The sequence below is a fragment of the Poecilia latipinna genome, unplaced genomic scaffold (genome assembly GCF_001443285.1).
Source record: "Poecilia latipinna isolate Pla-1442-1.1 unplaced genomic scaffold, P_latipinna-1.0 Scaffold636, whole genome shotgun sequence".
In the NCBI taxonomy this organism is placed as follows: domain Eukaryota; kingdom Metazoa; phylum Chordata; class Actinopteri; order Cyprinodontiformes; family Poeciliidae; genus Poecilia; species Poecilia latipinna.
Window position 1 is genome coordinate 116,751 of NW_015113252.1, and position 53,656 is coordinate 170,406.

The 53,656-nt window shown below is 38.8% G+C and overlaps 3 protein-coding genes across 3 annotated transcripts in view; 2 read left to right on the top strand and 1 right to left on the bottom strand.

The window, feature by feature from the left end:
* Positions 1-11,492, top strand: part of yjefn3 (YjeF N-terminal domain containing 3) — a 78,601-nt gene extending 67,109 nt beyond the window's left edge. Inside the window, exons 3-6 of the mRNA XM_015043491.1 lie at positions 5,017-5,127; positions 8,730-8,843; positions 10,305-10,455; positions 10,678-11,492. Of these exons, the coding sequence (XP_014898977.1) occupies positions 5,017-5,127; positions 8,730-8,843; positions 10,305-10,455; positions 10,678-10,874 (573 nt within the window). The 3' untranslated portion in view covers positions 10,875-11,492. The remainder of the gene's footprint in view (positions 1-5,016; positions 5,128-8,729; positions 8,844-10,304; positions 10,456-10,677) is intronic.
* A 3,378-nt stretch (positions 11,493-14,870) lies between these two features.
* On the top strand, positions 14,871-36,108 carry cilp2 (cartilage intermediate layer protein 2). The gene is made up of 9 exons (XM_015043492.1): positions 14,871-15,676; positions 23,313-23,390; positions 25,038-25,307; positions 25,453-25,635; positions 26,079-26,234; positions 27,863-28,180; positions 28,521-28,629; positions 29,488-29,645; positions 33,565-36,108. Exons 1-9 carry the CDS (start codon positions 15,613-15,615, stop codon positions 35,979-35,981), a joined length of 3,753 nt encoding a protein of 1,250 aa, XP_014898978.1. The 5' UTR covers positions 14,871-15,612; the 3' UTR covers positions 35,982-36,108.
* A 9,259-nt stretch (positions 36,109-45,367) lies between these two features.
* On the bottom strand, positions 45,368-47,764 carry LOC106954191 (Rieske domain-containing protein). Its single transcript, XM_015043493.1, has 3 exons — positions 47,368-47,764; positions 46,439-46,554; positions 45,368-45,910 (listed from the first exon to the last, which is right to left on the bottom strand). Exons 1-3 carry the CDS (start codon positions 47,555-47,557, stop codon positions 45,812-45,814), a joined length of 405 nt encoding a protein of 134 aa, XP_014898979.1. The 5' UTR covers positions 47,558-47,764; the 3' UTR covers positions 45,368-45,811.
* Between the last annotated feature and the right edge of the window lie 5,892 nt (positions 47,765-53,656).

Genomic DNA, 53,656 nt, shown 5'->3' on the forward strand with positions numbered 1-53,656 from the left:
GTTATGTCATGTTTATGATGGTGTTGTGTCAGTCACATGCACAGCCCTTCAAATAAAGTGTTACCATAATTTGCATAGGCAACCACAGCTGCCGGTATTCTAAAATAAATTAGAGACACTTTTAATTTCTTTACAGTGTCCAGCAGGTCCTCTGTGACTTTCCCTCTGGGATTAATAAAGTACATTCAAATCTATTCAAATACTGTATGTGGAAGAAGGTGCTGTGGTCAGAGGAGCCAAAAACTTTTTGGCCTAGATGTAAAACGCTGTGTGGCAGAAACAAACTCTGCACATCGACCTAAACACACCATTCCCATGGTGGCGCATGTTGGGGCAGCATCACGTTGTGATGATGCTTTTCCTCAAGCACAGGCATGGAGGCTGGAGCTCAAAGACAATCTGAGCTAAAACTAGGACAATTCTGGAGAAAAAGTGAATGTTCAGCTTTCAGTAGGACACCAAGACTGTTCTTTCCCCTCCCCAACAGGGACAGGAAAGCTGGGGAGATTTATGGAGCTATATTCAGGACAATCTTAGAAGAAAAGCTGTTAGAGGCTGCAACAATCACGAGAATGGCCCTATTCGATGCGCAGACCTAAATGCAATTGAAAATAGATCTATAGCCACAGTTCCTCTACATCCAATAAGATCAAGTATAAGCTGCTTTGTAAGAAAGAACGGATGCAAATTTTAGTCTGTAGGTTTACAAAACGTGTAGTGAGACAACCACATTGACTTGAGGTGGCGAATACAAAAACACACAGGTTTCTTTCCAAAAGATCTTAGAAAAATACTCATGCATCCGTTTCCTTCAACTTCACAACTTTGCGTCACGTTGTTTTGGTTTATGACACAAAATATTAATAAAGTAAAATTCAGTTGGTGGTTGTTGCATTAAGTGTTAAGTTAAGCACTTCATCCTAAAATGTAAAAAAGTAAAATAAAAAATACTGTAGAGTAAGTACATTTTATTTATATAGCACCTTTCTGAGGCAGTATTCACAAAGTGCTTCATAGTAAAAATAATAAAAAATTTTTTTTAGAAACAATAAAAACACACACAAAAAAAGACATTTAAGAAGTTCATCATCCCAACATAAAATTGTCGCTCGTTTAAAAGAGAACGTCTTAAGTCGCTTCCTAAAAGCTTCAATAGAGTCCAACAATCGCACTGTGACATAATGAAACAAAAAGACCTTCTAAACACCCAGAAACTAAAGGCATGAAAGAAATATGCTGAAAATGTCTGTAGAAATTCTTGCTGAGGTGGTTTGAGTTGCTTGAAGGTATTTTGGAATAAAGCTGTCCAACATATTTCACCCAATACAGGAAGCAAGCTTTTATTACCGCTGGATATGAATCTATGCAAAATACATTAAAGAACAGAAAAACTGGGTCGGGCTTGCAAGCTGTATCTCACATGATGATCAAAAAAAAAAAAAAAAGAGCTGTCAAATTCAATATTTATGTGAAGATCACTCTGGCAGTCCCTCTTTTCTCATTAAAAAGAAACAAAAAAAAAAAAAAGCACATAAACAAAGCAGTTGGCCTCCAAGGCCGTATTAAACATGCCATTTATATCCCCTTCTGGTAATTACTCTGTTATTTGCTGATTTGAGAGCCCTAAATCAGAATTAATGACTAATTTCAACAGATTTATGTCAGATTTATCAAGCTTTCCTTAGCAGATGAAATTACACAGACGCTTGATAATGCTTTACAACGTTGCCTGAAGTGAGCTGCGGTTTCACACGGCGCTTTACCCTCGTGGGTTCAGCAGCAGCAGAAAGGGCTCCAGCAGTGATCGTCGTGATCCCTCTCAACATTCACAAAAACAACTGTTAAACTTGCCTTTATTAACAGGAAATGTGGTGAGTCCATATGTAAACAACATTCTTGCTTAAATCATCCAGTTTGAAGAAGAGACAGGCTATTTTGTTCATCATAGATTAGTGGATTTATTATTATTACTGAAGTTCCTCCTCCCCACTGAACCAACGGATACAGAGCGCCATTATGAACAAATATAAAAACGCATCTTCTGTGTTATTGCTATATAACCGTTAATCATTATGTCTCCTTTTAGACCAGAGGTGTCAGACTCCAGGCCTGGAAGTGAAGCTTTAATGCAGGTGTGTTGGACCAGGGACCACGTCTGAAAGTTGCACAACTCCGGCCCTATACAGTTGATGTCAGACCCCTGATTTTTTCCACCCCAAGCGCTGATTTTCTTTCAAGGCAAAACAGTAAAAAAAAACAAAAAACAACACATTGTTCTCAGAAAGAACATGCCCGAAGGGGTGCACTGCTTTATTTTTTGCACTGACTTATCACATATTACTCAGCCATCTTTGTAAATATATACTTACAAGAAAAAAAAAAGTTTTTCCTCACAATTTTGCTCATTTGCCAATTGTTGGACAGTTTGCCTCTGAGCAATTTAGAGGGTTTGTCGGAAGGAAAATAGCTGCTCGATGGCAGCGATAGTCAAAAACACGCTTTGTTGACAAGCGTATACACTGTTTTGCAAGAGAATGAATTCCTTTTAAATCTTCCCCTATTTTTACACCGAAAATACAAACTTGGGATTTTCTAAATCTACTTCTTCCTTCTACTTACTGTGAAGCAGAAGGAACATTTGAAAAAATGAAGAAGGTGCCCCTGAACCTAAAATACTGACCTGTTTGAAAAAAAAAAAAAAAAACACTACGCATCACCTTGAACACATAATCCCAATTTCTAAACGCGGTGGTGGCAGCATCATGTTGTGGGTGATTCTTTCTTTTTTTTCAACAGAGATGGTGATATTGATAAGAATGATGAGACGGATCAAAAACACTGGGCAAAGAAACCCTCTTAGAAGCTTCAAAAGAAGTGACTTTTAAATAGCCAGAGGTCCAGTTGAGCTCAAAGCATATGCATGTGTGAAAATGGCCCAGTACAAGTTTCAACACAAGTCCTAATAAGAATATAAGGCAAGGCTTGAAAATTGATACCCACAGTCTCTTAAATCTGCCTCAGCTTGAACTTTTTCGCAAAGACTAATTGGCAAAAGTATCACACTCTAGATGAACACAGCTGGCAGAAGTATTTTCCCCCAAAGACTTGCAGCTCTAATTGTAGCAAAAGGTGATGCTGCAAAGTATTGAGAACTAAAAATAGGCCACACTATTCATTTAATTGACAACTTCAGTTATCGATATCTTACTTTAGCAAAACCAAGTCTTTTGTCCAAGTTTAATTATCACCGACGCGGGCCCTCATAATTAACCTACTGACAAACAGAGAAGCAAACAATCACACTCCTTTGTTTCTACAAAGTACAAAGAATACTTTATGGTTTTTATTGCGTGTGCTGATCTCCGTCGTCACCCAGACGCCCAATTTAAACCCCGCGATCGATCCCACATGGCCCACGGCAGGCGAAACAATCTCCCTCAGATCTCATTGAGTTACCGTGGTTATTTCTCCGCTGAGCTGTTATGATGGAGATAACAGCCGCTTTCCCATATTCCGGATTCATCGCTCTAGTTAATGCGCTCGGAGTCTTGTTATCCATCCAATTATCCGACGTGGATGATGGCCTGTTTCCCCCGCATGAACTTGCTGCCGTGGTGAAAGACTGAGTTGAAAATGGAGGTAGATGAGTTTTATACACAGTGGAGGAATTTTCGTCTACGTTTTATTGCTTTTGATGGATGAGCGCTGCGAACTAGGCCATGGACACTTCCTTCTCACGATACACACGTTTCTATTGCTGGAAGAGTCTGTCGACTTTAAAACAAGTAACTCTTTTAAAATATATATGTTAACAACTTTGAAGTATAGATTTAACAGTTCTAGCGAAGTGAACAAATTTATTATGGTGTCCTATTTTTGATCTGATATTGAGAACTGCTTTTCAATTTTTAGTACTTTGAAGAAGCTGTGGAAAGTCAGAGTGAAATGACTGAGGACCATTTTATTGAAAGTGAGCGTGTACATACGCTCAAAGACACTCTCGCTAACATGGCGATTTGGTTTATTTGAGAGAGACGGAAGATTGGTCTCTCAGGAAGACAGCCCCGCAGGTGAATACCTGTCTGCCTTAAGAAGGTGCGGGCTGATTTACAAGGGAGACTGAAGCCACTAAACAAGACAGACGCCAGCAGCCCACAGCAGTCGGGATGGAGACAGAAGGTGTGTTATATATACAGAGGCATCCCGTGAAGAGTGAACTGGAATTTTTTCCACTGTTGCCAGGGTTATTTTAATGATAATAGACTGTCTCTCATAGACACAGTGTAGCTGGTGCCATTTTCAGCCTCCTCTGGCAGCAGCAGCAGCATTCTGTGGCCTAATATTTAAAGAATGATGAAAAGCCTGAGGTAAAGATCGGGTAACCCGTGCTGAATGAGAACCACAGGTGAGAGTGCCAGAACCGAGCTGATGCTCTAGTTTTGAACTTTTTTAGCATTTCGCACCAATATTCTTGAGAAGATGACGGTTGCACGGCTAACTGCTGCTTTGGAAAAATGTAACATTCTTAATACATCTCAATAACGACTGTTGGCGGTCAATTAAAAGAGTCTGAAATAATGTTCGGGTGTAAAGTGGCACAGGGAATTGAACTGTTCGTCTTACCTAAACCTTTCATACAAAAGACCACCAGATCTGAAATCACTGATTCCACTTGGCTGCTTCAATTTACAGGTCTTCTTCAAACTGATTTCTCCGTGGCAATCCTCATGGTTCTGTTTTGGGGCTTTTTGTTATTTCTTGTTGACATGTTTCTTCTTTAGCTCAACTGCGCCAACGTGGAGCCCTCGATTCAACTCAGTTCAACTGATTCTATTAAAAAGTACTTTTTAGTTAAAACAATTGTTGTTATAACTCATGCTAACCAAGTTTCTTCAGAGTCGAGATTGTGATGACTGTGGGCAGGAAAGATCTCCCGTAGAGCGAGAATTTGAGCTATGTAAGAAAAATAGCACTCCCTTGCTTTACTTATCTTTCACATTTATGTCTCCCCTTCAGGCCTATCCACTGAGTGCTTTATCAAAGAAGCAACCGACAGTGCTGGTGATCTGCGGTCCAGATGAAAATGGCTCCATCGGCCTAGTGTGTGCCCGACATCTCCGCATATTCGTAAGTAAATACAAAGCAAACATATTAAAGTGACTAATGTGGGTCTGAGAAATGATTCGTTAAAACGGTCTTAAAAACAGCCTGGCGAGTCATTCAGACAAATGAAAAACAATCTCCAAACTTTAACGTGTGTCACGACTAACAGGGGATTCTGTATACAGGCCCTAAGTGCTTTACAGAATTTCATTTCGGCTCCTGTAAACGGCTTGAAGCAGTTATCCCATTACACTCTCTGCGAGGGCACTCAGACAGTCATGATGATATCATGCCATTGTTACTCCCATTAAAAGCGTCTTGAAGCTTTGCCTCACTCCCCCTGCATCCCCCCGGTGCGATGTTGGAGTTATTTCTGGAGCTCGCACACTGACTGACATGTCAAGACAATTTATTTTAAGAGCAGCGATCCATCACTTCCATATATCGCTGACAATTTTAGCGTCTCTCGTATTAAATGTGCGATGTTATCCCGTTTTAGTCTTTGACTTTATTAGTGGAGAAGCGTCAGAGGTGAAGTCTGAAGATCTTTGGCTTAGGATGGAGTCCATTCATTCACTTTAACACAACTCTCAGTTATGGTAGATTTACTGTGCGTGGACAGTTTCGAGTTACAAACGTGTTTGGGGGATTTTGATTTAAGCAGGCAAATTCGTCTTTATGGAGTCTTCTCTTCCAAATCCTCTCATATGATTTCATCACAAGAATGAATAAACAAAGATTTTGATACGGTGGTTTTTTGAAAACTCTCCATTTTGGCTGAAGCAGTATATTGGATTAATTGTGTTCAATGGAATATTAAAACTTTGAAATAATCATCAACTAATTTAGTAATTGAATAACTGTTATCTGGAGTATAAAGACTTTAAAAATTACAACACCCTCAGAGCTATAATTAAGCCAAAATTACACAACAAACGTACATTTTCCATTAAAGATATAAATCTTTGTAAATATGTTCATCCCAGAACTCCTGAAGCAGAATAGTTTTAGCTTCATCCGTGTGGAGTTAAAACGTAACAAAACGTAGATATTCAAGGGTATATATGTGATACATTGCTTTCATTTGACCCTGTGCTACATAAATACATTTTCATTTCTCTGGTTTTTAAAAGACAATTCAGCACAGCTGAACGGGGATCATGCTTGTCTGAGTTGAGAAACGGCGCTAACTTTGAACAGCAGATCAGTGTCTGTGTGAAAGAGTACATGTGCTTAAAGTGTGAGGAGATCCCTGTCAACAGGACAATGCACACCAGAATGAGAGAAACATGCATGCACGAGAACACACACACGCACACACGTAACACACACACACCTGACGCAGAGCTGTAAATGTAATTAGACAAAGTATGGAAATGAATGTGAAATGTCCAACATTTGCATGTCGCACAAACATGTCAACCTTTATTCAGACTCCTGTGTAAATCATGAGGTTCCTCATTGATATGAAAGAAAACACAATTCAGCACAACAAAGTACATATATGTTTTTATTAAAGCTAATACACTTTGAAAGTAAAAAAAAAGATTAATTCTGCAACATAAGCCAATGCAGTTCACTATTCAGTGAATTATATTTCTTTGTTGAAATTCCATAATATTAGTCCCTTATATTTTACACATGAATTACATTTTAATGCTGGGTTAAGTAAATGACAGAAGGTTGCACACACTATTTAAAGAAGACACGTTATTACATGTGGAAAATTGTATTGTTTTTACAGAAAAATGACTTACTGTTACTTTTAATGTCGTGTGTCGTTTTAATTGGTCATTTTTTACACGAAAATGACAAACTGTTACTGTTAATGTCGTGTGTTTGAAAACTAAACTCTACAAAGCACCACCATCCCTCAAGGGCTGGAAGCTTGGCGCTGGTGAATGTGAACATTTACGGGAAAATAGCTTTTCTGTACCATTTTTCCTGGCTATTGTCTTAATGACTCTGCAAACAGTCATTAAGAGTTCTTCTTCAGTTTCTCTGGATTTGCAGCCTGCAACTTCTGTTCAGGTCAAACAAATGCCAGGTCCAGTGACTAACCCTGACAAAATCTATTTTTTTCTATGTTTTCTGCTCAACGGTAATTCCCAGTAAGGGGAAAGGGCAATTCAAACACGAACCTACATAATTTAACTCAAAAATGAATTCATATGGAAAATTTCAATACATTGGGTAAAAAAAACAAAAGAGTTTTGGTGGAAATATGCCATAGAAGCTGTGAGTGTACATGAACCAAGCTATATTTGCCACGTCTCAAAATACCAAACCAACACTCACTGCCAGTTCTGGTATTAGCTCAAGTAGGAACCACAGATACAGACTAAGTGTACTTGCTGTGAGCTTACTGGGAGATATATTGAATCTGTTATCCTCAGAACAAACACTAAGAGGGAATGGACCATTAATACAGAGCCACGTTAACAGGAAAAACCGTGTTGCGGTTATTCTGTGCTCTTTTGCCTTGTTCCCACTGAGTGGCACGGACCAGTGTGACTCGGCATGCTATTTTATGGTCTGGTGTACTGACAAGAGCATTTTCACCACCAGCTGGACTCTCAATGGGCAGATGAGGTTAAACCCAAACACTTAACACTGCATCATTCTAATGTGACAACAAATAAGATGCTGTTTCTGTTCCCACATCAAAGGACTGAGATATATCTCTGCAGAACCCACATATCCTGGACACAAACTGTACCCGTCCGTTGAACAAAGAGCTATTTGCAAAAACCAACCTCCACAGAAAGACTTTCTTGTCCTGAGCTTCCTCTCTGATGGACACGAAGAACACCTTATTGGGAGAGCAGTCTGATACTCTACCTGTAAACAAAAATATGCACAATTTGTGCTATTTAGCCAACCATTTAAAAAGAAGTATGTTTTTATTTTTTTTTGTCTACTCTAGAGTTTACATATTTCTATTATCTATATGTGTCCAATTCCTCTATAAAGCTGACTTTGATACTTAAAATGCTCTTGAAGTCTTATAGTGTTCTGTAGAATAATGGAATTAACATTTGACATAAATATAAGCTGCCACGTATTTAAATGAAAGAAAAGTGTCCTTAAGATCATAATCCACATATTCCTAGACCTAACTCGATGCACTTTAGGATTGCTTTTGTCATTCACCTGAAAGGCCTCGGTAGATGCACATCATAGGATACTTGTGTTTAAAAGTTTACGTGAAAGTAAGATGTCGACAAAGTCACCCTTAATGTAAAAACAGTAAGGGGAAAGGGAAATTTAAACACGAACCGACACAATTTAACTCGCACTCATTCTGCTGACTCTTAAAGATTTATCTTTGTGACTGTGAAAAATTCATGGTCACAGGTGCTTCCTGCTGAGCATCACACACCTCTCAGACAGAAGGTGTCTGGATTTCTACTCTTCTCAGCTTCCAGCTATTACGGGAATTTTCATGCAGAAAACAGACTGTTGAAACCACAACTTCTGATCAGGGTGCAATAGTATTTTCTCCCCGCAGTGAACTGCTGGTCAAGTGTGCACCGAGAAATTTTCCACACCGAGTCCTGAGAGCATTGGCAAAAACCTTTTTCTCTCTTGTTCTCCATCTTCATGTTTTTCTGTTTCTGGTGCAGGATTATGAGCCCACTGTCTATCACCCGAAACGTTCCTCTCACAGCCTGCACCAGGATTTCACAATTCAGTGTGAGAAGATGGACATCCCTTTCCTCTCCTATCTCCCTACGGAGGTCAGTAACCGTTTAACAGAGTACATTTTGCAAGACCTTCAACCTTGTCCTACCAAACTGTTTTCCATTTGTGGTTACAGTTGGTTTAGTTTGAAACTTATTTCAAATCCTGTACATGTATGGATGGTACTGACTGCCATTGTCCAAAACTGCAACTATTATTACTACCGCTACTATTACTGTGACTACCACAAATACTACGAACACTACAACTGCTGCAGCTGCCACAGCTCATCATATCTCACTGCTCTTCCTTATTAAGTTTTTAAATTAAAACTTTAAGCAAGTTAAAGTATTTTTTAATCTGTGCATTTAAATCAAGTTTAATTATATTTTCATTCTCAAAAAAAACAAAAAAAAAAAACACAAAAAACCAAATGTGTGTGTTTTTTTTTTGTCATCTATGGACTGTGTTAAAATTCAAGTATTTGTGACAGGCTCCTGGTGGTTTTGGTGGCTTAGTTTGCTTAAGGCTTGGGAAAGCTACGAAGTCAATATTAGCATTTTGAATGTGGTTTGCCTTTTTTTAATAACACAGACATTTAATTGGTTTTGAAAGAGCTGCTTGAGGCCTTAAGCCATAAGACTGTAAGTGTCTAGGATCAGATTCATAAAGACGATATAAAACAACTTTTAAATCAGCCATTTTACTTTGTGAAAAATAATATAAAAGTTAATGGTCATTCAAAACAACTGGCAACATGCCCACATATGGCCATCATGAGAGCAGACCAGAAGATGCTAAAAAAAAAAAAACTCTTAAAATCCTAAAAATGTCATCATGAAACTAACTGGAGGTTCTTGCTGCTGTTGATATATAAGTGCATAAAAAATTACAGCTGAAGAAGAAATGGGCCCTATTACATGACAATTATAAAAAAATAAAAAAAAAAAAAAATACAAGTAGGACCACCAGTACCTGGTTGAGAATTAAGAAATGGATTAAGTCCTGGAGTTTTATGTGAAACTCTTAAAACATCTCACGGCTGAAAGCGAGAACTGGAGTGAACATTCCTCGAACTCTTGTAGATGGCTGTAAGAACCGTATCACTGAAGTTTTATCAGCCAAAAGGGATTACAATAGCCAATGGATAACTGGACATTCTAAAAAAAAAAAAAAAAAAAAAAATTAACATGCATTTTTTTGTTGTATTTCTAGTTTAATTGTTGAAGCAGGACTAATGGTTTACCTGCGATTAAATTATTCTCACACCAAAACACAGATAAAAAAAAAAGATTAGACATCAAAACATAAATATATCTTAGGAATGAATGGAAAATATTTACTTTTATCCCGCCGGAGTGCGTTTTGCGTGTGTGTTAGATTCCAATAAACAACCTTACCATTAGAGGATGGAGTTGGAGAATAAAAAAAGTTTGACTTTGGCTAAATGTTCTGTTTGAATTTTTACTATATTGAACTAAAACTATATTATTCACTCCGACTTGTTCTTTGTTCAGGTGCAACTCATTAATGATGCCTACAACCTAGTGATCGATGCCATGCTAGGCCTGGAGGCAGACTCATCCAATATTAAGGAGCCATATTCTGGCATCCTGGTCACCCTAAAGCAAATCAAGATTCCCATTGTCAGTGTGGACGTGCCCTCAGGTAAGGTTTTAATAATGTGCTTCTGACTTAAGGCCAACAAACAAAGCAGGATAAATGAGCCGCAGGGCACCCAGCTGGGAACCCTGGCTTCCAAAACGGAGTTTTCCAGGTCTGCTTTCAGACGTGAAGAATAAATCTTGCGTTGCTGTTAGCTTAGTCTGTGTTCATCAAAGTTCGACTTCAGCAACTTTCATGCAAATACTAACATTTTGTCTTCCCCAGGTTGGGATGCAGAGGAACCAAGTCAGGATGGGATAAACCCAGAAGTTCTCATCTCACTCATCGCACCAAAGAAGTGCGCGCTAAACTTCTCTGGGAAGCATTTCTTGGCTGGACGCTTCCTGCCCTATGACATTCAGAAAAAATATGAGCTTAATCTCCCAGACTACGCTGGCACGGACTGTCTCCTGGAACTGTAACGCACGGAAACATGGGAGCTGGTGTAACCACTCTGCCCTCGGTCGCATTTTATAGGTTGTTACTGTAATTTAACGTCAACATCTCGGCTGTTTAGATCCAAAATGCACATTAGCCAAATGTGTTGTTGAGCTGCTGTAAAAGGATGAATCTTAGAGCAATGGCTTCGAGTCGTGTCTGTTTAGGAAATGGCATGAGGAGTTTGTTGTCAGTCGACGTGTCAGAGCTGTAGCATTCCACCGTTTTCCAGTTTCCAGAATTGGCAAAGAAAAAAACAAACAAAAAAAACAAGTTTTCTATCATTAAAGTCATTGGATTTTTTTTTTCTTTTTTTTTTTTCCCCAAGATACCCCGAAGCTTTTATGTTCTCATGTACTCCTTCTGTGGTCCCTTCTCCCTCAGTGTACTGCTAAAATAACGTGGTGTAGGTTGGCGTTTTGGGTATAAATATATAAAACTATATATATTTGTGTTCTTTTGATTGTTTGGTCATTTTTAAACTTGCCACTACGTTCTTTTGGTTATGCATTTTGCTTTTACAAAACGTTCAGATATTTCTTGTTGATCAATAAAAAAAAAAAAAAGAAAAAATCTGACCAATTTCAGGAAGCGCAACGTGACTGGTGTTTTTAACTTTTTTCACTAATATAATGACAATAATTCAAACATGTACTTGGGTTTTTCTCAGAGCTGCCTCTAAAAACAGACGTAAATGATGGCAATATTAACTTTAAACAACACAATATTTGGAATGTTCATTCAGTACATTTGCTTATATACTACAAGATTTATTCATCTTTGGTTTTCACGAAAGACCAACACAGTCAACCACACAACTTTGAAGTGGAGGAACACAGTTGTATTTACTCAAATTAAAACATATATTTAGGGGTCAAAGTGTGAAAAGGACTTATATGTTTGTACAACTTTGGAAACTACGAATATTTTTTTCTATCAGCATTCATAATAACTTTGTGTAGGTCTGTCACAAAAGTATCAATAGCAGATGTCGAAGTTTGTGGTTCTGATGTAACAAAACGTAAAAACATTCAGGTGCAGGCCACAGTAAGTCTTCAATTAGGTTGCTCTCCTATCCCCATGTGGGGACCCGACTAGAGTAACACAAGCACTGAAGTAATCAGATATTGAAGTAATGTGCATTCGAGCGTTTGAATAATGGCCACTGATTCATTGAGTTTGAAACAGAAGCATATTGCAACAATTAAAGCCGGGCTTCTTGAAAAGAACTCATATGGTTGCGCCCCTTTTTCTGCTCCCAACTGGATTTGGTTTGTTAATATAAGCTGTAAACAGGTGAGATCGGCCTATAATCAGCCCAAGAAGAAGAAGATCTGTCCGTGTGGAGGCTAGCGCTGCAGCTTTCGGTGAGAATGACTTAAGACGGAGGTTCCTGTGCTGTTTACGGCTGAGGTAATGTGTATTTATACAACCTTAGGAGCTTCTTCAGCATACTAATGCACTAATGCCTGGTGAGTGTGCACATGTGTGAGTGGGTGTAGGCAGTCAGTGAAAAGGAATGTTTATATGTTGTTCACTCCGCACTGTCCAAAGCAATTGGGAAATGGCTGTGGAAATATCTCTGAACTGTCAGTGGCCCAGTCTTTAATGTCCGTCCAAGACTCTCTCAGGCAACAATGGGTCTGTCGTTACAGTGTCAGTGGTGCTCATCACCAGAGAGGGTGAGCAATAAACACCGGAGTCCTTGATTGATATAAATTTATACAGTCAAATGTAACGGCAGCTGTTTTCCAATGTTTAGGAGCAGACTGTGCGTGGTGGGTTTGGATATAGGACATATGGGTAGATGCCCAGGGTGGCATCAGAAAGTCGCTTTGGGGGCAACACAAGCGCTTGTCATTTCACCTCCATACGCCTTGAAGAAGTTTTCTTCTGCTTCTGATGCAAGGTCCAGTAAACTGCAACCCCTGCTTGCTGCAGAGAATAGAGAAATAATTTCAAACACTGCAATGGAAAGTTAATCCTGTGCCAGGATTTAGATGATTTCCTGCATTTTCATTGGCTGTGGTTTGGCTGAAGGAGGAGCTAATTCAGAGTCTTATTTGTGTAAGAAATTTCACTGGTCAAAGACTTAGCTTTTTGCCTAAATCTTAATATATTGTGGCACTGTGACAAATTTTCAAAATGGAAACAGTCAAAAAGTCGATCAGCAAGGAGGGCTTGTTTGCTCTAATGATGAAAACGGTTTTTTTTTAGCAATTATTGAGAAGGATATAAATAATTTCATGGTATTTTTTTATATAATCTTTTACATTTTTTTTGTTGTCTTCTGTCCAATTAGAAACCACCATCTTGCTTAGTAAAAAATCTTTTTAACTTTTAGCCAACCAGGAGAATAAATAATTTGTAGCTTTTGCCCCTCGACTAGGAGATTTAAACTCCACATAATAATGTGCTAATAATACCATAATGAATCAAATAAGCCATAATAAGGTGCATGGCGAGGTAAACCTTACCCCATTTTCACCATTTTAATCCAGACATTTTGTATCTTGTGGTATTTGGTTCAGCATTAACTGATTTGGTCCAGTTGCAAACATTTATAAACATTTTTTCTATATATAAGGATTAATGTTGAGTAAATCTGTGAAGAGGTCGTTTGGAAAGACTAAAAGGAAAACTCTGAAATGTCATGGAAACAGCTTTCAAAGGAATAACTTTGCCATACGGGGAACTCCGTCTGCTGCAACACTTAGGAGAGCTGCACGCGTCCAAGTGCCATTCACTGTCATGGAAAGATCCAAAGCTTCCCGGCAGGGCATTGTTTTGTCATTATTGATCAAGAGTATTCACTTCATCTAATAGTCTGTTAAATTTGGCTACCATACATAAACATTTATCTGATTTTGGCTGCTGTTCTTAATTGTTTGCAGAAGCCAATACAGTGTTTAATAAAAATAAAACATTCAAAGGTGCTAACCAGAATGTGTATTTGGTGGAATCAACACTCTAAAGACACTCCTATCATGATTACCCTTCTGTTTTTTTGTTTTGTTTTTATTTTGGAAAATAGCTGATTATATTAGTTAAAGCATTATAACTGTGATCTTCAGCTTTGTACAGGACTCAAATTTATTTTTTTTTCATCAAAAAAACAAACACGATGCAGAAAATCCAAGTGGGCGTGTCAGCTCGTTAACGCAGAGTTCAAAATCGAACATGGCTGCCGCATATTTCAGATGCAGCGATAGCTTTTGCAGTAAACTGTTTATTTACACTTCTAATCATACTTTATGTTTTTCTATAAATATTTTACACACATAGTTTGGAACATATTCATTAGGGATATTAAGTACACATACACAATAGCATGCTCCCTATTTTCTCAAAGTAAGGAAATTCATGGTTGAGTGAAAAATATTGAATTTTTTGAAGACTATGTTTATCGCACATAATCATATGAAACAATGGTATTTATACACTATCTACACAATAGCCACAATCAAGTCAGATGCCCATCTGGGACTCATTTAGCAATAAAGTCTTCAACGGTTAACATCATTTTGCATTTCTACATTCAACTATTGCGTTTTCTTTAACTTTTGTCAAGCTAAAAACAGGGGAAGCATTCCTTCAGCTGTTGCTGCTTAACCCGGTTTTAATGTCAAGCCAACTGGGATTTATAAAAGAGCTGAGTTAAATTAGTATTTTTAATTTCCACCACTTTCTCGAGCAAATACACGTGTTTAAAACAAGCCCGCGTACATTGCACCTCATAAGCACGTCTCGCGTCTGTGCTCTCAGGACTTTTTCCTGAATGGCATGCCATATGACGCCACTTCCACTCTCTGGCAGTGCATCACCGCGCAATCAGCAACTGTTAAAAAGTTACAAAACTGAACCAGAAGTTGAACCAGAGGAGGGTGAGGGGGGGAAGCAGCAGCATCTGGCTGTGGCGAGAGCGAGTGGAGGAGATGGGGGCAGTGAGAGCGAGCCACAGTGACAACTAAAGAAAATGTAGTCTTCATGTATACTTAAGCAGACCACAGCTATATTTAATGATGGGCATTGAAGCCATTTTGTACATTAAAAAAAAAAGCAAGATGAGATCATAATAAGCATAGATTATTATTATTATTATTCTTTTTTGGGATGATCTAATTTTAGAGAATGCTTCACTGTTTAACAAGATAGAGACAGGAACCAGAATGGAAGTTTAAAGAAGGAAACAAACATGTGCACACACCTGTTCGCAGGACAAATATAACAACTCTGTTGCAAAGGAGGCTCGACCCACGAGTAATAAAAGATCAAATTCCTAAATTAAGCTGCGGTTGAGTCAGAAAGATGAAATATGAGATATGGATTTGAACAAAGGGGAAAGCAAACCTCTTAGTTTGTTGGCCCACTGACTGTGTGCATCTTTCTCCCCTCTACCCCGAGCAGGCCCTCGTCGTTTCTTTTTTCGTTTTTTTTTTCTTTCTGGACAATGATATGGGGGACCCAGATGTTAAATTCCACTAACCAATGGTAAAGAGAGAGGGGCTGGATTGGTGTGCACTCCTGATGCCCCTTCTTTTAAAAAGCTCCTGTCTCCAACCCACACGAGGAGGAGACACGGCGAGACTCTGCAGGACCGGCAGCATCACCCACACCTGAGGATCCGAAGCCCACTTCCCCTGACCAAGTGCAGCAGAACCAGTTGTTTGCTTCTTCTTCATCTCGTATCCATGACGACTCCGTGATCACACCATCAGCACAATGTTGGAATTAACTAAGCTGCCACTACTGCTCTCTTTTCTGGCCTCAGTGGCTCTAGGTCAAGGTAAGAGAAGACTGATTTAACTTTTTTTTTTTATGCATTTGTTATCACTGAAAGTTAAAAGATGAAGAAACGTAAAAGAAAACAGTGCTGGGAAGCAGAAAAAAAAAAAAAACTTTGGGGTTAAACATTTTTCATCTCCTTGTCATGTCTCATAATAAACAACAACAGACGGTTTACGACACCGCTCACATGTGCGGACCAACCGAGAGAGACTGTAGAGGTTTTTCCGACTTAACGGCATTCCCTCGAGGATGTCAGGGCAGGACTGCTTCAGACAAAATGTCTGGAGGACGATGAGATAAACTTTGTGTGTGTGTGTGTGTGTGTGTCCCAGATTGAACTGTGAACCTGTAAGCTTATACATTAAGAATTAAAAGCATCAGACATGTTCATGTAAACAAATCAAGAGCAAACGATTGTCCAGTTAAGACAGTTTAGATATTCAGATGGGTAATAACGGCTGTGGAGATCTGCAGGGAAATTTGTGAAAGTTATTTACATTCTTTCAGAGAGACAGTATTGGACTCTGTGGTCACATTCATTACTCTCCTCATTTGCCCTTAATTGCTCGTGTGAAAACAAAAAGCTGGTTTCAACCCCAGTGCGATTAGCGACATGTGGGGATGAATGAGGGGATCATTAAAACTTGCCTTGTGGTTTAACTCACAGTTAAAAAAAAAAAAAAAGCGCAAACAAAGAAGACAGGCTTTAGTGTATAACACATTTCAGCAACAAGGCAATTCAAAGGACTTTACACCATAAAAACATAATAGAGTAACCAATTATGAGACAAGCAGTAAACATTACATTACATGACCCAACCAAACAGCTGCTGCGTCATGCTTTTTTTTCCCTTACCATCCCAAAATACAAAACACAATCTCAGCTCTGTCCTGCTCACTCGTTCATAATAAAACGTACGATCGTGTGGGATATGGCAGGCAGTCGTAAATGTTGAAAAAAAAAAAAAACAATCGTGTGGAAAAATAGACAAAACTTCACCAAACGTTATCATTTGACACCTACCTCTTTTGTAACTAGGGGCACAGTCAGCTCACCAAATGGGACAAAACTCGATATCTGGGTTCACAAAAACAGTAAGAGAGATTAATTTAACGAGATTTGAGGAAGTAATAATGCAATCACTTTAGAACGCTCCTGTGCGGATTAGACAAAGCAACCTTTTGTGGTGTCGATGGCTGTCATATTTTAATGCCAAAAAGCATCGCAAATCGCATAGAAAAATGGTCACATAAATCCTAAACTGTATTTTGAAAAATCTCCGTTCAGTGTCGAATCATTCAGTTTAGCTTCGATTAGTCAAAATACTTTGGACTTAAACCAGGGTTGATCAGATCTGGTCCGAATTTATTTGAAAAAACGTCTAAAACCTAGGAGCAATAGGAAGCTCTGAAGCAGAGACCAACTTCTTGTGTGTAAGATATCAAAAGCTGTTCTCAAGGTGATTGCAAACTATTTATGTCTCGTCTGTCTTTATGTATCTGTTTCTGCAGAATGTTGGGTCTTATTCATTGCCTTTGCTGTCAGTCAGCTCACCGAAGTATTTATTATCTGACTCCGTTAAGACAACAGGTCAGACTGAGAATAATTGCCTACCCTCTTACTCCAAATTAAAGTCTGTCAAACATAAGCATACAGTTACAAGTGTAAAGCTCTCACATCAATTTCCAGGTCTCATAAAAATAGCTTGAGCTTACTTTACCAGGCCAAGTCACACGGTGCCAGCAACCAGACAAAGCTGCCACCATGGTGAGGCTTCGCACTCATGAGGAGAATTGTGGCGTTGCGATCTCGTGCCTAAACACGTCGTTACGTCACTTCCTGCTGTTGTTCAGTTTTTCCTGGTCTTTGGTCCAGCTTGATTGCATCTGACAATTACAATTACCACTTAACACACGAACATCACAAGTGCTCTCCCGCAAATCTCACCTCCTGCTGCTTTGAAAGCTCACCTCTCTTCCCGAGTGTCACTTTCTATCCTCCTTACATCTGTTTTCCATTATTATTATTATATATATATATTTTTTTGTGAAGGCGCTGGCAGTTCATAAAGGCAATCGAGTGTGAATAGACCATAATAGTCTCCACATCTTGTGGGACTTTGAGGCCTTCGAGTCGTAAATGTCTGGCAGAGGGGTTTGTGCCATATACTGATGAGTAAATCACAAGACCAGCCGACGGAGAAAGAAGATTTATAAACGGTTGTTCACATTGATCTTGACTGAGCAGAACACTCTGACCCTAAAATGGATAATAAACTTTTAGGTTTTATGCCACGCTTCTTTAGCGGTACATCCCCACATCTTGTGAGAAGGTGGTACGTCTTGGCCTTATTTCACTCTCGAACGCGGCGCAGGCAGGCCGTCCCCAAAGACATAAACCCGGTCACCTTGGAAACAAGGTGCAACGATCACAAAGCAAGTGGCCCATTTTTTTTTTTTTTTTTATACACATCTGCTGGCTTTGTACTTTCCTAACTGAGAAAATGGAATAAGGGGGGAAGTGAAGGAGCACAGGTAAAATGGCTTTAGCGTCCTGTTTTCCAACTTTGCTGAAGCGGCCAGCTTGCCGAACGTTTCATGCGATCCGTTCTGCTGCTGCAGCAATGACTTTGCAGAACGTCTCCATCTGTCTGTTCGTCTTCATCTGCTCTCCCTTTGTTTCTGATCTGTCTCTGCTTCAGGTATTTCTCACAAATACTTTCCCCACCTTTTTTCTCTTCTTTTTCCTCACTCCATCAAATTCTGCCCTTCACCTTTCTCTACTTATTCCTCCGTCCTGCTCCATCAAACACTATCCTGGCTTTGTTCTCTGTCACTCTCTCCATCCCCCCTAAACCGCGGAGATTTATGGCCTATTTTTTCTATTTAAAGGTGGCAGCTGTTGCTGAATGCCCACCGTATTAGAGGAGTTGCTCTGGAACTACCACCCCTTCACATGAATCTTCCAGTCCTCTCTCCTCTCCACATAACTTTAGGCAGACACCAGGGCTACTTCTCCAGATGCTGACCACTGTCTGTTCCAAACACAAAGCCGTCTGGCCAGATGAATTAAATGACTGAGACGAGGACGTCAGTGGATCAAAGAAATATAAATAAATTCACATTAATTTATTTAGTTCTGTGTCGCATTTTTAAATTCAATATTTTCATTTTCCCATACACACACACACACACACCCACACGTGTCCAGAACATATGTGAAGCTGCTTTAGTTCAGCTATTTCACTGTTTTGACCAGAGGTTAAAACTTGAACCTCTTAAACAATGTGAGCAGCTGAACTTTTAAACACCTCCCAGCTGTTTCAAATCAGCAAAAAACAATACAGTGTTCACTGAATACCTAATTTTAAGTAATTAAAAAAATGTATCCAGTCAAGCGGTAAGATTGACAGTTGCTGTCTAGCTTTATTTGCAGTTGAATGTGAATGGGAAACAGTGTTTTCAAGCAGTTGGGACATTTTTTAAAAGTAGATCTCACATCCAGAGAAGAATTAGCAGCAAGTTCAAACCTGGGTCTGGCCAAAGCACCAGTTCTGATGGTGTTTTAAAAACAGCCTTCTACTTTTCCCATGTGAAATATTAACAGAGTCTGACCTGATATGAAGTGATATGGGCAGCTGGGGAGTTAGGATGGGGTTGAATAACTATGCCTTCTGATATAACTTCTGTATTTTTATAATCTGTTTTTGTGATGACTTGCAGTAAATTAAAAAACTCATCGCTTTGTCTGTAATCGGAAAAGCGTTTACGATTGCTCAAAATGCACAGGTGCTGTTTCTTTGGTAGGAATGTTTGATTGTCACCCGGTTTTATGTGTTTCCAAGACGTGAACAGGATGCTAGTTGGCTATGGTAGCTGTCTAGCTACGGCGATAAGACTCAGGAGATTAAAACTACTGCTTTTCTAACTTAACACAGATGCTAGCTGTGCTACAATGCTGGAAATTCAGTCGATTTCAGCTGTATTTCTATTTCTACCTTCCTCTTTTATTGTGCTATGCCAACTTCATTTATGCTATGCTAAGAACATTTTTATCTCTCTCCATATAAAATGCCTTATTTGTGTTTTTACTGTTAAATAGCCTTGTCCTTGGTCCTTTCTCTGTCACATGAGAGAGTTGGAGCCCCTGGCATTCCTCTCTTCTCTGTACAAGTGCATAAACAACTCTCATATGAAAACATAAACAGAGCATTGCATGCACAGGCTCACACAGACAAATCACTCTCGAGTCGAACATAAAACACTTTTGTACAAACAGATTCACCAAGTAGGACTTTTTTCAGTTCAAGAGTAGTTATTGTGTTTAATTTTCTGCATCATGTAGGGATTTTTAGTATTATATATAGAATCCAGACCACCTATTTAGGTCTTGTCTGTCTGCCAGCTTACATCTGGCAAAGACATACCTCCCCAATATGAGTGAAAACATTCTGGGTGCAATTTTAAAAAAAAAGTCTTTCATTTTCTCTCCTTGGGAGATTTTTTTTCTTCTTTTCTTTTCTTTCAACATAATACAAACACTGGAAACTCCCTCTCAAAAAATGAATGAAAGCAAATCTTCACAAAGTCACAGACGATTACGAATGGAAGATGTGCCTGGGTCCAGCCAAGCCGTAAACCACTATGATGTATAGTTGGTAAAAAACAACAATAGGCTCTGTGGCTCAACATGAATCCACACTTAGAAGAAATCCGGTTGCTAAAAATTATGTTGTTTGGTGTTTTGCAGCCGTCCTTCTGTCACCAGTGAAACCTGAAACAACTTTGCATTGTTGGTGATGCTGATGTATCTTGTTACCTAATCAATGTTTGCTTAGGGTCATTTGACTATGGATGTTTAGGCCACCTGAGGTACTTTAAGTGAACATACCAAATGTCATTGCAAAATAACCTTCATCTTTCATTTCCATAACCAATATTTGTCCCTAATCCAAAAAAAAGTGAACCCAAATTGCCCTTAATATAAACGCAGCACGGATCTTTTAATAGTCCTACAAAAAGTGGTGTCCGAAGACATTTTGAATATGTTCCCAAAGTTAAATAAATTAAAAGTATCCTAAAAGCACAAATGAAAAAGAGCAGACAAGATATACTTCAGTGGCGAGGCACCTCCATGAGTACGTGTCGGAGAGCGAACCGTAGCAAAAAGTTCGGCAGGAAACAATGTTTTCATCGAACTATTGCGTGTGCTTCTCCGAGCTGATAAAGTTGAGAATCGGTGCCATCTTGTGGATGAAATGGAGTCCAATATTGAAGGGTGTCTTAAGAAATTAGAACAAAAATTTGCAAGATACACCAATCAGAGAACACAAGGACTTTCAGAGATGGAAAAATACTTGGGAGGAAATAACTCAGACACTGAATAAGGAAGAGTTGAATCGTGGAAAATGAAGGAATTTGTCACGAGAAATATAGGAAACCAGTAACGCTTGACCGTGAAATCTCAACCGTCTGTGGACAGTGCACGCGGGTTTCATGTAGAATCTGCACGGCTCACAAAATATGCACAGGACACCCGAGTACGTGTGAGCCTGAAGCGGCAAATAGGAAATCATAAATTGTAACATTTCTCCCTGGGGTTTGAAAAGCATGTGCTACTTGCTTCTTGATGAGGTTAATTCGCTCACATACCAGCCACATGAAGCAGTAGCCCTGCGAAAAGCCTGTGGCCTTTAAAAAGTGTTAATATGTCAGTCAAAAGCGCAAAGATCCCGGCGCACTGGGCCAGATCATATACCTGCCATGAGTGAGGTCAGCACTCCAACAATTGCCTTTCTGCTGCACCTAATTGTGTTTCCCCTCTTAACTTTCCTAAAACTATCAGACACCTTGTAAAACCAGAAGACTTGTTTTGGTGTTTGGTTTTCAATGTGAAACATCTTGAAACAATAATCAGGGGGCCAAGAACTTGGCCGTAAATTAACTTGGAGTTGGTGTGAGGGGGAGTAGCGCTGTTATGTAACAGGCAGAAATGCTTCTTTAGGATTTCTTGGAAACAAGACTGCGTGCGGAGTTGAAAGGATCATTAATGGCCGCGGGTCTGGGTCTCCGAGCTAATAAGCTAAGTGAAAAGTTGTTTATGTATTCTGAGCTACAGTATCGCAGAGGGAAGAAAATGTGTCATGCATCCTGCAAGCACTTGTTAAATCAGCAAAGACCAATACATACATAGTGTTGGTAATCAGCGAGCATGTGTGTAGGAATGCAATAACGACATACAAATCACTGCAGAAAAAGAACGATGGGGAAAGTATTTGATTCCACCCACTGAACTAAATCTGCAGGCAGCAGACACAGCTGCTGAACACATCAATCTGAAGGCATTTCACTGTGGTTCTCAAGTCAACCCAGTAGTTCAGAGACACAAAGCCATATGGAAAGCGTACAATGGCTTTTTAAAAACTAAATTAAAAAAAAAAAAAGAAAGAAAAAAACAAGAGCACCAGCTGCCTACCCAGGCCAGCCTAAAAGAGTACATTATGCAATTCCTAACATCCAGAAATGTTACTAAAAGGTTTTAATGGTTGAACCAAAAGAGCTGGCATGATAATAAAGAGCTGAAGCATGCTATAAAACCAGAAGGGACATCGATCAATACTAGTTAATGAGCTGGGATTCTCTGCTCATAAACTCAGCAGGGATTGTGCCTAATACACACGCACACACACACGCACACACACGCACACACACACACACACACACACACATGCGCGTGCGCTCGTATACATGGTGAGAGGCAGCATAAGTAACTTTTTGTTTCCGTCACGCACCATGACATTTGTTTTTTTCTTTCTAGTGGCCCAAATATAACCCAAACAATTGACGTCTTTTGCAACATTAAAAATTAGTGGTGGAGAATAAATGAATCATTACACATTATGGCATGGAAGAAAATGTCACCGAGTCTCATTTAATAAATCAAAGAGCCAGAAACATCATATTTCATGTGTTGTTCTTATTTATTACACTACTGGCACAGAAACAAGACGTTATGAAACAGCAAAGTCTGAGACGTGTAATAATTGCTGCATTTATGTGTATAAATGTAGTAAAAAAAATGAAATGTGTTAATGTTGCTTAAGATAGCTAATTTGCATAGGTTTGTAATGAATGGCAAAATACATAACTTTTGGCATCAAAATATTTGTTAGACAGCAAAAAAATAAATAAAAAATAAAAAATAAGCAGAAAAGAAATAATATATTTCCACAAATAAACAATTTTTTCCAACACAGTTTTTTTTATAACAATTTCCAGTTTGATACATATCTGAGCACTGGTTTGATGGAATTGAAAATTCTTCATAAGAATCCAAAATGACCCTTTTTCTTTCAGCAATGTCGTAAGTATAATTTTAAAGGAGTTACAGTTACAAAAAAAAAAAAAAAGAATCACTGCTATGCTTACTTTGTTTTACCCTGGGGTATTTCTGAATGTCCTATCATTGGTTTTTATAAACATAAAGAAAAAAATAAAGAATTTTAACTAATAAAGAGTTAATTTATTGAGGGTACATCTGTTGATGTACAAGGGACCAATAGGGCTTCATGATATATTGGGGTATGTTGGGGTATTGATGTAATGTTTTTTTTATTCTTTTACTTTGTGTGCAGGATTATTAAGGACCAGGAACCCATCAGACAGGAGCAAAAGAGTGGTTTTCAATACGTTCACGGACTCACAAACAACAGGTATCATGGCAGTTTTTTAAAAAATTTTTTTTTTTTTTTTTTTTTTTTTTTTTTACATAAAACATATCTCCAACATCTTCTTGTTTGAAATCTGTAAAGACATTTATGCACTTAATCTCAAAATCTTTTCGTGGGTTTGGTATTTTTAACAAGTGGTTCAGCACGCACCATCTGGGAGCAGACCTTCCCATTTTCACTAATGTGAAAATTTACATAAAACTCTAAAATTACCAGTACTTTTCACAGGGCTGCTGCAAATCCAAACACTTTTTACTTGCTTCACTTGATGTTCACGACTCCATCACAAGCTGAAAAGGCTAAAAGTCAGCTCAGCACATTTTTAATGGCACTAATTTCCTGCAAAAGTAAGCAGCCAGTGGCTTAAAATCTACGCCCAGGGAACACTTCACCAAATATGTCTTATTAGCAGCGACAAACCTGCAGTGAGCATGAGAAGAAAGGAACAATTGCTCTTTTATTAGGACTCCTCCCTGCGTGGCACTGATTGAAGACGACAATAATTGGAAGGAAATCCACTTGCGTCAAACATTAACTTCACGCCTGCATGAAATAACACAAGGCTCTAAAAGACATGAGATTTTCTCACTGTTCATTTCAAATTTAACTAATCCCCAGCGTACTGTCATCTTTAAGGACTGCACATTTTTAAACATCTACAAAGAGTTTTCCTTTTTTTCAACATTCCGATTTTTTCTTTCTTTTGAAAGATCATTTTTTATGGCATGGAATAATTTGTTTAAACTATGTTTATTAGGAAGTCCATTGCTTTTATTCCTTACGTTTTCTTTGAACAATTCTTAAGGGTTCACTCTATACGCCACAGAGTAGAAAAACAAAACATTACATACTAAGCCCAAGTCAATTTTTGCACAAAAGAAAGGAAAATTGTGTTATATATATTTTTTTTGTAATAGTGCTTCTTGAAAATAGATGTTATTGCACTAAATAGCCTGATTATTTTTCTTTAAATGTTGAGCTGATGAAAAACTTCCCAAATCTACAGTGAATGGAGTTGCCTGCATGCAGTCCTCATCTCAACCCTACAATCACCTTAGATATACGCTGTTTGTGCCAGACTGAACAACACGTACACACTGGGTGATTTGACGCAAACACTGGTTAAAGGCCTGGATGCCTTCTCACAGCAGCGGGTGAGAAGAAAGTAGCCGGCTGTTGTGGTTGTTTATTGTTCTCTCATAACCAACTAAGGCCCTCCTTTGAGACATGAATAAATTGTTATGCTGCGAATGTATGTTTTGCCAAATTCCTACCATCCAATCCACTAGGCAACACAAAACAAGAGTCATTAGCTGAATAACGTGAACAGAATTGGCAGAAAGGATCTGGCAAGTTTTACACAACCCGTACCTCATACTCAATTTCGCTGCTCAGCCCTCATATTGATTTTTCTTATGTTTGAAGGGGAACATGCTCTCTGGCGGTTTATGATTTATTGCTAAAGAGGCACTGTTACAACAACAAAAATAAAAAAAAAAACAGCAACTAATCAAAAACAAATGCACTTTTGTGAGTGAAGTATTCCTGCTTCTTTAGATTGGATGGTGCTTTTCTAAACATTTCTTTTCAAACAGTTGGTTTCCATCAGTTCTCTCTGCGCGTTCCCAGGTGTGACTGAGTGGACGTCTTGGTTCAACATCGACCATCCTGGTGGGAATGGAGACTACGAGCGCCTAGAAGCAATTCGTTTCTACTACAGGGAGCGGGTTTGCGCTCGGCCCACGGCCATGGAGGCCCGCACCACAGACTGGGTGGCAGCTGCAGACACCGGTGAAGTGGTCCACTCCAGTTTGGAGAAGGGCTTCTGGTGCATCAACAAAGAACAGCCGTACGGTCGAGTCTGTTCCAACTACCATGTTCGCTTTCAGTGTCCTCCAGGTAGTCCCCCCATAAGAGCAGCTTGTTGCGGCGCAAGCTGTCACTCAAACGTGTGATGTTATATTATAACTTGTCACATAACTGGCTTTTTCTGGTACAGAAATTGGTGAGTGATTTGAAATCTTGAGATCTGTTGTGTGCGCAGTGCAGAGCTACTGGACCGACTGGAGTGAGTGGGGTCCCTGCTCCACCACGGTTTGCAATGATGTGGGAATCCAAGTTCGGCAGAGGAAATGTGTGAGCGCTCAGCCTATGCCGCTTTTGTTCGTACCAGCATGTATAGGACACCATGCGGAGAGGAGGGAGTGCTCCACTCCACCGTGCGCAGGTCAGTCAGCTGTGACGAGGATTATCCTTACACCTGGCCAAAATTACTGAGCCATTTAGAGAAGCCAAAATGGATTTGGGTTTGTGATTTAGTCTGAAATGAGACTGTGTGATTCATCGGCAGGTTAAACCGTAACACTGTCAATGCAGCATATTGTTGTTCCCTTTATCTTTAGCGTTCAAAAGTGCTTTTACACGCTCTGTTGACTATCCCTTTTGAGTGGTATGCTTCTAAAAAAAAAGCTGACAGACTTTACTTCGAGTAATCGTCCGTGATATTAGTACTTCAACTGGAGTTATAATCAGCTTAATGCTCAAGATACAACAGATTGTAGCAAAGTGTTTTCAGCCAGCGAACACCAATGAATGACTGGCAAAAGTACCGAAAGAATTTACTGAAAATAAAGTACTACAAATCCCTCTAATCGCCCGTTTCTTATGTAGCCAAGTGGAGTCCTTGGGGCTCCTGGGGGAGTTGTTCAGTGACTTGCGGTGGAGGTCGCAGGACAAGGAGACGAACTTGTGTGAGAACCTCAGAGACGGTGCAATGTCCAGGACGACCTGCTGAGGTCCAGAAATGTGGAAGAAGTCGATGTCCTGGTAAGCTCCGACTGTTTTCGATATTGTATAAAATGTCTTTACACGATTTTATGTTAAAAGATCACTTTTAAACAGGAGAAAACCCCAGCAAAATCTCTACAATTTTTTTTTAAAAAGTCAAACAACACAGTTCTACTCTGAAATTGAGATAAAAATTGACTTTTTAAAAACTATAAATCAGTCAATCCTATTTATTTAGACACAATTATGGTCCATAAAAAAGCAAGAAACAGAACAAATAATAAAGTATTATTATGTCATCCCAAGTGGGAAAAACCTTCCTGAGGCTAATTATGTAATATTCACATTTCAAATAAGTTCATTTCTTATAAAAATATTTTCGAAACCTTATGCAATTGACAGTCCGTTTGACTTCAATATATATATATATATATATATATATATATATATATATATATATATATATATATATATATATATATATATATATATATATATATATATATATTTATTTCAGTAATAGGAGCTGGGCATGTTTCTAACAGGAATGAAAAAGGGAAACAAATGATCTTCTGGGTTTGTTTAAGTTACCAAACTGTTGCTAAAATGCAGCAGCAAATAAAACATTGTTTTTAAGGGTTTGGTGCTGCCAGAAGTCAAGAAATTGGACGAAACGACAGCAGCAGACTGTCTGATAATATATATATATATATATATATATATGTTTACAGTTGTTAATTGGGAGCACACTGACTCTGTTGTTATTAAAGCCGTGGGACCTTGTTGTAGTCACTGACATGCCAGCACTTCATTCAGGTCGAGCACAACAATCGACGCTGTGCACAAGTCCAGAAAATACTGCAGGCTTTCTCCAAGAAGTAGTCAGGAGTTTTTGCTAGTTAGGGGAAACGAAGCTCGTTTGTTGTGGCAACGTTTTGCACAAATAATGCTTTTTCATCCACTTGGCAGAATGGAACTTTTCCTCTGAAATCCTCCCTCTTAAAACCAAACCATTTCCAGGCCCACATCTTGCAACAAGCCCCAAACAATAAGCTGCTATGATGACTGCCAAGCTGCTCACTTTTAATAAAGCTGTCCAGCTGAGGTGCACCTGACCATGTGAAATACAAACCAAGTAAAAATAAGAATCTTGATATGACTGACAGTTTGTTACTATAAACCCATATTATTGTGGTATTGACAAATATGCATAACATTATCACATTTTAGATTTTTACTCAAAAGAGGTTGACCATATACAGTCATAATTAACTGATTTGACTATGTTATTGAGTAACCAAACCATTTCTAATTGTAGTTTTCAATTTGTATCGCCCTTATGAGAGTGATGGATCGTCCTCTATTAGCTTCCATGCCATGACTGTATGTGTTTTTTCGTAATTAAAAACATTTCCATTGAAGTAAACTTGTTTTTTCTTTTTTTTGTAAATAAGGGAAATGTCAAAGAACTTTCTTTCAGCCAGCTGACCAGCGCTATGCAGCAGCAGCTGCATTCCTCTCTCATTGGAATGACTTTAAGACATAGAAACAATGTTATTACTAACCGTAAACCATACATTTTCTTTGACACTGTGATTCCAGATGTTTTACATTTCTATTCTTCAGCACATTTCTCACACTTTACGTACTGTATGACTTAACAACAGCCACGTGCAAGCTGACGTGCTCCGAAGGCCATCCCAGTGAGGACTGCAGCATTTGTGTGTGTGAAGGCCACATGCTGTTCGGAGACATCCAGACCGTGACCGGAGTCCCTGTGGCGGGGGCCAGCGTGGCTCTGACCAGCCACCCCAAAGTGATCCGGACTCTTACAGACGTGAAAGGGCAGTTCACTCTATCGGGAGTCTGCTCCTCCGGCTCCACCTCCATTGCCATCAACAAGGAGAAGTTTGTGCCAGCGGTCGTCTCTGCTTCCAGTAACGCCACAGGGATTTCCTGGCTGCGGGCCGTCCTCACGTCAGCTGGTGAGTGCCAGTAGATGGAGCAGATAGATTTGAGTAGGTGTCGTTGGATAAGAAAACATTTCCTGATGCTGATTGTTTTTACTGGGCAAATCCTACTTTCAGACAAATAAAATACCACAAAGTCAAGCCCAGACCACCTACATAGTTGTGAAGAAACCCAATAATATTAGAACTGCGCTGCTTTGAGACTGTAATTCCCTCAGCAACAAGTTTTTAAAAGCCCAGAGACCAATGTGAGAACAAAGTGCGTGTCGGGCTGAGTTTTAAGAGCTCTGTAGCTTCTGTCTCACCACGCACAGAAAACAGGTGTTTAAGATTTGTGCTTTTACACCTTCCGCAGAAAAGCCGTACATCGTGAAGCACCCAGAAGACAAAGTGCGTTACGAGGGAGGAAGGGCGCTGTTGTGCTGCTCGGCTACAGGATCACCAGCTCCTGACAAATACTACTGGTAAGAAGAACAGCAGGTTTATGCAGTAAAACACACAATGGTATGTTAGGGGTGAGAGGAAGGAGTCTTTTTTCAAAGTAGAAATACACTGAAACAGGATTTTAAAAACAAATACAATAACATGCTTTGCGAAAGATCAAATGTAATAGCTAAGGCACACTAAAAATACAGAATTAAATGTTAAATGGTCTGAGTTTATGCAACATTCATCATGCTTTTCTGGATGTACCAACCATTCAAAGTGTTTTTAATTCGACACGTTCATCCAACCTCTCTCTCACATCAATGCACAGATCAGGTTTAAGTACCAATGGGTGCGTCTACATGTGGCAGGGAGAAGCTGGAATTGAACCTGCAACTTCCAGATTGCAAAAAACTCCACTCTTCCAACTGAGTCATAAATACCACAGTGTGAAATGTGCATACAAAGTAACTGTAGAGATTTTAAGAAACAATTGTGAGTTTAAATGATTTCAGTTTAACAGCTGATGTGCCGATAGATTTCTCTTCCTGGTCCAGCAGAAGCATTAACAAATAAAAATGCTAAAAAATTAACCACAGTCGAGCATTACATTCGCAAATGAACGTGCTTGGTTAGCATTTTCATTTCATTGGATATGGTCACATACAACAGGAGGGACTGAATTTATTTGGATTGAATTAAAACAGTAAAGTTTTAGGCCAGCCAGACTTGTAGTAAGAATCATTAATTAATAAAAACTTACAAAACATGAAGCCTTCACCTCCACTAAGAATTGTATGTGCTGACTTAATGAGCTTTATTAAGAAGGCAAAATCTAAACAACCTAAAGTAATCTGTGTCCGTTGTGTCTCTACATTTCTATAAAAATAAACCAGGTACCACAATGGGACACTGCTGGATAAGAACATGTATAAGTATGGAAACGACCTTGTGCTACGAGACCTAAAGCTGGAGCAGTCCGGGGAGTACTACTGCAAAACCAGCAACGCTGCAGGCAGCATCAAGTCGTCCCCGGCTCACCTTACTGTGATTGGTATGTACAGACTTAAGGAAAACATAAAACCTCGTTTCACAATGAAAACGTCTTTCTTCTAAATGCAAATATGAATTCAAGCTAGTTTTTATTCTTTTCAAATTGTCTTTTTATCATCAGTGAAATCACTGATGTGAAAGCAACACACAACATTTTCCGCTAAAAGAACCGATTTGTTGTTGCATGCAGGTGAAACAGGTTTATCATAGATGCAACATTGTTTTCCCATTAAGAAGCCAATTTCCTCTTTATCAGCTCCAAAGGAAAACATTTTTGACACAATGATGGCGAGATGCTAGGTGGGATTATGACTCAGGATGACTCTTATCCCGGTGCATTTGACAATGACGTACTGAATTTTCCACAGGCTCAAGTAAAACCACTGACAGAAACCAAACAACTACAAATAATTTGACTGTATAAAAAACAGCCGCTGCTAAAATTGAATACACCCTTTGAGAGGAATGCCAGACCTGGGCTACGTTCAAGTCATCCATGAGCCATGTCCATGCATTAAGAAGAATCACATAAAAACCCCAGTGCTCGAAAACCCCAGGAAAGACAGAAGTCGGTTTGCATAAAGTGGAAAAAAAGCAAAAGAAAGTAAAAATAGCAGGGAAATCTAACTGAGCTAAGGGATTAGGTTTTATTTTGTTTACATTTGTTTGAAATACAGTCGTCTCATGATGGATTTTTTTATTTGAAGTGGCTCTGGGTACGGAAAACCCCAGACGGCAGGTTTTCTCCAACATGTGGTGCATAAACTAAGCTCTGAATGTTCCTCTCTCCATCAAGCAACACAATTTAGCCACATTAAGGAGGGAGAACTACAGTGCAGTGAAACAGTGTTTGCCCCCTTGCATTTTATATGCTGCTGTTTTAAATTTTTGTTTCACATTTTATACAGTCAAGCAATTTTTTTATACCAGATAATGACAACCTGATAAACAGAAAGAGAGTGATTTTAAAAAGATGATTTAATTTAAGAAAGCAAAAAAAAAGATGTATATGAAACAAATTACCCCTTAAACTAGTTTTATTTTCTTTGACCTACTAACTGTAGATGCTACCCTTAAAGACAATACCTGCTATCAAACATTTCTAACAACGGGCAGTAAGTGTTACGCTGGTGTGAAGGACTTTCAGCTCACTTTTGCCATATTGAAGGATTTTCACTGTCCCTCCACATCTCAATAAGATACAAGTCTGAACATTTTACCAAGTCGGTCCAGAACTGTAATTTGACTCTTTTTGAGCTATTCAAAGGAGGTCTTCGGTTCAATTCAGAATATTTATTCCAAAGGGAAATTATACGTTGTTTTATCATCCAAGTATCTTCAAATAGTGGTTGGATGGTGATGTCGTGGGCAGAAAAGATCTCCAGTAGCAGTCAGTCTTGCAACAGATATGAAGAGGCTTTTAACTGAACGGTAAATTGCCTGTACTTGTATAGCAATTGATCAAATCCAGACGACCCCAAAGCGCTTCACACACTGATGGTGGCAAGCTACTGGTTTGCAACCACAGCTGTCCTGGAGCAGTCTGACAGAAACAAGACCACCACACACCAGCTCCATCAGTGACCACCACCAGCAGGCGAGACAGGCGAAGTGTCTCGCCAAGAACACAACAAAGGAGACGGATGGAACAGCGACTCAAACCAGAAACCCACCGATTATGGGATGAACACCTAACACCGACACCACCATTGCACCAGAAGGCTGTTGCTGTATGATAGATCAGTTTCCAGGCAGCAGATAATATTCCACAGTGAAATGTCCTGGATGATACCGTCAGTTGTTGGCAAGCACTACTAATCCACCTCATTTGGTTTTGCCACTCCTCTTTAAATATTTGTCTGGCCGAATGGTTAGGAAGCCGGGTAAAGAGGCGTTGGAGTCGAGGATATGATCCTTTCCCGTTATGGTTGTTGGAAGAGACGCTTTTAGCTTCCCACTCAAAGCCTCCTTTCCAACCCGTCTGGGATTTGGGTTAGGAGTTCAAGGATTATTTGGGCTTTTGAGATGCTAATCAGCTGCTCTCGGTTGTAAAAACAATATGTTGTAGCCACAGTTATGCATCATAGCAACCGTCTGGAAGTTTAAGAAAATGCAAAAAGTCTTTCCAGCTGCACAGTGTCCAGTTGCAAAGGGAATAATTGTTCAGACATTCAATGTCTGGACCAAATAAATTATGAACAAAGGTCTCTAACAGCACATACCAGTAATGTAATGTAACAGAGCTACACCAACATGATGCCACCATTAGCGTAACATATTCTTCATTTATTTATTGTGCATTTAAAAATCTCCACATTTTCAGGTTTCTGTTTAACTTTAATTTAATTTTATCTGTAGGTACTTTATTTTAATGCAGTTGTTTATATTGCTGTTGGATGCATGTTATATTCAGTTGGGTTTATTTTGTTACTTTACTGCTGTAACAAGGAGAATTTCCTCAGTGTGGGTTTAATAAAGGACTATTTTATTAACAAAGCAATTCAAGGTCTAGATTCTGATGTTTGCATTTCTATAACTAAATTCTAGAGCTTTCTAATTTGCTTTGTATCATTGTTATCGCAACTTCTGAGAAGGTTCACCACTGCTCCATGTTTTCCCCGTTTGTCAACAATGGTTCTCACAATGGTTCACTTCAGTCCCAAAATCTTAGAAATGACTTTGTAGACTTGTGGATATCAGCCATTTTTTTTCTAATTTGTTCTTGTGTTGCTTTATCATATATTTTACTTGACTTCATGCTGTCAAACAAGTTCTGTTAAAGTGAATTCTTAAATCTTCACATTAGAGTAGTTATACCTTGGTGGGATTTGTGAAATTAAATCAAAGAATGTGGTAAATCATAATTAATTAGAGATTATACAAGAGAACTGACGGCTCTCTCATGCAGGGTTTAGTTTTCCCATGAAAAATGAAAACGGAATTTGAAAAACCGCTTTGTATTTACCTTCAAACCTTCAAAGTTAAAACAGTAGAAATCCAAAAGGGAGCAAATACATTTTTACAGCACTGCAGATAGAGCCTATTCTCCATGGTTCTTGTCAGGTAAGGCAGAAGACAAAGCAATTTCCCTCAGGCAACAAACAAATCCCTGCAGCCCAAAGTTCATTGTCACAGGAGACTCCAGCATGCGAGAAGAATAACATCTCCACCTCAGAGGAGAAGTACATGTACTAGTCTTGAGATAAACCATTTGTCCTTGTGTTTACATTTTTAATTTAAGTACTAATAAAGTATGTTAATCATAGTCAGAGCTGGCTCAAGACATAAGTGAAATAAACAGCTAAAACCCCCCAAACCTTTTGTGGCCCACATGAATCCTTGAATTTATCACACAGAATCAGTTAGACAGTTCTCATATTAGGAAAAATGGCAGAAATGCAGCATTTACATGATCATATGCCAAAGGAAGCTTATCTTGTCTTGCTGCATCCATCAATTATTTGGAAATTGAGGGGTACCTAAAAAGAGGATGCTTGACTGCTTGAATTTCAGGATATCAAGTGCAGTAATTATATTTCAAGTATCTAGATAAAAAATTACTGTTTCATTTTTCATTCAATTTAAATGATCTCTAAATACATGTAATTGGAATCTAATCCATGCTTCACTCTCCTGGTTAGATGACAAGAAGCAATTTTCTGTGTGCGCACTACTGAATAGGTTATATGACTTTCTTTGCAGTTCAAATAACCATTATGGATGTAAACACGTCCATTAATTTTATTTTATCATTTTAGGTCTTGTATCTCATTCCTAACAGAACGTCTGTCAGATGCTAGCAAATGAAGAAACTGAAACCGTTGTAATTGAGGCGTTCATCTCTATAACATTTGAGTTGTGAGGACTGCCTCTCAATATTATGACACGCATTTTAACGCTGAATATAATCTAATTCACAGCTAACGGATCGCCGGCATGCAATGCCACTCCCGAAACGCACCTCATCAGATTGCCAATGGACTGCGTTCAACCTGGCACTCACTCCAAGTACTACAATGCCGGTCGATGCCCTCACAACAAATGCCCGGGATCCCTCGACTTTGACATGCGGTGCAGAGACAGAGCTGGATTCTGCTGCGGTGTCCAGGAAATGGAGAGTCGAAACATTGACTGTGGTACCTACAAACTCCCCATACGAGCGGTGAAACAGTGCAGTTGTCAGAAGTGTGTGCAGCCCACCGTGCTGGTTCGTGGCCGAGTTGTGGCAGCCGACAATGACGAGCCTCTGCGATTTGGGCATATTTATATTGGTAAAGATAGAGTAGGCACCACCGGATACCAGGGAGGGTTTACATTGCAAATTACTCCAGACACACAAAGATTGGTGGTGAATTTTGTTGATCCTACTCAAACGTACATTGACACTCCGAAGGTGTTCATTTTTGACAAGAAAAGTGGCTCCATCTATCATAATGTGAAAGTGATGAGAAAGCAGACACCGGTTGATATAAATCCAGGAGAGACCAATTTTATAGACCTTGGGGAAATTAAAGGGGAAGATCCGATAGGGCAACTGGTCATTCCACCCCACTCCTTCCATAAAGACAACGGAGAAATCTATGAGGGGACAGTGAAAGCCAGCGTCACATTTATTGATCCAAGAAACATTACGACAGCAGCAGCAGCCCCTGGTGACCTCAACTTTGTGGATGAAGAAGGTGACATGCTGCCATTGAGGACCTACGGCATGTTCTCAGTTGACTTTAGAGATGAGACCAGCAAGGAGGTTCTTGGAACAGGGGCAGTCCAAGTTCTCCTTGACACGCAGCATGTTAAAATGCAAGAGCACATTCCCACAATGAAGCTGTGGTCTTTAAACCCAGATACTGGTGTCTGGGAGGAGGAGAGTGATTTCTCCTACAGCGCGACAACTGCTGGCGGTCATGGACGAAGCAAGCGTGAGGAGCGCACCTTTCTAATAGGCAACATGGAGATTAGAGAACGCAGGCTCTTCAATTTAGATGTGCCCGAAAACAGGCGCTGTTATGTTAAAGTGCGTGCCTACATGAGTGAAAAGTTCCTCCCGACTGAACAGTTGGAGGGAGTTGTTATCAGTTTGATAAACTTGGAGCCCAAACCTGGTTATTCATCTAATCCCAGGGCATGGGGTCGGTTTGACAGCGTCCTAACCGGACCCAACGGGGCTTGTTTGCCTGCTTTTTGTGATGCCATGAGACCGGATGCTTACACTGCTTATGTCACAGCCATACTGGGTGGAGAGGAGCTGGAAGCAGCTCCGTCTTCCCCTAAGATGAATCCAAACATTATTGGAGTTTCCCAACCTTATCTAGATAAGTTAGACTACCAGCGCTCTGATCATGAGGATCCAGCTCTAAAGAAAACTGCATTCAGAATCAATTTGGCAAAGCCTAACCAGAACAATTTTGACGAGACGAACGGACCAATATATCCTTATCAGAATTTATTAGCTTGTGAAAATGCTCCTGTGGACGCAAACCATTTCAGATTTTTCAGAGTGGAAAAGGACAAGTATGAGTACAATGTTGTTCCTTTTGAGGAGAACGACTTGACAACCTGGACGGGAGACTACCTCTCTTGGTGGCCTAACCCCCAGGAGTTTAGAGCATGCTTCATCAAAGTCAAGATTCACGGCCAGAAGGAAGTGATGGTCCGGTCAAGGAACCTGGGAGGAACACATGCAGAGACGAGGGGCAAACTTTATGGCATTAGAGACATTCGCAGTACCCGTGACATGCGAGAGGCCAACACCTCAGCTGCATGTGTTGAGTTCAAGTGTAGTGGCATGTTGTTTGATCAAGCGGAGGTGGACAGATCACTCATATCGGTGATTCCACAAGGTAGCTGTCGAAGAATTAGTACCAATGGCCTCCTACAGGAGTATCTGATTAAACATCCACCAGTTGCTCAAAACAACGAATCACACGCATTCACCATGTTGGCCCCCGTTGATCCATTGGGACACAACTATGGCATCTACACAGTCACAGACCAGAATCCCAGAGTTGCCAAAGAGATCGCCATTGGGCGTTGCTTTGATGGCACCTCCGATGGTTTCTCAAGAGAGATGAAGTCAGACTTTGGTGTGGCGCTGACCTTTAGCTGTCCAGAGAAAAAAATTAACAGAGAAAGCCTCTTCCAGCGTCTGCAGACCAATCCGGGTCAAACATTGTCTCAGATGGCAAGGGACATGAGGGAAGTGGAGGGTCTGCAGGTGCAGAGATCATCAACCCAGGTCGTGGCTTTTCCTTCAGAGCAGCGGGGAAGGACCCAAAATCGGCGAGCTAGTTCTGCAACCAGAAGGAGAGCATCCATGCAAGCACAACAGCGCCAATAGATGTGTCATGAAGTAGGTTATCTATGTTTACCGTGATGGTAATGTTGAAATGGTCAATGCCTTATTTTTTTTTAATTCCTTGGACACTAGTGAAGACTAATTTGAAGGCCCTACATCTAGACCAGGGGTGCCCAAGTCCAGTCCTCGAGAGCTACCATCCTGCAACTTTCAGATGCATCCCTGCTTCAGCACACCTGAATCAAATGAATGGCTCTATATCAGGCCTCTGTAGAGCTGATCCAGGTATGTTGGAGTAAGGATACTTCTAAAACTTGCAGGATGGTAGCTCTCGAGGACTGGACTTGGGCACCCCTGATCTAGACAGTAACGGTAGCCTGTCTAATCAAAAGTATGACTTGCTTCCTGACAGACAAAAAATAAATAAATAAAAAATGAAAAGACTGAGACATATGGGCAAAATCTAGTGTAGATCATTTGTCTTATAGTAACTTGAATGTTTTGGTTTATTCATTTTGTTTAATTTCTCTTATAAAAGGTAAATATCACTTGACTCTTCATAACTTAGTGCCTTGTATTTATTTTTTGCCTGTGTTCTAATTTTATGAATGAATATGCAATATTAACAGTGGACCTAAGAACCTTTTTATGGGGTGTATATGTGGGAGTTTATTTCACAGACATCTTTCAATGCTTGATCTAAAACCAAACTTTCAAATATAAATACTTTGATAAACCAAAATACTTCATGACTGTAAGCTGCCAATGAACTCATACTTTCAAGATCCCAACATAAGGTCTTGGCTGACAGATAATGAGCCTATTTTCCACAAATTTGTAAACTCTTTCCACCGACACACGGTCAGTTCAAACCAGTGTGGTATGGCATGCCAAGATGGGTAAGAAGGATCACTTTAGACATACTCAATAACGTTTCACCAATAGTAATTCAGCCAAATGTCTGTCCCCACCTACTTCAAATGTGCCAGACCACAGCCGTCACTTAGACAAACATGGATGTCATTAGAGGCAATTCATGCCAGGAAAATGAATTATTGTTGAAGTCTGAAATAATTTCCTATGCACATTCCAGATAAACATACAAACAAACTAAATGAGTATGTATTTCTTTCCTCTTACATTAAAAGACTTAAGTTTTGCATGGTCTTTGATTTGTTGCTGGGGTTTTTGAGCTATCCTGATGTTTGAAGTGCAATAGTGATAATGAAAGATCAAAACTGGAAAAATTCACCATGTTTTAAATTGCAGCACACTGTTAAGTATAGTAGGTAAATGAAACCACTCCAAGAGTATGATTAAAAGTTAATGAATCCTTAAGAAAACTCATATCTAATAACTGGATATAAAGAAGTATAGAATAATTAAATAAGGCACAATATTTTGTGCCTTCAGCTTTGAACCCGAGTCTTTTTCTTACAGCTTTCTTCCATCAACAAAACAGTCCGAGAACAGCAAAAACTCAATATTAAAGGTTTTTCATTGCAATTAATTGTCCTTTTTCTTAATAGGAATAACTAAACTACATTGAAGAATATTGTGACCCAACTAATCAACAAGCCAAATCAAATTAAAATGTGCTAACAGTAGCATAGCTTTAAAATAACCTTAGTACTAGGAGCAACACTTGACTTTTCTGGAGATCAGCGCTGTCAAAAATTTAACTACGATTTGTCCAGAGGTTAATAGAAAGGGTTCAAATAAATATTAACATACTTTTATTTAATAAATAGATGCACAACTTTTTTCTAAACTGGTCCTCCTTTTAGTTGTGTTTTATCCTTTGAGCTATTCCATTATTGAACCTTTAAATCTAAATCTGCCAGGGATATTAATAATTTTGGGCTTAACTTTTCATTGTATGGCTGTTAATATATTTAAAGATGTAATCAGACTGGAACTTGGTATCAACAAATGGATTTTCCTATGTGACTGTGATCAGTATCAGGGATAAAAAAAAGAACAAATATTCATATAAACAAGTGACAAAATAGTTTTATAGTTACAGAGCAATTGTTCGTGGTTCACAAAAAATAGCTCTGAACTGCAGCTCAGTTCAGTTCAGTGAGATTTCTTTAATTGAGCTTCTTGACGGACACATTAGCTTTAAAACAGCAAGCTCAATAGCAAGTAGTGTGTCTGCACAGCTTGGCAAAACTTGCATTATACTTTTTTCACATAAATTATGATGTTTTAATCTTAGTCCTTTATACTCAGCCTATGTTGTTTTGTCCGCTTGAATCTCTTGGATGTTTTGCATCAGAGTTTCATTTCATTGGTAAGGCTCACAATTCTCAGCAGACCGTTTCTTTGTTTAAGAAGCGCATTGCATTGCTGAAACAAAACAAAATTAAAAAATTCACCTTGGCCATGCTGTAAGTGGATACTGTGCAAAACAAACACTTTTGGAGGCTTTGGGCATGGACGCTTTTTGACAAATATCTTTTTAACTTGAAGTCATTATTAGTCTTAAAATTACAAGCCCAGAACTTGTTTATCATTCGCTTAGCCTTTTGTAAGCCCATGGGATAATCTATTCAAGCTGAACTAATTTGCATCCAAATCCAATGGGAGCACCATTGCCCTTGGGGAAACAGGAAGAAGTCGACAAGTAAATACAGGCTTAATGTTAATTAGCAACTAGGACTGGCCTGAGGTCTAGTGAAAAGGTTGTACTTTTGCAAACTTCAAAACACGGTAATTTTCTGCAAACTAACTCAAACTCAACTTTATCACCAACAAAACGCTGGGCCCCGAGTATTATTATAAATGAGTACACCATGCAAGTGCTAACCAGCACACTAAGCATTTGTTTGTTGTCAGTTTTGGCATTACATTTACACATGCTATGCAACAGATGAAGAGTCTATCTAAATTACAACCATATAAACCTACAGATACATTTGGCAGCACTTTACAGATAGCCCTCGTTTCCAGAAAGGCACTCGCAGTGACAGTCTGGGTCATCTTCGCCATTATCGCCACTCTTCACTAACCACAAACCTGTTTGCAGAAAGATGTTTAGAACTCCAGATTAAGACAAAAATCTCCCAGCTCCAGATGCTCGGTTCGCCCAGTAACAAAGATGATAATTGAATCCGTGTGTCAAAAGAGATAAGTCTTCTAATGCAGCGGTGTGTCAGGTCAGTTAAGGCCACTCAACAGATGTACTGCAAATAAAGGAAATGTCAAACTTTAGACTTCAAAAAAAGAAAATAGAAGCGAGATTATCTCCTGATGGATTCAATCATTTCATTCTCTTATTGGAAAGGGGAATGTGGTCTTTGGTCTCACTGTCTGTCACTTAAAGGATCCTGATTTTGAAAAAGTGGTTGCAGCTGAAGAATGCAGCTGTTTTTTGTTTAGTTTTTTCCTGAAAATGCTTTGAAAGGAGAATTTGCTTTGTCAAAAGATATTATCCTGGAAAAAGCCGACTGTGTTCTCCAGCCGGTTCCTATGTCTCGAGAGAATCTAAACAAGTTTAAGGGACCTCTGCAATGTTTGTCTTTAATGGCGTGAGAATGTTTCAAATGGATAAAGTGAGCCTGTTCACACTAACTTGGATATTTTGCAAAACAAACTCACATGTGTGTCGCTCTTACATATCTCATCCACAGCTAGCAGAATTTTGGCTAAAAAAAAATTAGATTTTTTTTTTTTAAGCAATCTACTAGTTTTTGGGATGAACTTGACACCCACTGTTTTACCATTCTACTACAAAAAAATAGAAATACATTATTTCCGCAGCAGTTGACTTTTTTACATTTATGTTCTCCAATTACTGGTCAACCAAAAACATTTCATAAATTGCTATTCAACTCATATTTTGAACATCTGAAAGAAACCAACTCAAGGTCCTTTCTGACAGACAATGAGCCTGTTTCCCACAAATTTCTTTCCACTGAAGATAAACTAAAGAAAAGTATGGTACGGCATCCCAACATGGGCTAATTTTAGACACACATTATAGTGGATTTTCCAACAGTGATTTAACCAAATGTCCATCTCCACTTACTTTAACATTTCAAGACCACAGTAGTAACATAGTCAAGCACAGATCTCATTTGCAGCATAATGTGTTTGAAGCATTCAGTCTGGTAGAGAATGTGGAGAGGGAGCCAAAGATCAAAGATGTCAACAAACCAGTGGAAAATTATTTTCCTATTGTTTATTGAGAAGGGAATATATATTTTTACGTTTTCTTTTTAAATGAAATGCATATAAAAATGGACATTTTGCTGTTGTTCATAAATCACATTGCTGTCACGTTGTCTTTCTACCTTGAGAGACGCACATCTAATCTAATTTTCAAATCAAAGATGTGATGACTTGGGCCTAACTTAAAAACACATTTTAAAGATCCGAATTATGAAAAATTGGTCCCAACAAAAAAGAAAACAGAAGAGAGATCAATTTCCAAACTTCCAACATATCGTTAACAACAACAACTGCAAGTGTTTTCTCTGCCACTAGTGTATGAAAAGGCTATGAAAGTGAAATGGGAGCATTGCAATGGTGGAGATATGAGGCATCATCTTATATCTCAGTTATTACCTGAAGATTTACGTTAGCTACGGCGTTTAGACATGTTTGGAATATCATCCAATGCTTTTGGCGTTTCCAGGTGCTAATGTTGCGTTTCCTCTGCTAAGCCAAACTGCCATGTTTAGGCAACATATAACTTTTTTTTTGTTGTTGTTGTTGTTTTCTGTGAAAGTAAACTTCTCGCTTTAGTTTATGTAGCAAAAATGTCTTGATTTAGTTTACCCAGCAGAGCCACTTGGCCAGCGGGGCATATTGTACTGTATTTGCTTCATTAAGTTCACAACTTATGCAGAACAGAAAACTGGGCTGCACTTGACAGGGGACTAAGTGTGTTTTTAGGAACACACAAAGAATCTATTTTTTAAAGAAAAGGCTTTCTTGATTTGGGTCTGGTTTCATGAGACTCTCTGGTTCAACCCCGACATAACAAAATAGGGTTTCCAATAAAAAACAAAAAACAAATAAAAAATACACAGTCTCATGATAATTATCAGTGAAAAGGAAAATGACTTAGTTTCAGAATACTTAGACCAGGTTTCTTCTCTGTTGGTTATGAATTCCTTTAAGTTGTAAAGCAGAAATCCTAAAAGTTTGAATGAAGAGTTTATCATCAGCAAGTATGAGCAGATTCAGATAATTTCCTCCTTGCAAAGCACAGATGATATCAGTGAGATCATAATTTATTTAGAAGGTAAACCAGGAGCCCTTTCTTCAGTAAATGAGGCAAAATGTGTGTTGGTCACTGGGCCCTGGAAGAAAAAATAAAATAAAATAAACCACTGAAATCTTGACAGCACTCTGTATTGTATAATTGATGCATGATCATGCTGACTGCTTTGTTTATTTCTGATCTACATTTTAATGTGTAAATTGTGTCTTGTATTGAATCTATAATTAAACTATGAACACGAAACTGTAAATAAAGGCGTAAAAGGACTGATGTTTGTCTGAAGGAAGCATTCATTACGAGATGTAAATTACACCCTGGTCGGGTCACCAGTCCGACACAGAATCGACACCAAGTACACCTTCACACCAGCTGACTTCACATGCTGGATTTGGGAAAGTGGGAGGGAACAGGAGGAACCGGATAAAACAATGACAACATCTGAAGTCTAAAACGGGAACCAGAAACTCTGTCACTTTATGCAATAAATAACAGTGTTTATTAACAGAAGTAATCATACTTTCTTAACTTTTTCATATGTCTAGTTACAACAATAATTATTTTATATGACAGATCAGCCTCAAAATGGTGAAGGAAAAATAATTTGTGGTTCTCCTTTCTTTCGCAAATAAAGATCGAAGTATTTTATGTATTTATATTCATGTCAAGAACGCAATACTTTTCAGAAGCACCTTTCGCTGCAGTTTCAACCGCAGAACCTTTGCTTTATGTATCAGTCAGCTTAATGCAGAGAGGACTATAAGTTTTCTCATTCTTATTAGTTAAATCTTGTCTTATTTTAAGCTTATTGAGTTTAGATGGGGAGCATCTGTGAATATCAGGAGTCAGAACTTATCATTTTATAGAGAGACCAGATGTTTTAGAGCACACAACTAACAGCTGAGATATGAGCAAATTATTCCACCTTAGCTGTGTAACTCTGCAGCTCCTCCAGAGGTACAATGGGCCTTTTAGTTATTTATCTGATTAAAGCTCTTCTCTGTGGAGTTGTGTCAACCTTGGTATTGCACATATTTATCCATGACCTTCCTACTGTGCTCCTTAATCTTCATAATATCTTTTTCTTCATATCTGTTCTCCAGGTAACCTCCAGGGTCTTTACAGAACAGCCGTAGTTTTAGTTTTGGTTGAGTTACAAACAGGTTGACTCCATCAATGGGGTGACCCCTGAAGGCAACTGGTTGCTACCAGTTTATTTAGGGGTATCAGGGCGCCACCTTTCTGATTTTTATTTGTAAAACATTAAAATATACAACATGTACCTCTGATTTTAAAATGATGTACTGCTTTGTGCTGTTCACTTACACGACATCCTCAGTAAACATATTGAAGTTTTTGGCAAAACGTGAAAAACTGAGAGGGGTGTGAATACTTTTGGAAGACATTGCAAATAAAAGGGATAGTTACTGGAACATTATGCATGAAGTCTGTGAAGTGACAACTTCTGCCCCATAAAACAGAAATAATCTAATAGAATAGAAATAATCTGTTAGAAGTAGATTATTTCTTTTGTGATGAATACAGTAAAATGTGCAAAGCCCTCATGAATTGGTCAGACACAAATATATTCAAAGATGCAGACAGAGATCAACATGAGCATCCCTCAAACACAAAGTGTCCTGTTTTCAAAGGTGCCGAGCGTTTGAAACGTACTGAGCTGATATTTGGAAAACAAACAAACTGCAGTTTATCTTCAGCACACCCATAAAACAAATCTGGACAAACATCAAGTACTTTAGCAAGCATTTCATTCCTGAGAATTGCATGCAAAGCACAATGAAACAAAAAGTGCATTTCTCTTTCAGTTTCATGTTTTAGTCACACAGAGAACATCTTCAGACCTCCTCAGGGACTCAGTGAAATCATGCAGTTTCTTTATTAAAATTTAGGTTTGTAATTTTGGTTTGCGTAAAGTGTCACTAACCCATTTATACTTGCAAGTTTCAAAATAAAATAATTCAATTCGTTCGACGTTACACCTCTCAGTGCAGCGCCAGTTTGGGGTTGTTTCTAGGTGGAAATGGTGCTCCATTTCCACCTAGGAAATGGAGCAAAGCTCTACACACAATATTTATTGTATGTTTATATATAATAACATAAAGAATTCACTAAATGGGACACATGAAAAAGCCCTTTTACCTTCGGAATGTAAGTTCAACATGTGGAGCTGCGGAAACCATTCCTGCATCACTGTGAGCCAAGTTTACTTTGACTTCCATACCCATGCTGAACGGCTACATCCCTGGAGCTCATTTCCCTCCAGGTGATGACTTACAGCACGGAAGGCTGACACCTCTGGTGCACAGAACAGATATTTTTAGCTAGGAGAATAATTATTGTCATAAAGTTGCACAACAGGGAGCACAGTGGGGAGGAAAAGCAGAGTGTTGAGACATGCTGTCACTGACACCTTTATGACTGGGCTCTGCATTTGCCAGAAAATTGAGCTGAAAGAAAATATACTGACCGATGGCGCTCACAGCTAACGAATAAAGAACACACATTGGCATTGGTGGGCACAAACAAAAAAAAAAAAAAAAAAAAAAGGTTTCTATGAGCCCACGGTGCATTTCAGGCCACGAACCTCCAAACTGGTCTTCTTAAATCATACTGGGTCAATAAAATAAAAGCCTGCCTGTACCAAAGCCAGGAATGGAGGGATATACATATATACTGTATAATATGTATACATGCTAATAGCCCACAAATTAAACAGCCACTCGTTGCACCATTTTCATTGCTTCTTTTGTTGGGCCACAAATTGTCAAGAAACAACACTGTTTGCATTGTGAGATGAGCAGAATAAGTGTTTATACGTGCTCCAGTCCACATAACTCAACAGTGAGTCTAACAGTTTCAGACCACATGTAAAGTTTGTTGATGAAAGGAAGACAATTTTGGGTTTAATGAGACCATTGTGGGGATGTTAGACACTTTAGATAATGTTACATAAGTGTTGAGGGAGAAGATTAAGCTTAATTCATTACTACTTGATCACACATAAAGCCAGTTTCTTTTATTTTCTTTTTTTTTAAATAAAGAACATTGCAATGTCTTATCAGGATGACATAGTTTTAGATCTTAACAAAAGGAAATAGCAAACCGTGATGTAACTCCTTGACTTTTGTTTGTGGTTTGAATAAGCGAAAAAGTTCTTCATAAGAAGTTATTACCAGCTTGACCTCACCAAGCAGCATCAGAGGTCACACAAACATCTGGGGAAGTTTTCATGAGATAACTGATCAAATAAGAAATAAAAACTATTTAAACCACATAATTCTAAAAAAATAAAATAAAATAAAATACACAAAGTCAGCTGGAGGTGTCGCCCCCTGGTGTGCATGAGAAGAATTCAGATTAATACTTTATTAATAGTTTAAATTTAAATATATTAAAAATCAATGACTTACAGTCTAAATGAGCAAATATTGCAAAAACCTTTAATAAATCTGACATAAATGGAAATGCTTCACTGGAGTCTGTATTGACGGCAATGTTGAACTGATAGACACGATCAATTGTCAACTCAAAGAGATTAAAACAAAACATTTTCATATTTTTTTGCTGCTTTTGAAAACTTGTACAATTAATGTGTGTTTATTTATTATGAGAAACACTTTTGTCTCAAAGAAAATCTAAATTTTGAATCTTTTTCACATTTTGCCACATTACAAGCTGCACGTTTTTCTGGGAAAAAAACAAACAAACAATGTCAGACAAGGCAGTATGACACTTTGCAATTGAAAGAAGAGGGTAGAAGATTTTAATTTATAAAAAAAATAAAAAAATAAAAATCTGAGAAGTACGAAAAGCGCTTGCACTAAATACGTCTTGGTCAATGTGCTCAGTAGAACCACCTTTTATGAATCTAAAAGTATTTTTCTATGTCTCTCTAACAGGTTTACACATCTACAAACATTTTTAACCACTCTTTGCAAAACAGCTTGAGCCTTACTCAGACTGAATGCAGTGACGGTGAGCAGCATTTTGTCCAATCTTGCCACAGATTCTCAATTTGAACTTGAAAAGTATCCCCCCGCCCACCACATCATGACGCTTCCACCACTATTTTCACAGTGTGAAGGTGAACAGTGTGTTCAAAGTCCTGTGCAGTGTAGTTTTCAGCTGGTGGCACAATTTTACCACACTTCAGGGTCACCAATACAAACACACTGGAGACGTTTCAGAGTTTTATTGACAAGAACTAATATTGAAAACAAATCCTCTTTTTTTTTTCTGACACCTCACAATTTGTTCTGTCAGATAAAGTCTTAATTAAATACATGAAGTTTGTGGGGATAGACAAACAGGATATGAATACTTTTGCAAAGAAATGTATTTCTTGTATTTGCCTTTTCTCCATTGAGAAAAACATAAAGTTCACAACTCTTCATCTTAACAGCTTGTGTTGAACTCTGAACTTTGCCTGGTATACAGTGCCAACAAGAAAAACAACTTCACGATGTCATGTCCTCTTCGGACGGTCTCCTTAGTCCTGAGCTCTCAGCAAAGTAAAAACAACTCTTAGAACAACAGAGATAAGGCTCTGGAATGTTTTCGGATGACTTGTGCTTGTGGAAAAAGTCTTAAAAATAGGATGAACCAGCTGCGCTGAGATAACTCAGTTTTTCGGATTTGCTGGAAAAGGCCTGAGGGAGAGATGACTTGCGTGCTTCACGTACACGTCGCCGTCCACCAGCTTTACTTCATAAACTTGTTGCTGTGAAAATGAAACCACAAGACGAAAAGCCATAAGTGCTCGAAAAATGACAAACAGCAGTGGAAAACAATTATATCTTAATGTGTGCAACTGATGTCATCTGTGAAAAACCAGACAATACTGACAAAAAAACACAACGTGCCATCATATCTAAAGTTTTGCTTTACCCAAATTGGATACAATTTATTGAAAACCATTACTTTGCACTGGTGTTGCTGCCATTTTAATTAAATTTAGTTAGTTGCAAATGAAGGGATTAAATCTTATGCATTGATTGCAAAATTATTTCTTTTGTCTGCTGCTGCAACGAAGAAATTTCCCAAGCTGGGATTAATAAAAATAATAAAACATTTATTGTACCCAGTGATATTTTATTATTACACAATGTGTGTCAAATTCATACTTTTTGCTTGCACATAAGACATTATTTGCTCATATAATCATTTTATATGGAGATTTAAGCACATGGATCGAATAAGGACACAACTAATAAGGCTTTTTTTTTTTTTTTTTTACTGCATCACTGACCTCTAATAATGTCCCAGACTTCCCAGTTCTGAGATCATAGCCGTAGTCATGCCAGGGGCAGAAGACCTGCAGGACTCCATCAGCCTCCTCAATGTCCCCCTCACACAGAGGACCCCCTGAGGTTAGTGCAGCAAGCAGATAAAGTTACTATGGTGGAGAATTTATGTTAAAAACACAGGTGGATAACGAAGTGTGGGTTTCCACGAGAAGCGCACTCAGAAAAAAATAAAAAATAAAAAAATAAATAAAAAATATCAACGCCTCCACCCCCTTCCCCTCTGCTACTTCTGTTTGGTGAGTTTAAGTTGATGACATCACAAGAATCAAGGTGGATAACATTAAAGGAGATTATAGCTTTGGACAAACTTTGAGTCATTTGAGCTCCATTCCCCCTCATCCTGGTTTCTAATCCCAGAACCACCTTCATGCATTTCATGATTGTCAAATGTTCCTGAATAATTGCTGTGCTCTGAAACACTGCTCAGGAGTGTTGTAAGACTAAGACCTTCTTTTTGCCTCCAAATGGTTGTTTCTGACATATTCCCATTCCTCACATAACATGAGACAGATTCTCTGTCTCTTACTGTCAGGACATCGTGACAGTTTTAACAAAATTGTAAAAACAAAACAACAACAACAACAAAAAATATTTTTATAAAAGCTACCTTCATAGTTTTAATCTAGTGTGTCTTATCTAAATTATTCTTCTTTCGAGAAAAGGTGAAGGTGACAATTGGTAATTTCTGAGAACCAGACGGCAGGGGGCAAAATTTTTTTTTTTTTTTTCCATCTATCCTTCTAGTCTTGCATATTCCCATGAATTTGCAAAAGAAACAATCGCCACACATGTCAACATGGGCTGCATTCCTCATACATTCAGCGAACCGCCGCTTTCCTTCAAACCAGGCAGAAATTAAATGTGTTTTTACCGGAGTGTGCACAGCGGGCGTCCATGGCAAAAAACTGTCCCCTGACATAAAAGAGGCAGACATCACTGTCGCGGCCGAGAGGGGAGTACATTACACGGCAGGGCTTCTTGGAAAGCTCCGAGGCTGGGCCTATAAGTCTCCATGAAGCGCCCGTCGTGTTCCCTTCATCATCCTCCGAGCCAGAAGCCATAAATAACCGCGGGGTTAGATGGTTTTGTAATTTGCGCAGCTACAGCCTCGTTTTTTTCTCACGGGTGCGCACGGTGTTCTTGCTGTTCGCTCCATGTAAATATTCCATATTTAACCACCAGACTGTCACAGCGCTCATCCAGCAAGTAGCTACTGCAATCTGTGTCCGCCGAGCTGCTGCTGCTGGCTGCGGACAACCACAACCTACCGACATAGAGCGGGACTACATAGACATAGACATATATATATATATATATATATATATATATATATATATATATATATATATATATATATATATATATATATATATATATATATATATATAATCTCCAGATCCTTCCTGTTCTTTGATTGGGGTCAGTCTGTTTCTAACAATACAGCCACATTGTGTATTGTGCGGCACTTTGTTGGTGGGCTGTTGAGTTAATTAAAGACAGATTCTGACCAGATTCCAAAGTTGTGTGGTAAATGTGGAGCATAGCTTTTCATGTTCTCTATAACTACTTGAAAATAAATCCTCAATTATTAGACACAGAGCTCAAAACTGTTCTTTCATGGAGGCTAGGCAGCAGTAGTTGGTTGCTTTCAATTTCTTTAGCTAAAGTAACTGGAGTTATTGATAATTATTTAAATCATTTATTTAGTTTTTTTTTTTTTTTTTTTTTTTTTACAAATTCCACCTGAACTATTTGATGTATTTTGTGGTATTTTAGTGGGACGCTATCAAATTAGAGATTATACAGTAGGCAAAATGTTTGTCAACTGTTTAATTTATGCTCCTGCAATAATCTTCAGGAATATATGGTGCAATTAACTTTAGCACCAATATAATCCTGACTCTTTCTGTTCCATATAAACAGAGACAGAGCTGAATTTGTGCAGAAGGAAATCTATTTAAAAAAAAAAGAAAGAAAATAAACCGCATTAATAGTGATATACTGTGATTAGGCAATAGATTATGATCACTGACAAGTACAGTGAATTGCACTGATTATTTCTTCATCATGGAACATCACAACACATTCATCAGAAGGGCATTGTGGAAGGAACATGGCCGACCAATGCTCATGGATATGAGTAGCATAGCCTGGCCATAAGTATTGGCATGTGAGGGAAAAGTGTCAGAATAAACACTGTATTGGAACATGTTGTGTATGGGACAGCCAGGGCACTCATGCTTGTCCACTGCAGAAAGTGCATACTGCAATAATTTATTGTTCCATATAATCCAGTTGAATCAGGTCATTAATTTTTGGTCACTAGATTGAAGTTTGGGAAGAAGCATAGACAGTGTTATGGTTTGAGGAATGTTTCACTGTGAAAACTGGTGTCCTAAAGTCCATGTGAATGATGCAGACCATGCATGCTCTTTCACGAAAACAGCATTACTGGCTGTGGTTTTCTTCAGCCGCGATAATCCGACAAACCAAAACTGGGACAGTAACAGCTTTTGGAGCGCTGTAGCACATTTGGGAGTTTGAATTAGCTTCCAAGTTTTCCCAGATCTCAATCGCCGTTGGTATGTGCCGGGCAAACGAGTCTGATCCACCGAGCCCACACCTCACAACTTACGGGATTTAAAGGATCTGTTGCTAACATCTCGGTGCCAGATACCACAGCACACCTTGAAAGGTCAAGTGAAGTTCTTGCCTCAGTGGATCAGCTCTGTTTAGAAATCAAAATGGGTCCAATAAACGTTTAGGCAGGTGGTTATAATGTTATGTCTCATATGTGTATGTCGTTTTTTTTTTTTGTTTTTTTTTGTCTCATCCGTTGTTTCTACGGCTTTATTAAATGTGAAATAATGAAACAGGACGTTCCGCCTCTGAGTAATGAAAGGTAGTGTCTAGACTGGGGTGATCTACAACAGAGGCAGCTTGTTCTGCTCTGTGACTTTGAAAAACTGAGTCATGTAAGAGTGCAGTCTGAGCACAGAGAACTACAACACTTTGAGAATCCCCTGCAGGCAGGGGGAGAAAAAAAAAAGAATGTTTCTGTAACTTGTCAGAAGCTGGATCTCTACAAAAGTAAACGAGATGAAAACAGAAGGCCAAAGTAAAGAAATCTAAGCTAGTTGACCAGGTTCTTAATCATGTTTTGTCCCACACAGACAAAGTTCCACTTGTGAACTTTATGGCGTCGCAGTTAAAGTAGCTTAACTCTGACATTCTGAGTAATGATGTTTTGATATTTCTTTTTGCCCCTCGAGCTATGAGAAATTACTACCTTTGAACACAAGAAACTGCAATGTATGAAGGTGTAAGTCACTGATGTTCTGAACATCGTTCTACAACAAATCCTGGTAAAACGTCTGTGGAAATAAAGTAAAACACAGAAGAAAAAAAAAATCTAATAGTGGAAATCAGCTGGGGGTTTTTCCCCCCACCTTTTTTTTATGACAGGTAGGCTTTGCTGATGTCACCTCCTGCTGTTCAGTGGCGTTAGACTGGAGAATAACCAGAGGTGTTTGTTACCNGCTANGCTCCAAGCAGTAAGTGTGTCAGTAATATACGATGAAGTGGGATTTGTGCTAGTGGCACTGACATCTTTGCTTTTCTTTGCGTTGCGTGTTCGAGTTGACGTGAAGGTTTTCAGTTGTAATGCTCTCCTAAAGATTTGGGATTTTCTGGAGTGAAAGAAAAAAAAAAGAAAACAACCCACAGAAATAAAAATAATGCATTGTGGAAAATCTGAATCAGCAGTCTGGAGGGAATTGATAAACAAAGCTGCAGACAGTGAAAAGTAACTGGAATGATTATAGGAGCGCTGCAGTGTCCATAAATTTCTTTGACTTCTCATTCTCGCACTCTGGCCACTGGACAGTGCAACTCTTTGCGTGGGACAAAATATGGTGTGAAGAAAACGTGGCATAGAAAAGATATTAGGCTGAAAATAGAGCCAAAACTCATCCATCATTTGCTTCATCTTGTCCACAACCAAGGTGCTCTCAAATGGCTCCTACTACATCTGGAAGAACAGTTCTCTGGTCAGTATGGTTTTTATTACCGAGGCGAATAGTTGGGCCGAGCTCAAAAAACAGTTCCTACTTGCATTTCCACTTGTTCTATTACAGCTTGTCATTCACAGACAGGATCACAATATGATTTACAGGAATTTTAATTAGTTTATACTGCAGGTTCATCCTGATGAATTGACAAAATCATTTAAAATGTAATTTATTTCTATAGTTCAAATAAAAAAAGACTTTCTCCTATAATGTTTTATATGGAATCAGTACTGTCTGAGTTAAATATTGCACGTGTTTATTTCTGTTTAGTGTGTGCATTTATTCGTAATACCTTGTAGGGACCATTTTCCTGACACATACTATGTTGTGGGAACCCACTGTTCTGTTTTTGGGTCAGGGTTTAGATTTAGGACTAAAGTGTGAATTGAGTTTTGGTTAGTCTTAGGGTTAGATATGTTATGGATAGGGTTAGGATAAGGGTAAGGTTTAGGCTGTAGAAATAAGTGGAAGTTAATGGAAAGTCCCCACAAAGATAGCCATGCAAACATGTGTGTGTGTGTGTGTGTGTGTGTGGTGGATATGTGTGCTAATTTGTCATCTGGAATTAAAAGGAAGTTATAATGTTGAGACGGGCATAAACCTTGCAGCGCTCAGCACCCAAGAACACCAGGGATACGTAGCCGCGTTTAACGGAGTGAACGGAAAATGTGCGTAACGATAAAGGTGCACAAGCAACGTAATCACAACCTACAAGGGATTATGAAGCAAAGCCAATTCAAGGAGATGCACAAGATTTACAAACTTACACTGAATGCAGGTTTTTACCTGCATTCAGTGGAAAGCTTTTGGAGACTTTATGCTGAAAAAAGTCACGTTTTCATTGATGAGAATTGTCGCCTTGTTATTTGCAGAGTGGAGGAACGATGGCGCTTAATGTATTTTGTCACTTCCAAACCCGTCTCTCGGGCCATGGTCTTTCATATGAAGAGGATTCTGAACCATATGAGCCATAGTTTTCCTCAGAGACGCTTCTGGGAACTCAAGAAAGACAAACATGTTTCTAAGAGTGGTTTTATATTTTATTTAAAATTAAATTAAATTTAATCAAGCAAAGACAACTGATGGACAAAAAGAGACATGACCTCATAACACATATGAATTTTGTTTCATTGAAAAAAAAAAAAAGATAAATGAACAAAAAAAATGTAATGTTGGGTTTGTGAATTTAGGGTTAATAGACCTCATAACCTTTCCGCAGAATTCAGTTGCTTAACAAAACGCTTACTATGGCTTTCATTGCTGCTTTGAGCTCACTTTTCCATACTATTCAAAATGAACAGCCGCAGTGTCATTATATCAGTACTAATACAAATACAGACTCAGCATTAATGGTTGTTGAACTGGACACTGAAACCACAACAGACTCTTCTGCCAAGTTCCAGCGTCTGCCCTCAGAGTCTCACAAAAAAGCCTTTCATTAAATGTCAATCCATCCCTCATAAAATATTTTAAGTCATGGCGTCGGTTTTGCTTGGCTTTCTTGGTGCAAAGCTAGCGGAGAGGACAGAGCAAATCTTGATATTAATATCTATGATCTTTCTATTTCTCTCTCCAAAACTAAATTCAAAGCTTTAACGCCGATTATTGTCATTATTTTTCACGAGGCCAACATTTAACGAGACTCCTGACTTCTCCACGTCTTACGATCCAATTGATCTCAAAAAACAAAAAAAAACAAACAAACAACAAAAACATAAATATAACTTGGGAAGTTCAGAATAATAATAAAAAGTAATGTAAAATCTTTTTGAAGAGAGGCAATTTCTTGGCTAAGATGAGTTCAGTACGAATATTATTAAAAAAAAAAACTGCTTCATGAGGGATGGTGTGAAAGTGCACTCTCTGCCGAATAACTCATAAAGACTTGATGATGTTTAAGTCTGGTCACTGCGGAGGCCACCACTTGCTCTTAACAGTATTCCCTGAAACAAGTCTGTGATTTGTTTAGCAGCGTTTATGGGCACATCACGATCCTGGAAATCAAGATCATGGTTATGGAATGGAGCTCGACTCCACCTGTAAAACAGCCTCCTGTCCTGGCTGGTGTTTGCGTGCTCCCTGCAATAATCATATCCAATGATATGAGAGGGCTGCTCGCACCAACAGAGATGATTAAACAGTTGGCAGGAGCTGGAGTGGACCGAAGCCATTCTTTGGCGTTTTCCAAATATAAAGTGGCCTCGGTGCTGGAAAAAAAAAAAAGAGGAGTGAAAGTCAAATTCGGCCATCAAACCGACGCTCTGGTTCCAATTGATGGAAAGTTTAATAAACCAGAATGAAGCACATATCTTTTGTCATTCTGTGGATCGATATTATTCAGATTCAAAAGAATCTGAGATGCAAAAGTTAATAAATGACGTGCTTCATGAGGTTAGATATTGGACTTGATGTGTGAAGAGGCCCTTCTTTCAACTGGTCTTTTTCTGCACATGAAAATGCCATTTTCAAGCGAGCCCAAGAGAGAGGGAGAGAGAGGCCTCTTTAATTTGCTCTGACATCTCACATTGACCAAGGTCTACATTTGAATCTAAAAGGAAAACCTTTTCTTTCTACACCTAATACCAAGAAACAGCATGAAAGCGTGACACCAGTCAGCAAGCTGAATCTCATTTGACAGCTAAGCCTCTGTGTTCGGTACACCCTGAAATTTTGGGATGTTTCCCTTCATTCAGCTTGAAACGGAACAGCGTTGTTTAATTGTACCCATGAGCCACTGAGTCACTCCTGCTGCAAAACTCGACACCCGAGTTCACCGTCGCTTCCATGGCACACATGTCTGCCGGAGAGATCAGACTCTGCTGCATTCCTTCCATTGTGTCCTCATTTCTGATTATAACCAGACACAATGCATCTTGTTCTTCAAGGTGCACAGCTCAGCAGACGGAGTGCTCAGGGAGGTAATGTCTGAAACGTAAGAAGTTCATCATCTGAAATGTATACATGGAATTCTCATAGCTTGCTCTATGGTGATGGTTTTAAAGTGTGTTGCATAGTCTGAGTTGGGATATGTTGACATTTATGCTGACTCCTAAAAAAAAAAAAAAAAAAAAGGGATATAGTTTCAGCAGA

Excerpts from the sequence above, each read along its gene's own strand:
- cilp2 (XM_015043492.1), top strand. The coding sequence starts at position 15,613 with ATGTTGGAATTAACTAAGCTGCCACTACTGCTCTCTTTTCTGGCCTCA. Across the intron at positions 26,235-27,862 it reads TGGAAGAAGTCGATGTCCTG|CCACGTGCAAGCTGACGTGC; the intron begins GTAAGCTCCGAC and ends ACTTAACAACAG. Across the intron at positions 28,181-28,520 it reads GGCCGTCCTCACGTCAGCTG|AAAAGCCGTACATCGTGAAG; the intron begins GTGAGTGCCAGT and ends CACCTTCCGCAG.
- LOC106954191 (XM_015043493.1), bottom strand. The coding sequence starts at position 47,557 with ATGGCTTCTGGCTCGGAGGATGATGAAGGGAACACGACGGGCGCTTCA. Across the intron at positions 46,555-47,367 it reads CGCCCGCTGTGCACACTCCG|GGGGTCCTCTGTGTGAGGGG; the intron begins GTAAAAACACAT and ends CACTAACCTCAG. Across the intron at positions 45,911-46,438 it reads AGTCTGGGACATTATTAGAG|CAACAAGTTTATGAAGTAAA; the intron begins GTCAGTGATGCA and ends TCATTTTCACAG.